Source organism: Castanea sativa, chromosome 1 (genome assembly GCF_040712315.1).
Source record: "Castanea sativa cultivar Marrone di Chiusa Pesio chromosome 1, ASM4071231v1".
Taxonomy (NCBI): Eukaryota; Viridiplantae; Streptophyta; class Magnoliopsida; order Fagales; family Fagaceae; genus Castanea; species Castanea sativa.
In genome coordinates, this window is record NC_134013.1 from 44,416,840 (window position 1) to 44,488,928 (window position 72,089).

At 34.5% G+C, this 72,089-nt stretch overlaps 2 protein-coding genes across 3 annotated transcripts; one reads left to right on the forward strand and one right to left on the reverse strand.

The window, feature by feature from the left end:
- Positions 1–1,071: 1,071 nt before the first annotated feature.
- On the reverse strand, positions 1,072–15,915 carry LOC142621759 (RNA-binding KH domain-containing protein PEPPER-like). Its single transcript, XM_075795114.1, has 6 exons — positions 15,458–15,915; positions 15,112–15,373; positions 4,231–4,379; positions 3,882–4,148; positions 3,099–3,293; positions 1,072–1,507 (listed from the first exon to the last, which is right to left on the reverse strand). The coding sequence occupies exons 1-6, from the start codon at positions 15,779–15,781 to the stop codon at positions 1,328–1,330; spliced, it is 1,377 nt and encodes a 458-aa protein (XP_075651229.1). The 5' UTR covers positions 15,782–15,915; the 3' UTR covers positions 1,072–1,327.
- Positions 15,916–35,577: 19,662 nt separating this feature from the next.
- On the forward strand, positions 35,578–41,645 carry LOC142615803 (protein CHLOROPLAST IMPORT APPARATUS 2-like). Of its 2 annotated transcripts, none has more exons than XR_012840859.1 (3): positions 35,578–37,648; positions 38,296–38,451; positions 41,220–41,645. XR_012840859.1 is itself a non-coding variant. In XM_075788643.1 (3 exons), exons 1-3 carry the CDS (start codon positions 36,538–36,540, stop codon positions 41,265–41,267), a joined length of 1,311 nt encoding a protein of 436 aa, XP_075644758.1. In that variant the 5' UTR covers positions 35,578–36,537; the 3' UTR covers positions 41,268–41,645. The 2 variants fall into 2 exon arrangements, 1 of the variants encoding a protein (XP_075644758.1); XM_075788643.1 differs by having other exon boundaries at positions 35,578–37,644.
- The last annotated feature ends 30,444 nt before the right edge of the window (positions 41,646–72,089 follow it).

The window sequence follows — 72,089 nt, forward strand, 5'->3', positions numbered from 1 at the left end:
CAATTGTGGAGTTTAAGCCAATGATGGAGGATACTGAAGCAAAGGTCAAACCAAGAAAAAAAATGAAAACTTAAGAAAGTCAAACCAAGAACAGGTGAGTGGAGCAGGACGATAAGTGGCTTTCTAGTATGGTTTGTGAGAGAAAGAAAGAGAACCTAAGAGTGAGAGAGGGGAGAGTTATGTGAATGAAATTGTAAAATGTTTTACACTTGTTTTAAATGAAAAACATTTTACATGTTTTTTACTTACATTATACTGTTGATTGTAAAATATTTTATAGTTAACTACATTTTACTCCAAAACAAACATTGTAAAATGCATAAAAGCAAGACTAACAAATGGAGCAAACTTTCAAATAAATAATAGGGTTAATTTTGAAAGTATAAAAAATTGGATAGCAAAAGGTTTTAATTCTTTTAATGATAGTTTATTAGACCGTATCAAAAATTTTGTTATGATCTTAATGTTCCACATGAATTAAGTGTAAATTCAATCATGTATTTATAAGTTCTTAGATACCCTCGCCTTATAAGCCGATTTTCAAGGGTAAGTTCTAACTATGAGTTCCTTACAAATATATAGTTTACTACACTAGCATCAATTAATTATTTTTTCAATTAATTATTGTTTCGTTTTTCTTTTCTTTCTTTTTTTTACAAAATAAGTAACCAGAAATGTTACCACCCGCCCGACCAAGGACCCACAAACTGTTTCGACCTATGATTAGTTTAATTCCTTACCTTTTAATTATACTCTCATTATGATTTTATTCCACTTTATTTTGGCCTGGAGGAATATGTAACATATATGCAAAGAAGCAAGAATGAAATGGAGTTAACCGGCTGAACAAAGACCCACCCGTTGGTCGAGTTAATCCAGTGTTTTTCTCCAACTTTGACCTCATCCAGTTTGGTGAAGGAAGAACACTGTTACTCTAGGTTTCAGGCCCAACCAGCAAGACCTTTTTGGGTTTTAACTATGTTTTAGCAAGTTATGCCTAGTAGAACCCAGGTTAGAGTTTTATTCTGAGCCACGGGCTACTCTCTCTGTGAATATGCCCGTGGGTGTGGATTTTTGATAAAGAAAATGCAAACTTCTAGGACGATAAGGAAAATCACTACTATCTCATTACATTTTCTGTCCCTCTTTTCAAGCTTAACCACACGAAAATTACTCACAGATCATAACTGTATTACATAAAATCAAGGCAGAAACCACTTCTGGTGACTTTACACAAACTACATTCGGAATTTAGTCTTCTCTAATCAGAATTAATTGGAAGGAAATTAGCCCACACGTACGAATTTGCCATTAGTCTTTCATCACCTCAAAGCCTGAAAGCACTGTAGCCTCCTAAACTCGAAGATCCATACCCACCATATGATTGTGAGGAGAATGAAGATGAAGGGTAAGATGTACTGCCCAACTGAGAGTAGGAATACCTCAAACCAGAATCTAGCCCTCCATAGCTGCTTGTAACGGGTTCATTGTGACTATTTATAGCTTCCTGCAAATAGAGAAATTACATCTATAGTCATGATCAAGCGGCGCCTTCTTCCCATTAGAATGGGTCAAGATCATGGAATCTAACCCTACTAACTGGGATTCTAACTCTTACCAATATCAACTATCAAGTTAAACAAAAATTTCTGAGGAAGACCAGAAAATTGAAAACTCAATACTAAAACAACACCAGGGTTCAGTATGTTAAAAATTTAAAATTGGAAAATGACGAGGACAACACACCTCATTAGATTGGATTTCTTATGTAGTTGGATTAGTTTCGGTTTCCATTGTTTATTTTTTAGATTAGATTAGTATTTGAGTTCAATTAGGATTAGTTTTGGTATGATGTTATCTTTATCTCTTTATTTTCCAGTTCTAGCTCTATATAAGAGATCACTAGTTTATTTGTATTGGGAGATTAGATGTGATTAATGAAATTTAGATTGGACATTTTCCAATAGTTGGGTGCTGACTCCTAACTCCTTAGGTGCTGGTGCCTAAGAGTTTAGCTTGGTGCTTGTTTGAGTTATTTCAAGTGACCCTAAGTGCTAATTCTTAGGTTTACCCTTTAATTTTCTTGTTCTTTTAATTTTTCTTTTGATTTTTATTTCAACATTTTCACCCCATGATAGAATACTTGAGTCAATAGGAACATATAAGCATCATGAGGTAAGTAAACAATTTCCAGCAAATGATAATCCCTATAAAATCCTTGCTAATTCAGATTACATGAAATTTCAAACAGGAGTTTATGTCATGGTTCAAAGTAAGCAATTGCAAACTTGTAGTGCTGAATCACTCAAAATGTTGAAACATGTTGGACCAAATGCATTTTCAAACTGATTACAAAACTGACTCCATCTTTAATAATGAGAATTTGGCTATTTTATAAAGGTCCAGCAGTTTAAAACCAACCCTATGATTCTGTTAAAATCCCTATGGTTTATGCAACACCAACAACCATTTTGCCAGCACGTAAAGAAACTATTGATGCTATTTTGGATGAGCAGGTTCTTACCACTAGGGATGGAGAAATTTAGTGCTTCCTAGTTTGCTGGAAGGGACAACCAATATCAGACTACACTTGGATCACAAGAGAGGAATTACAACATCTTGATTAGTATAGTATAGAGTACTACTCAGAGTTATGCTTGACGGGGTAGAGTCTTCCCCACCCCGGGAGAGTTGATGAGGATAGCACACCTTATTAGATTGGATTTCTTACGTAGTTGGATTAGTTTAGGATTCCTTTGTTTATTTTTTAGATTAGATAAGTATTAGTATTTGAGTTCAATTAGAATTAGTTTTGGTATGCTCTTTTCTTTATCTTTTTATTTTCCAGTTCTAGCTCTATGAGACTGGTTTATTTGTATTGGGAGATTAGATGTGATCAATGAAATTTAGATTGGATATTTTCCAATAGTTGGGTGCTGACTCCAAACGCTTTAGGTGCTGATGCCTAAGAGTTTAGTTTGGTGCTTATTCCAGGCGACCCTAAGTGCTGATTCTTAGGTATACCCTTTAATTTTCTTGCTCTTTTGTTTTTTCTATTGATTGCCCTGCATCAGAAAATCAGTGAAAAAAGTTCCTACCTGAATCATATGTTGAGCTGTCTGAACCTGCGATGAGGTTCCTTTAATTTCCACAGTAATTTCATCAGGTAGTCCCCTGCTCTCTTGCACGGTTAAGAATGCTCCGCTACTACGACGAATGAGTGCAATATTGGTCCCTTTAGTCCCAAGGATAGCCTCAGCATAAGATAATGGGATTTGCATTGTTTGTGTAATCTGATTATACAAAACAATGAATGAAATAATGTTAACAAAACTAGTAACCACAATGAATGAAAAGAATGCAAGATCTAATCAACCTAAAACCATAAAATACATAAATTATCCACCTTCTATGCTCAACATTCAGGGAAGTATTATAAGCAAGGTGCAATGACCTGGAATTCTGGTGTCCGATTATAAAGAAAATGAATAATAAGGCCTATTGTAATCTTATATGGGAGGAGATTTTTGTCATTTAATTTCAAGGCACAATAAATTTTGTTCCCACATCAATATCTAAATTATTCAATGTTATGAACCAGTCTGTAAGGTTTACGCCTTAAGGTGCATGTAGAATCAAACTTTTTGTGAAAATTTAACCAAAAAAATTATAGAAAATACCCCGGGCAGCACATCTGCAAGTTTTCAGGGAAGCATAGAGTATAGGAAAAGTGAAAAACAGTTGGTTTCATTCGACCCAAAGGCAAAGCACACACCAGGCACTTGCCTTGTATCGACATAGAGTGCCAGTCAGTCCAGTATTATATCTTGAAGAATTAAACTTCAAACTCAAATAATATAAGGAATAGTTAAAATGTTAACCTGAGTAACAATAGGAGCACCAGTACGACCAAGTCCTGAAGAACGAATCCCAGAAATTGTAGGATCTTGTCCATAGAGTGAAATTCCAGTGGCCGAGAGTTGAGACTCCAAACGAGTTTCACGATCAAGGAATAGAGAATCCTTCTTTGTAGACATTGAGAGATGATAATCAGTGGGAATTGCAGTTTGAGAAGCAGTATGCAGCGAGGACTTGTCTGGCCAGGTATCAACTATGCGATCTTGTGAGACAGGCGCAGGTGCAGCATACTGAAAATGAACATTGCAACGCAATTACTATGCCATAGTGTAAAAAACCATAAATAAGACAATTTACCGGAAATGAGCTTACACTCTTTTCAAACAGTGGAAGAACACTATGATCAACCAAAAACTTCCTAAGGTGACCCACTACTGCTTCTAGAGCTTTGAGAACCTTCAAAGTTTCTCCCTGCACTTCCACAATCCTCTCATCTGTGGCAACATAGAATGGCACCTCATCTGCCAGCACAAAAATTTAGTATAATGTACCTTCCTAATTATAAAATAATAATTGTTGGCAAGTGATAAAGAAATTAGAAACCACAAATTCAGAGAAGATGATTTATAGGCAATAATTCCATCTATTCATAGAGTCATAGACAAATACTTGAGAGGTCCATGGAGGATAGCAATGAAGCAATGGAAGATTAATATGCTATTACTTAGCAAATTTACCTATTCAAGAATTATTTTATTGGGTCCTTGTGTGAAGCCCAATTGAAGTGAAAGTTGTGTCATTTTAACCAAGTACGAGTCTTTTAGGGTGATAACAATTTTTAATTTGGGATTTTATTTTATTAGTTATGATCAATTTTTTATTTAGGGGCAATTACAATCTCTTAGTGGGCCCTAATGACTATTGTTTTCCTTGGAAAAGCATTTGGAAGCAGAAGATTCCTTCTTGAGTAGTTTTCTTTGTTTGGACTACTGCTTTAGGGAAATGCTTAACGATTGACAATTTACGAAGAAGGAAGGTTTGGGTATTGGACTGGTGCTATATGTGCAAGTGTAATGGTGAATCGGTTGATATCTTTTTCTTTATTGTCCGGTTGCAATGGATATGTGGGCTATGGTGTTCGGGTTGTTTGGAGTGAGCTGGGTTATGCCACAATCTGTAGTGGGGCTTCTAGCTTGTTGGCAAGGAAATTTTTGCCGCCATCGAAATGGGTATATATGGCTTATGATTCCCCATTGCATATTGTGGTGCCTATGGGAGGGGGAGAAATAGTCGGTGCTTTGAAGATAAGGAGAGATCCATATCAGACTTGAAGCTATTTTTCTTTAAAACTTTAATGGATTGGTTGGCTGCCTTGCGGAACCAATCCTTTTCATCCTTTCTTGATTTCTTAGATTCTTGTAATTTTTGTTCTTGATTATTTGACCCCTTGTACACACCCTGTGTACTAGGGTGTTTCATCTTTTTTGAGATCAATAAACTCTTACTTATCAAAAAAAAAATCTATAATTTCTGCAATTCTTGCAAATTAAGCGTATTTTGGTAATTTATTTGAGTCTAGAATCTTCTAGGGTATTCTAAGTATCTTAGGTTTATTTTCTTTGGGTCCAAGTATTTATTAGGTTTGGTTTACTAGTCAAACTAGTAGTCCTAATACTAGTAGGAATCCTATTACTACTAGTACAATTAAGAGTCTTAATCATAGTTATCAGTAGCATACGATACGCAATGCATATCGTGTACAAAACGTTTCGTATCATAAGGGCCTATTGTAAATGCCCATGAATCATACCGCATCATAGAATCGTACGTATCGTATTATATGATACATAGACAATAGACAAGTGGGTTAAAAATGAGTTTTTTTTGTTAAAATTTGTGCTTTAATTTAAGTCCAACAACATATTAGACATTTTTTAACATAAAATTTTTGGGCTACTTAATTGAGCCCAATAAAATAATGTCCATGATTTTTTTCACCCTCTCCTCTCTTTCTCCTATAAAATTTGGACTACACACTAAACACTTAACTTTGACATTTGCAAATTTCTTTTCTATACTACATATAAGGTATTAATTAAGAATATAATTATTTTTATTTTTGTTATAAGTCTAATAAAGTAGAATGCCGAGAAAAAATTATTAAAACAAATGAATAAGAGGATATGATAAATGTTGATGATGATGAAGAAAATGTCAATAAAAAAATAATTTCAGAAGATGATGAACATTATGATAATATTGAATTAGATGAAGTTGATTAAGCAAGATGATGAACATGATGAAAAAGAATTATTATTTTGGTTCATTGTCATGTTTTATCACTTTTGAGTTTAATCAATTTGCATGTGTATGTTATAAACACATGTTAATTTGATCTATTTAGTTAGCTAGCTTTGTTAAATACTATCACACAAGTAATAATTAAATTTTTTTTGAGAATCCAAGTAATGATTAAATTAGTCTTTAGTTGAATATATTTCGAACTTAGAATAAATATATTTTTTATATGTATATCTACCATTTTTTTTATAATTTTTTTGTTTAGTGTTTGTATATCTTACAATACATGATACAAAAAAATAAAAAACCGATTCAAGATACGATTTACATTTTGACAACTATGGTCTTTATATATATTGTGCTCAATGTATTCAAAGGAAATAGAATGAGCCGATTAATAAAATTGAGTGTTTTGAGCAATAGGCATATTGGCCTTTGTTGGTTCTTTCTCCTTCTCTCTTCTTTTCTTCATCTTCTTTTTCTAAAGTTACTGTTGACATAACCCCTGGACAGCCCTAATTTCTCTTTAATTCTTCTCCTTCCTCAAACCTAAACCCACCACGAACACACGTAGACAAATTCCCTAGTTTTTCCTACATCAATTTGGATCAAAGTGAAAATCATACTAAAATCCTAGCACAAGTTCTCAGTGAAGAGTAGGGTTCCTGGAGTCATTTGTAAGCTCGATATGGAGAAAGCCTACGATCATGTGAATTGGGAGGCTTTGTTGTATCTTCTGAATAGGATGGGTTTTGGAGTGAAGTGGTGTAAGTGGATCCGTTCTTGTATATCCACAATTCAGTTCTCTGTTTTGATTAATGGGTCTCCAGCTGATTTCTTTGGTAGCTCAAGGGGTTTAAGACAAGGAGATCCGCTATCTCCTATGCTGTTTTTGATCTTGATGGAGGTGCTTAGTAGGTTGTTGAGAAGAATGGAGGGAGCTGGCTTGATTCGTGGTTTTAATTTTGAGGGTAGGAGGGATGGTGGGGAACGTGTTTCACATCTATTATTTGCAGATGATACTATCCTCTTTTGTGATGCAGATGTGGAGCAAATTCTTCATATTCGGTTGTTGCTCCTTAGTTTTCAGGCGGTAACAGGTTTGAAGGTCAATGTGCATAAGAGCGAAATGGTTCCTATAGGGGAGGTTGGTGATGTGCATGCTCTGGCGGATATATTGGGCTGCAGAGTTGGATCTTTACCTATGTTGTATCTTGGCATGCCGCTGGGGGCTCCTCACAACTCCCCTTCAATCTGGAATACAATTTTGGAAAATATTAACCGGAAATTATCTGGATGGAAGAAGTTGTACTTGTCTAAGGGGGGTCGTTTGATGTTACTCAAGAGTACGCTTTCTAGTCTTCCGACTTACTTTCTATCGTTGTTCTCAATTCCTACTCATGTGGCTAATAAAATTGAAAAGATGCAAAAGGGATTCCCTGTGGGGAGATAGCAAGATTCATTTGGTAGGATGGGACAAAGTTTGTGCGCGCCTATAGCCAATGGTGGCTTAGGGATAAGGAAACTCACTACCTTTAATAAGGCTTTATTGGGGAAATGGTTGTGGCAGTTTGGTAAGGAAGAGGGCCGTTTATGGAGGCGGGTAGTAGCTTCAAAATATGGGGAAGATTAGGGGGGATGGACCTCAAAGCTAGGTAGGGGAGCTCATGGGTGTGGTTTGTGGAGAAGCATCCGCATGGGTTGGGAGGATTTCAGCAAAAATTGTCAGTTTGTGGTTGGGTTGGGGAATAGGGTGAGGTTTTGGCAGGATGGGTGGTATGGGGATCAACCTTTTCAATTGGCTTTTCCTAGGCTGTATGGCATTGCCATTGATAAGGAGGCTTCTGTTGAAGCTTCTTTGCATAGGCAGGGGGCGGAGGATAGAAGATTTTGGAATGTTCGGTTTAGTAGATTTTTTAATGATTGGGAAATGGATGAAGGGCTGCGGTTTCTTCGTATGTTGGGTGCTATAATCCCTCCTATGGATGTTGGAGACCGGATGAGTTGGAAATTGAAGCCTAATGGGGCTTTTGACATCCGGTCGTACTATAACAAATTAAGAAATTCTCCTTCAACTATCTTTCCTTGGAAAGCTATTTGGAGAGTAATGGCCCCTAGGCGAGTTTCTTTTTTTGTTTGGTGTGTAGCTTGGAATAAGATCCTAACGGGAGACAATCTGAGATTGAGGAGATTGGTTTTTGTGGATTGGTGCATTATGTGCCGTCATTGTGGAGAGACGGTAGATCACCTTCTTCTTCATTGTGAGGTGGCCTATCGGTTATGGAGCTTTGTTTTTATAACTTTTGGCTTGGCTTGGGTTATGCCTAGTTCGATTCCAGACTTGCTTTTTGGATGGTGGAATTGGCTGGGGAAGCATTCGTCTCAGATCTGGAATTTAGTCCCGTTGTGCATCCTTTGGTGTATTTGGAAGGAGCGGAACCGGAGGACTTTTGAGGACTTGGATAGCTCTAGTGATCAGTTGCTTGCTTCTTTTTGTGGAACTCTATTTGATTGGTCTTGGGCGTGGGGACTCACGTCTAGTGATTCCCTCCCCTCTTTTCTTTGTTCCCTTCTCCTATTGTAATTTCTTTGTTGTTTGGTTTTCTCTCTTGTTTCTCTTTGTTTTCTTTTTCTTGTATTTCTGGGTTGCTATGTGTTTTTCAGGCATAGAGTAACCTTCGTATATATATCATTTTATTTATCAAAAAAAAAAGTTCTCAGTGAAGATTTTCTTCCTACAAATGACGGTGACTAACGTGGAATTAGAGTCTAAATTCAAGGCTTTTTCTCAAGACTACAAGGCTTTGTCTCAAGATTATGAAGGCAAAAAGAAGACTTTGCATTAGTTATGTGAGAAGTTTTAATTCAATGGATGAGAAGTTGAACTCTATAGATGCAAAGCTCAACAAATTATGCTCTATGCGAGAAGATATCATGAAGCTGGAAGTTGCTATTTTGGCTAAATATCCTGATAGAATAGCACTTTATCAACAACTTAGAGATCCTAAGTTAAAGCCTACTTTATCCCCCACCCTTGTTGGCAAACGTTGCACCCACCATGAACACATCAAACAAATTCCCTAATTCATCCTACATCAATTTGGCATTAGAGCGAAAATCATACTAAAATCCTAGCGGAAGTTCTCAGTGAAAATTTTCTTCCTACAAATGACAGTGACTAATGTGGAATTAGAGTCTAAATTCAAGGTTTTTTCTCAAGACTACAAGGCTTCATCTCAAGATTATGAAGGCAAAAAGAAGACTTTGCATTAGGTATGTGAGAAGTTTAATTCAATGGATGAGAAGCTGAACTCTATAGATGCAAAGCTTGACAAATTATGCTCTATGCGAGAAGATATGATGAAGCTGGAAGTTGCTATTTTGGCTAAATATCCTGATAGAATAGCAATTTATCAACAACTCAGAGATCCTAAGTTACAGCCTAGTTTATTTCCTACCCTTGTTGGCAAACGTTGCACCCATTACACCTTCAAAATTTGATGGATGCAGCACTGAAAACTTGCTGTTACAGCAGCCTCAATTGCATATTGGTTTAGTACCTCAAGGTGTGGCCTTAAAGGAAGAAAATCAGCATTATGATTCCCCACAAGTCACCTTAACAAACAACCAACGGAATGTGTTACAAAGTCAACAGTGATCACAAAGGGGAAAGATGAGCACGAGGTTGATCATGGAAATTTCAAGACCAAGGAAGATATTGAAGTTATTGCTATGGGTCATTCTAAATGGAATTGTTAGTTGCAAAGCCTTGCAATCATTGATTTCAGTATTCCATATGAATTTAGCAACATGGTGGAAAAGGAAGATTCTTTATCTGTCCTGCTGGTGGCTTTTTTCATGTGGACAGCAGCTCATGGTCAGATTCTAACTTTGGACAACCTTATGCTTCGTGGTCGTCCTTTGGCGAATCGCTGTTGTATGTGTTGTTGTAATGCGGAATCTGTGGATCACTTGTTACTTTGTTGTCCGATAGCTCATTCTTTGTGGATGTATATGCTTCGGTTGTCTGGGATCGATTGGGTCATGCCAGGTTCAGTTGTGGACTTATTATTTCGTTGGTATAATTAGCTTGGGAAGCATAGTTCTGACATTTGGAATTTGGTCCCAGGCTGTTTAATGTGGATTATTTGGACTGAACGAAATCAGCAATCTTTTAAGGATAAGGGGAAAACTGTGGTTCAGTTATTAGAGTCTTGCCAGCGGACCCTCTTTGATTGGTCTCAATGTTGGGGTTTCTCGGATTGTTCTACCCTTATGGATTTTCTTTCGTCTATTAGGATAGACTAGGGGCTGCTTCTGTCTTTTTGTTTCCTTTCTCATGTGTTCACTACCGTGAACTCTCTGTATTTTTCTCGCTCTTCTCTTTAATAATATTCTCTTCTTACTTATCAAAAAAAAAATTGGTGAAAACTTCAAGTTCAAAGGTTCTTATACTTCAACACTTTAAAACTCGATGTCAAGTTTCTTCCAACCAAAGGAGAATGATGAAGTCATGAAAGATTAATATGCTATTACTATGCAAATTCGTCTGTTCAAGAATTATTTTATTGGGTCCTTGTATGAAGTCCAATTGAAGTGAAAGTCATGTCATTTTGGTCTAAGTATGAGTCTTTTTAGGTTAAAAAAGTTTTTAATTTGGGTTTTTATTTTATTAGTTATGGTAAATTTGTAATTTATGCAATTCCTGCTAATTAAGGGTATTTTGGTAATTTAGTTGAGCCTAGGATCTTCAAGGGTATTCTGAGTATCTTAGGTTTATTTTCTTTAGGTTCAAGTATTTATTAGGTTTCGTTTACGAGTCAAACTAGTAGTCCTAATTAGGGGTGTCCATTCGATTTGCGTGTTGTGTCATGTCGAGGTAGGGGTATTCGACTAAATGGCTCAACCTGAACCTGACCCATTTAGTAATCTTGTTATGACCCTTCAACCCTAACTCGTCCTGTTAATGAGGCAGGTTGATACAACTCGACCAACTTGACACGCTTAATAAACGAGTCATGTTGGATTGACGCAAATGTGACACAATCCATTTCAAATCGCATAATATTAAATATAAAATCCATATAGAAATAAGTTTTTTACATCCCAAAAGTAGTGCATATACTTCAAGTCTTCAACTCACATTCAAAATAACATAGTTTAACAAAAATAAAATAAAATCATATATTTATAAGAAGCTTTAGAGATTTAGGGTTTATAGGGTTTACACATTTAGGGTTTGTAAAGTTTCAATTTACAATTATATCACTTATAAGTTTTTTGTAATTACTCACTTTTCTTTTTAAGTTTAAAATATAAGTTGAATATAAAAGGTATTTGACAAATCTAAAATAAAACAAATATTTACTTCTTATATGAGTTCAATGGTACTCCCCTAAAGCTACCATCCACTCGAGCAAGGTCTTCAAAATTTTGCTTTTAATTCTAAAGTTGCCCCCTCACATCCTTCAAAAATTCGCTTTTAATTCTAAAATTATTGAAGAGATTAGGCAGGGTAATGCCTAGTTTCCAGGAGTGAGTTACACAAATGTGGACACACGCATGCGTGCACACACTCACACATCTAGCGGATCCTTTGTTAATAACCCCATTTCCCCAAAATTTGCCAACCCCCAAAGTAACTCACAACCAAGGGTGAGCCAAAACTGCCAAATCCAAAAACCTACAAACCCATCAATAAACCCTTTCTACCAAAATTTACCTTACCCATACACATACATGGCCCAACTCCATGGAAAAGTGGGTATGGTCAAAGAGGCAAAGAAGTCAAGCTCAATGTGATGCCCCAATTTAATTGATTGTGTGATGTGTGTTCGTGTGTAATGAGTCCCACATCGAGTATTTACTGGGTAGATCTGGGCTTTATTAACAACTACAAAGAGTCTCAATTGTGACTAGTCTCTTTGAGATATAGCGCAGATGTGGCTAGCGCTTTTCCTTGGGTCGTTACACTCAAGATAGCAAAAAACGTAGAAGAAAAGAGGAAAAGAAAGGAAATGAAGACCTGTAAGGTGAAATAGGCCATGGAAAGATAGGTATGGACGACCAACCATAAACACATCAACAACAATACTAATGCACTCAAAACATTTGCTCCCTTTAAAACCAAAACTCCCCATCCCATACAATCATGACCAATGTAGTCAAAGGAAAGCCAAGCGCTCACCTAGGCGTCTAGGTGAGCCTTAAAGGCTCTAAGGCGAGGCGCCTTTAGTGAGGCACTCGCCTTTAGAGCCTAGGCAAGCAAGGCAACCACCTTAAGCCATGAAAAAGGCGCTAAGGCAAGAGCCTCAAGTAAGGTTTTTTTTTTCAATTTTATTTTTTTTTATAGAAATTTTTTGTGAAACCTATTTTTAGATTATTAATTTCAAAAGGCATGTTATAAAGCTTATTGTTAGTTAAATTAATTTACAAATTTATTTTGAAAGACTTATTGTTATGTAGAAGCTTGTTGTGAAACCTATTGTTAGAACTAACTAATAGAGCCTAAACCATGTTAATCCTATTTTGGAATAATTTGATAGACCTAATTCCTTCATGCTACACATTGAAAAACACTTCAGTATAATATTATAATACACTAGGTACATATAATTTAAGTTCTATATGTATAATAAATATATTAAGAATTTGGTGCCTCGCTTTACTCAAGCTAGCGCCTTTTTGTCGCCTCACACCTCAGGCAATACAAGGCCTTGGCGTCTTAAGGTCCTCTTTCGCCTTTGACTTCCTTGATCATGACCTTTGGATATGATTTCTTCTTAATCACCAAGGCCCTTGATGAGATTTGCTGGGAGAACTGAAGGAAAAGAAGCTCACTGCCTATGATGATATGTTTTTTTCTCTTTGATTGGTGATTTTTACTTCTAGGGATCTGGAGATGTTGGATGACTCATGAACAGTGATAAATTGGTTTGGATTCCCTCTCCTAAGAAAGGATTTCAAATAAAATGTTTCTATGCGGTACTTCAAGTTAGAAGTACTAATATATCCCATTTCCCTTGGAAGTGCATATGGAAAAGTCTTTCACCACCTAGAGTTTTTTTTTTTTGTGTGTGTGTGTGCGCGCGTGTGGGGGGTGGCTCTAGGTAAAGTTCTGACTGTTAATAATCTGTGTAAGAGGCGCATAGTTATAGCAGAATGGTGTTGTTTGTGTAAATCGGCTGGTGAAATTGTAAGTCATCTGTTTATTGCATTGCCTTATAGGTTTTGATCTGTGGGCATTTTTCCTCTGTCTTGCAGGGGTTAATTGGGTGATGCCAGTTTCTGTTAAATCTATAATGGAGTCCAGTAGTGGTGTACTGGGTTCCCATAGATATGCAACAGTGTGGGGGGGGGGGGGGTGGCAACCCTGCCAAGTTTGATGTGGTGCATATGGGGTGAAAGGATTCATTGTACTTTTGAGGATAAAGAGTCAACTTTGCCGAATCTAAAGTTTTTATTCTTGAAGACTCTACAAATGGGGATCGAATTTCTTGCAGACTCTCTCTACATAATCACTGATGGAATTTCTAGACTCTGTTTTTGTGCTGTAAAAAAAACGGCCTGTCACTTATACCCAAAAAAAAAGAACCCCAAAACAAAGCAAAAAACACTGTAGTTTATTCTAAGTTATTTAACGGGATATGGGAGTTTTTTTTTATTTTAATTATGTATGGTCATCCTATCAGTTGTCAAAATATTTCTTGGAAAAAATAGGTGCCTACATCAACCATTCAGCTAAAAACACATTGATTGTTACAATGCCTAAGCTAGCCAGGCAGCAAGAGGTATGCATGTCACCCTTTCACATATATGTGAATCTAAGAAACATAGATACTGGAAAATAGTCAGTATATCTGATACAGACATACCTAAGTCCTAAGATACAGAAAAACATGCATCTGTACAGCTCAGATATGGTGGGATATGGCTGGGATACAGCACAGATACAACACAAATAATTTTGGGGGTAAAAGTTGATTTTTTTTTTTTTCCAAAAGAAAAGGAAAAAGGAAGTTTAAATTATTATGAACATCAAATATGAATCATGTGTTCTTTACTTCATTTGTCATTTATAGCTACAAATTATATCAACATTTATACATATTTTGTAACTTTTTGGTGTTTTTTATTTATCTTTTAACATAAACATATACATTTAAAGATTATTGTATAAATTAATTAATGCTTCATTGAGTTCATCATATTGTATCTGTATCTATACTTTAATTGACAATAGTATAAGCCCCAACCTTTTGAAAACCCATTGAAAGAGTTGGAATTCAAGAACTTCTCCTTGCTAGCACACAGTTCACTCACGGATTTCCTCAAAGATCCTACATATTGTAATTGCATTTTATATCAACCCATTCAGTTTACTAGTGTCTTTGGAATAAAAGAGATCTGGTAGTTCTACATCTAAGCCATTTTGGCAATAAGTCCAGACAATTAAGTCTTCAGTAGTAAAGCCAATATTTCATTATCATGATCTAGTCTATTTTACTGCTTGCTGCTAGTTGGAACCACAGTTCTACCTGCTACTTCTTTTTCTGACTTTATTTCAAACCCAATGCTTCCTTAATTCTTAAATTAACCGCAGCATAGATAAAATCCAAACAATTAGGCATTAGCCTAAATTTTTATTTAAGGGAAAAGCAATAAGATTTTATTGAAGTAAAGGACATGCCTCATGTACATAGGAATATACACATAGGAGTCCTAAAGAGATGCAATGAATTAAAGTTACATTATATAAGAAAGTGAATGGATGAAGTATACAATATAGAAAAAACACGGGACCATTCAAACAACATTGTAAGAAAGGTGATTTCAGCTGAGTAAACAAAGTTCTAAACAACTAGCCTAACTATATTGTACAACATTGCACTAGTTCTAGTTCAAGTTCAACAAAGAAGTAGAGTAGTAATGGCGGAAAAAACAAACACATACCTCCGGACAATACTCTGACAGAAGCACCGGTACTCTCCTGTATAGACTTAATTAACGAGCCTTGCTTTCCAATCAAATTAATGGCTTGTGTGGACGCCACCAATAAACGAATAGAACAAAACGCCAAACCAGCAGCTCCTGATGTTTTACCATCACCACCCTCATTCTCAGGTAATCCAGAGACCCTTTTGAAAATCCGTAATACCGCATCCATTGCAGGCGATAGAGCAGCCTCTGGCTCTTCCTTTCCCGATATCAGCACCTAAAAGAAAAATCAAGAATGGTTAAAAAGAAACCCTAATTTGCTGCTTTGCGTGTCTGGTAAGCAAAGAAAGAAGAGTGATACAATGCGATCAGGAGTGCCAAGGGCCCCGTCGAGGACGCGAATGCGAGCGCGGGTTTCTTCGCACATCTTCTTGATGAGATCGCCTCTGCGGCCTATGATGCTACCGACTTTGAGGACTGGAACTATCAGCCGGAACACGCAGTCACCTGGCCAACCCGGCCATTTCTTGTCGGCGGATGGAGACTCCGACTCCAAATCCGGATTTATTGGCTCGGACTCGGGTTCGGTTGCTGTTGTAGCGGTGGGGGGTTCGGATGGGACTGTTTGAGGGTCGGACTGTGTGGCGGTTGTGGAGCCGTTCTGGGTAGCTTCAGTGGTTGCCATGACCTAGAGAAAGAGAGAGAGAGAGAGAGAGATACTAGGTTTTAGCAGGGAGAGAGAGCGAGAGAGACAAGTTAAAGAAGGAGCGACACAAAGAAGAGGGTTTACTTTCTTTTTCTTTTCTTTTCTTTTTCCCATTCCCAGTCCAAAATCTTATTTATATACTCATCGACGTCATTAGGGAATTTAACTCCAAAGCAAATGTGCACCTTTTTCTTTTTTCTTTTTCTTCCGAAATTAGCAATTTTGAATTTTCCGTCCATTTTAAACTTTGTAAACAAAATGGCTGTCTCACACATTTGCTAGTTTCTGTTTAAAGTATTCACTTTTTCAAATATTTCGCATCAAATTATCTATTTTATATTATATTTTATTAAAATATCAATTTTCTTTTTTTTTAATTGTTTTCACACACAACAACCAACACTCAATCTCTTACTTCATTCTTATAATATGTTAAAAAAAATAATAAATAAATGCAAAATAAATAATCTAAATATAAATTTACGTTGTTACTATAGCAATCGTATATTTTCACACAATTTTGCATAGCATGATGTTAGTCAATTTTAGATTTGGTTGGCTAAAATATGGTACTTTTTCTATTATACAAGCATTAAGGTGTAGAGTACTTCACAAAGTTTCCCAAGTCTTATTTATTAGAGGAGAAACAAAATTATAATAGGTACATTATTTTCAAAAAACATTAAAGCTATTTTTTTTTTTTTTTGTTATTTGGTAAAAGGTGGTAGTGCAAACAAAAGATACAAGCTTCCAATTATACGCGTGTATGGGAGAAAGAGCAAAAAGAAGACGGCCCAACTTGTGGCCTTACACTTACACTAGTGCCGACTCCAGTTTGCTTGGTGCTGACTCCAAGCAACCCTTAAGTGCTAACTCTTAGGGTTTATTCTTGATTCTATTATTGTTTAATTGTTTTATAAATAGTGTGGTTGTCCTAAGTCAGTTTTGGTATCAGAGCAAACTTCTAGTTCGTACAACACAACCGTAGACAACCACTTGAAAGCAAAACCATCAAAGAGCAAGTCCACCAAATATGACATTACCTTTCAAGTTCTTACCCCTTTAGATCTTGAACAAGCCCAAACCTGCCCCTGCAATCCGTATATACCCCATTTGGCCACATCAGTTTTTCATCCCCAAACCAACAGAGAAGCCAGCGACCCTTCCCAGGCTCGTGACCATCATCCATGCCCGCCTTTGATCACAGGACCCACAAACCCAAAACAAAAAAGCAAAAAAATCAAAAGGAAGGAAAAGAAGGAAAGTCTTGTTGTTATGACAGCCCATTGCACATATTGGGCCCTTAAATTGTTCATCCACATGTCCACTTTGTTCAAATAGATCCACCCACTTGAGGAGCCAAGCCCGTGACTATCTAGTGCAGTAAGTTGGCCACTGAACAGGGTACAATTCTTATTCTCTTTTTGGTGGATTCAATTTTGTCTCATTAAAAAAATATTATCTTTTTTTTTTTTTATGTGGCTATCCTGCCATACTCCACTAGCCTACCCATTTTGTGCTCAAGTTAGCTGTTTTATTATTTGTGCTTTCTTTCAGTACCCATACTAAAATTCCAAAAAAAAAAAAAAAAAAACATAAACCAATTTCTTTAAAGTACTGATTCTCATTATTAATTGTGGAGCTTATTGGAATTTGAATTTTATTTGGGCTATCTCCCAATATTGTGAACACTGACAATACTTTACTGCAATTTATTCCTTTGATTCATTGATCTTGTCTCTACATGCACTCTTGCTTGACCTTGATTTTACATTGAAAATTGGTTACTTGAATTTTTGGGAATCTCAACTGCATTTCAGAAAATGTGGTGCATGCATCTTCGTAGTGGTCGCATCATGTCAAACCTTGAATATCAATCCACTTTTGAGCCTAAGTCCTCCTTAGAGCAAACCATGGAAAGCTTAACAAAAACTGTCCATGCTTTACTAGAAAGGGTAGAGCGAGTTGAAGCATCTTAAAAGGAGACTATTAACCAAGAAGGAGATAACATGCTTAGGCAAAATCACCACGGTTACTTTAATAGGGCTCCAAACTTTGAACATGATCACTATAATCACAATGACCCCAGGGATTATGATGATAGGATGTCCAAGGAAAAGATAGAGGCACCCACCTTTGATGGTTGCCTAGACCCATGGGTTTTCACTGATTGGTTACGTCAGATGGAGAAATTTTTTTACTATTACCATTGGGCTGAGAATAAGAAAGTGAGGTATGCCATGATGAAGTTAATTGGAAGAGCTAACCTTTTCTGAGAGGACCTTAAGGATACCCTTATGCAACGACATGAACCCCCATTACTGATTGGCTTGAGATAAAGGATGCACTCTCGAGGAATTATCTTCCTCCAACTTATATGAGCTCCCTCTTTAAGGAATGGGATCGCCCAAAGCAAGGCACTACTCTTGTGGTTGAATATATAGAGAAATTCAAGGAATTCAAAAGGTGAATTCGAATAGTCGATGAAGAGGTTGTCACACTTAATAGGTTCAAGAAAAGTTTAAATGCTAACCTACTAGGCAAGATTATCACCCAAGGAGCCACTACCTTAGACTAAGCATATGACATTGCTAGGAATTGTGAATTAGCATCCAAATCTATCTTTTGGCGACGTTCTGAGCTCTAGAGTGTCCCTACCAACCCTCAACCTTTTGGTAGCAAATCTAAACTTGCCTTACCCTAAGGTCAACCCTAATAGCACTCCAATAGAAAAAGAAGACAAGGGAAAATGTGTGGTCAATGAGCCTTCAAGATTCGACTTTCGCCTCCAATGTTTCAAATGCAACGAGGTTGGACATATTGCAGCTAGATGTCCCTCTAGAACCCTTGTCATTTAAGAGGATGATGAAAGGGTAGAAGATGTTGAGGAGCTTGTGTATGACCCAAATGTTAAAGGAATCCAAGATGTTGAAGCAGAATGGGAAGATGATTTTAGCTACCTTGCGTACATTAGAGCCATCTCTCCTCAGGTTGATTTCAAGGACATCTTTGGTGTCCATAGAGTGAATGTGGTAAGGCGTGCTTTGGCAGAACAGAGAGACACTGATGATTGGCGAAGGAGTGCCATCTTCCAAACATTCACCAAGTGTGGGGACAAAACTTGCAAGGTTATTATAGATAGTGGGAGTTGTATTATTACAGTATCCTCTAACGTTATTTCCCGTCTAGGCTTGAAGTTGATCCCACACCCTAACCTATATAAAGTTTCTTGGGTAGATACTTCCTCCATAGCCATAAAAGAAAGATGTGTTGTTCCACTTCAATTCCTCACCTACAAGGCTGAAATATGGTGTGACGTAATTCCCCTGGATGTAGGGCATATTATCTTAGATAGACCTTGGCTCTATGATTTGGATGTCACCCTTCATGGACGATCAATTCTTGCTCATTTGTGTTTGAAGGTAAGAAAATTGTGCTCAATCCTTTAAAACCCAAGCTAATCGACATGAGCAAGAAGAAAGAAGCACCAAAGGCGAATGGTTTGAACATCATAAGCTCAAAGGCATTTGAAATGGTAGCAGTTCAAGAATCCGTTGTGTTTGCCTTAGTTGCCAAGAAACTTCATAGAGAGACCCATGAGGAGTAACCTGAAGAAGTGAAGTCAGTGCTCCAGGAATTTAAGGATGTTTTCCTTGAGGAACTCCCCGATCATTTACCGCCCATGCGTGACATACAACACGCCATAGGTTTTGTGCCTAAAGCAACCCTACCAAACTTGCCTCACTATAAGACGAACCCTACAGAGCATATCGAGTTACAAAGGCAAGTAAAAGAACTATTTAGAAAGGGTTTTTTTTTGTGAAAGTATAAGTCCTTGTGCAGTCCCTGCACTCTTGACTCCAAAGAAAGATGGAACTTAGAGGATGTGTGTTGATAGTCATGCCATCAACAAGATCACTGTGAAATATCTTTTCCCTATCCCTCGGTTGGATGACATGTTGGATATGATGGCTAGAGCAACAATCTTCTCAAAGATAGACTTGAAAAGTGGATATCATCAAGTTAGAGTCCGTCCTAGTGATGAGTGGAAAACTGTCTTAAAGACAAACGATGGTTTATATGAGTGGATGGTCATGCCTTTTGGATTGTCCAATGCTCCTAGTACCTTTATAAGTGTGATGACTCAAGTGCTCAAGCCATTTATGGGAAAATTCTTGGTCGTGTACTTTGATGACATCCTCATCTATAGCAAATCTAGGGAGCAACACTTAGACCACCTAACTCAAGTTTGCATTACCCTTAGGAAGGAGAGTTTATATGGCAACCTTAAGAAGTGCTCTTTCTTTACCGATAAAGTCATTTTCCTAGGTTTCATAGTATCCTTAGAGGGAGTTTCTGCCGACCGCCAAAAGGTTCAAGCAATTGTGGATTGGCCTGAGCCCAAAAATATCCATGAAATTCGAAACTTTCATGGGCTCGCTTCCTTTTATCGCCAATTCATCCAAGGGTTTAGTACCCTTATGTCCCCCATCATTGACTACATGAAACAAGGGGAGTTTAATTAGACAAAAGTTGCTGCTAAGGCTCTCAATGAAGTAAAACAAAAGATGACTGAGGAACCTGTCATGCGTCTCCTTGATTTTACCAAGCCTTTTGAAGTAGAGTGTGATGCCTCAGGTCTTGGCATAAGGGGAGTACTTAGTCAAGAGCGCCACCTAATTGCTTATTTTAGTGAGAAATTGAATGATGCTAAGCAAAAGTACTCCACATATGACAAAGAATTTTATGCCATTATTCGAGCTCTTTGGCATTAGTGCCTTACCTGTTGTCTTTAGAATTTGTTATCTACTCTAAGTCTCTGATCATGAAGCTTTGCGCTATCTCCATTCCCAAAAGAAGTTGAATTTTAGGCATGGTAGTTGGGTTGAATTTCTGCAATGATACTCCTTTGTGGTGAAACATAGGGCAGGAGTTGAGATTAAGGTTGCTGATGCGCTAAGTCGAAGGGTATCTTTGCTGTCAGTCAAGAGTGTTAAGGTTACTGGGTTTGAGCGACTCAAGGATGACTATGAGTCATGCCCAGATTTTGGGGAGCTCTACATTAGCCTAAGTAATGCCTCATGGCCAATCCTGGATGCTTATACCCTTCAAAATGGTTACTTGTTTAAAGCCAACAAGTTATGTATCCCTCAATCTTCAATGAGAGATTTCCTAGTTTGGGAGATACGTGCGAGAGGCCTTACAGGTCATTTTGGTCGAGACAAAACAATTGAAGAAGTGGAACGTCAATTCTATTGGCTTGGTCTTAAAAGGGGCGTTGCCAAGATAGTTGGTCAGTGTCGTACATGTCAACTAGTCAAACATCGCAAGCAAAACACTGGCTTGTATACACCTCTACTTGTGCTAGATCACCTGTGGCAGGATGTGAGTATGGACTTTGTGTTAGGTTTGCCCCGCACCTTTAGGAAGCATGATTCTATTCTAGTAGTTTTTTATCGCTTCTCTAAGATGGCTCATTTCCTACCATGTTCAAAGACCTCTGATGCTTCTAAGATTGCAAAGCTCTACTTTGATGAGATTTTCAAACTTTATGGTCTTCCCAAAACCATAGTGTTTGATAGAGATATTTGCTTCATAAGTTATTTTTGGAAGACTTTGTGGCATTTAGTGGGCACTAAATTGAAATTTTCCACGGCATTCCATCCTCAAACTGATGGTTAAACTGAGGTGGTTAACCATAGTCTAGGCAACCTCCTTCGGTGTCTAGTGGGTGAAGCCAATCAGAATTGGGATTCAATTCTTCCGACAACCCAACTTGCATATAATAGCTCTATTAATAGGTCTATAGACGCTAGTGCTTTTGAGGTTATGCATGGGTATACACCCAGAAAGCCCTTAGATCTTTTGCCCATGTCCCCACATGTTAGAATTTCTTAATTTGCTGAGGTATTTGCATGACATATTCACGATTTGAATAATGAGATTCACAAAAAAATTCAGGTAAGTAATTCTCAATATAAAATTCATGCTGACACTCATCGGCGACATGCAAAGTTTCAGTAGGGGATTATGTCATGCTTTGGATTTGATCTGAACGGTTTCCCTCTAGGACTGTTAAGAAATTCAGGCTCGTAGTGCCAGACCATTCAAGGTATTAAAACGAATGGGCCCAAATGCATATGTCATTGACCTTCCTCATGATTATGGTATTAGAGGATCTAGTTGCTTATAAAAGCCCCACAATTATTCCTAATACCCTTTTGATGAGCTTTTGCTTGATCCTATTGATGCCCCTATCCCTACCCCTTTACCCTTAAATCTACCCTATGCACATAAAGAATCTACTGATGTTATTTTAGATGAACAAATTGTTTCTACCAGGGATGGAAGAGTTCACCATTTCCTAGTTCGGTGGTGAGGGCAACCAAATTCTAATTGCACATGGATTACTCGAGATGAGCTACATCGACCGGATCCTGACTTGCTTGAGTACTATCAGAGCTCTTCAGATTTCCACTCGACGGGGTCAAGTTCTTCTCACCCGGGGGGAGTTGGTGTGGACACAAGATACAATCCTCCAATTATACACGTGTATGGGAGGAAGAGCAAAAAGAAGACGGCCCAACCTATGGCCTTATGGATGGAGCTTGTTAGTAATTGGGCTTGAGATTAAGCAAGCCCAATCATTTAATAATTAGGGTTTTTTATGCATCTTATTGTTAGCTATTTAAGCACTTTTTCTAATTATTGTAAGACAAGTTTTTGAGAATCATAAAAATATTGTGTTTCTTTTACACTGGTGCCGACTCCAGTTTGCTTCGTGCTAACTCCAAGCAACCCTTAGGTGCTGATGCCTAGGGTTTATTCTTGATTCTATTGTTGTTTAGTTGTTCTATTGAAATAGTGTGGGTGTCCTACGTCAAGTAGGTGTTAGTAAGTAAATCAAAGTTTACCCGACTTATGACGCATGGTGCAGTCACAAGGATTTATCATATTGGGTCTGGAAATTAAGGTCTGAGGTTTGGAAACGCCTTATGATGTATGATGCATTCGCAAGGATTTATCATATAAGGCTTGGAAATTAAGGTTTGAGGTTTGGAAACGCTCACTTAAAAATATTTTATAGGAAATGCATGAGTTAACAATGAGAACGAGAAATCCTTAACTAAGTTCCTAAATTATTAAATTGAATTGCCGGACCTAAGTTATCAAACTTATATTATCAAGTTTAAGATGTTTCTGCGGTCATTGGCTTGAAGTAAATTGAATTGATTCGAAGTGAATGATTCCTAAACAGACTACATTCAAATGTTCTGATTGAGTTTAGGCCCGATCAAACTAAATTGATTTGAAGAAAGCAAGAAATTACGTTAAACATAAATAAACAACTACAATATTAAATCAATAGTGAAAAACACTTGATTAAATAAGATTATAACTACAAATGAAGCAACTTACAAGCATTAAATCTTTTACAAGGTCTAAGAACTACTAGATGTACTAAGAATGTAAGTGCAATTATCTCAAATGTGCTTTGGTGTGTTCTCGTTTGTACATAATGTCTTCTCTTCATACCAAGGCCTCTTTTTATAGGGAAAAGTGGTAGTTATTTCCTGCCCATAACTACCCAATAAGACCATTCACATCAAGCTTTATACAATTTTAGTTAAACTAACCCTAAAAACTCTATTTTTGCTATTTTAACAAACACATACCTACATCAGCCTCAATATTTATTATCTACTCTATTTAAATATTATTCTCTCTCTCTCTCTCTCTCCCATTTTTGGCCAAAAACACAACCTAAAAAGGTATCACCTCACCCCCAAAACGGCATTAAAACCACCATAAATCACCAAATTGACAAAACCCCATCCTTTTGTTGAGGAGTTTAAGCAAATCTAAGAGAAGACTGAATCGCTACTCGTAATTAGAGGGAGAGGGAGGTACCAATTCTGGCAACGTGTTAATGTGGGCAACTATATTGATTTGCATGAGGTAGAGACAAGAAGGCAACACGAGAGAGAGAGAGAATCATAAAGAGTACAAACTGCATGAGAGAGTATGTCAGCTTTGCAAATAAAAATGAGGGTATTTTTGTGTTGTATTGATGAACAATGTCTCAAAACTTGTATTGAAACATTGTTCATTGTTAAATACTTGTTGAGGGGTTTGTTAAGCCTAATACAAAGAGATTTTGGAGTAGTTTAGTTAAACTTTTGTTGAAAGGTGGATTATCAGATTTGTAGAGCCTGATGCTAATGCTTTAAGCAAGAGATTGGATGGTTACTTCCATCAATTAGCTATCCATAATGCCAATAAAATCCTGTAGCCACTTCAAGTTTACATGTTTTAGTGCCACTTGTCCTCATCTTAGGCAATCAAACAAGTCTCACTATGATCACCAGATTAGAGTTAAATAACAATATTTTGGTTTTAACTACTAAAGTATTTAAAGACTCTTACTATATTAACCAAAATATTGAATTCGCATAAGTTGTCTTCAATCCAAATCTTATATCCCACTCTTACTACTCTACTTTATACTCTTGTGAGCGATTGTAACCCCAGACCACCAATTTTTCTCGAAATGGGTCTCACATGCACAAACGAAAAGGATCGTGATGCTCAAAATGTCGAGTTCATTGTAAAATGTGTTCCCCCTAAATCGAGAGTTTTACATGGAGTCACTATAGACATTGTATTTTGTACCCCTTATGATTAGGGTCCCCGTTCCCCAATGATGTTAGAACTCTAAAGCCCAAGGTTGGTTTAGGGCCTAATCAGATGAAAATTGACTTGAGGAAAGTGTTTGTGGAAAATATAACTTATTTTTGGAATAAATAAACTAATTTTGGAAAAGAAAGGCCACGAAAACCCAAGGGCATGCGTACGCATGCTCAAGCTCTACGTACGCAGGCTTCATGCATGTGTACGCATACATAGGCATGCATATGCACGCTAGGGTTCCAGAAACTATGTAAGGAAAGTTTTCTACATTTTAAAATTGGTTTGAAACGAATCCCACATTATCTGGGAGTCGCCCCAAACCCTTATTTTTCAACTATATAAAGCTATAAAAGGTACTTTTTCAAGGAGGACGAATTCCAATGGTAAAACACATAAGATTCACTAGAAAATAGTGAATCAAAGAGGGAGTTTTTTACAAAACATCCTTAAGTCAAATTTTATTTGATTGAGACATTTTTTGGTCTTAATCTTTGAGTTATGAAGTTTACTAACTTGTTTTGAATTGGTTGTGACTCGATTGACTAAGGGGAATTGTTTCTTTAAGTTTTTATATCAGTTTATGTGTTCATAATATGTTTGTTTAGTCTAGGTTTACTTTAAATTTATGTTTAGAGCATGTTAGGTTGTTAGATTCTTTATTTTTGTTTTTTTGTCTTGTAGTTTCTGGGTTAGGGTTCTTAGGGTGTGTATACGTGCGCATGCTGTTTGTGTGTACGCATGCTACTTGCACGCGTACACATATAGATGGGTTGTGTATGCATGCCCTATGTATGCACACACATGCTCTTGCCCAAAAACCCTAATTCAGTTTCAGTTTGTTTTTCCTTTGTGTAATTTATATGCTTAACCTTTGTTTAACCTAGTTTTCTCCTCTGTACATAGTTGTTTACTTTGTTTTATCTTGTTTTGTTTTGTTCAATCCTTTTGATTGTTTATTAGGGTTTTAGATTGTGTGAATACCATGAACATGCATTGATGTATAGGTGTTGTGATGCAGTGAGGTAAATCATGCATAAGGCTATGAACATGCATTTAGTTTGGTTAATGAATATGATATAGTTGATATGCTTGTTTGAATCCCTTGATATTGAGGTTTGGATGCTATAACATGTTGATCTTGATTTGCCTTGTGATATTTCTACCATTTGAGAAATATGCCTATATGTCATGATAGATAATGCCAGGTTTGAGGATGATTATGCCATGTTGATTGCTTTAGATGCTTATTAGAGTGTGTGTGCATTAGAATAACATGTTAAATTTCCCTTTAATGAGATTAAAATTTGGAACACAATGAGTGGAAGTCGACTCACGGGTCGAGTGGGGTTGGGTGCCTAACACCTTTCCATTCCCATACCTAAACTTTAGACACGTGTTCTAGTAAAAATCAATCCTTCCACGAAAGAGCGCTATATTTATGATTCTTAGACCTAAACTAGGTGGCGACTCCATTTACACCCTCCGTCATGGTCCATCCTAGGCCAATGAGTACTTTTCACGAAAGTGAGAGGAAAGTGAGAGGGCGACCCACAACGCAAGTGCTTGCACCCATAGTGGCATCTTCATTTGGGATAGACAGTTTGATTCCAATGTGTTCAATTTCTTAATTTTGATAAAGGCTTGTTTAATATTGTTTGCATACACTTTCACTTGGTTTTTTTGTCCTTTTGCCATGGTTGGTAACGAGTGGGAAGGTGGAAGCTCCATTTAGGCCAAAATCTTCCAAAGTTCATCCTACCAACTCACAATCCATGCTATTGCCTATGTTGGACTTTGAGTACATTAACGATTTGCCACCAATCCATTATGGTCCATTTAGGCCTAAGGTTGCAATCATGGCCCACTTAGTTATGAGTGACCTATTAATCTGTCTCTTTAACTTTAAGAAGTTTACCCACACTTAGAGAGATCCTAGATCCTATCAAAAGAGGATACCCTTTATATCTCTTGTTTGTTTAACCATATATCTTGTGTTCACCTAATTCTAGAGGACAAATAAAAGATGTAAAACTTGAAAGGATGACCCAAAAGTTATGGCATACCCTAAGACAATAGGATGAAAAGAAAAGATGTTCTCACATATAAGAGGCTTTTCCCAAAATCTAAAAGTATATCTTAACTAAAGGTTCATAGAACCATAACCTAGTTGTTATCATGGGTCTAAGGTAACAAATATGCGATGGACCTACCATCCAAAATCCTACAAAGTCAATATGAATCTCCCTAATCTTGGGTCTCTTTGTTGCATGTAAAGGTTTAAAATAATGTGAGATTCATGAGCTATGAGAGGAAAGCCACAATATATTCTAGCTAGAAGGCTACTTCAAAAAACTTTACAAAAAATATAAGAAAAAAAGAGCCCAAAGGTGATGAATACATTTTTGACTCGTATTTGAGACAAAGGGTTGAAAATTTCTAAGCACATTTTAATGAAAGCCCATGAGTGTAATTTGAGAGCTTTATTGTAAATGGACCAAGCTCATATGAAACAAGGAGCAAAATTCATGAGAGGAAAGTGAGTAATTTTATAATTAGGCCTTCATTAAAATGGACTTAAAGACTTTCTAAGAACATCTAAATAAAATAAGCTTTTAATTGGGACATAGGCTTAATAAAAATGGAATTTCTTTTCAGGCACCATTGCACCACCAAGATCAAGTAAGCACATCCCCACTTTAACTTGGGTTCGAGAAAGCAACGAAAGACGTTTTATTAAGGTCGAAATCACACCTCAAGAAGAAATACCTTAAGAAGAAATGACTACTCCAATTAATGATACACTCTCACAAAAGATATACAAGACAACAGAATATCAAGGTGAGGCTCTCAAAAAGATGGAAAGTCGTCTATTTAAGCTAGAGGAGAGCAAGATCAAGAAGCCTGTGCACATAGAGATAAAAGAAAAAGAAGAAAAGGAAGAATGGGATGAAAGGGACAAGGCTGATTATGAGAGGAATAAGCAATTTGAGAAGCTCACCACAAATACCGTGGCCATGAAAGAAAAGATGGAAAATATGCAATTAGCCTTTTGTAGCACTCAAGGGATGGATGATTGTCTCTACAACATAGGTGGTTTAGGCTCCAAAGTCCCTCTTGCACTACCCCCCAAGTTTAAGATTTCTAACATGAAAAAATTCAATGGGATTGGAGACCCTAAGCAACATGTTAGGAGATACATAAGGATTACCAAAATGAAAGCGCTGGATGAAAAGCAAACTTTGCATGCATTTCCTCTCTCACTTATGGGAGGTGCATCAAGATAGTACTATAGCTTGGATCCAAGTAAGAACAAAGTGTGGAATGAGCTAGTGGAATTATTTGTGGATCAATTCATTTTCAATACTATGATTAACGTGACCTTAAGAGATTTGGAGACCACTAAGCACGGAGTTGGGAAGACCTTTTGCGAGTACATAACAAGGTGGAAAGGCAAAGCATCCAAGATGGTTAATAGGCCAAATGAGAAGGACCAAATCAACATGATTATTAAGAACTTACTTCCGGCATACAATAGCAAGCTTTTGTCATCGCCCTATTAGTTCTTTTGGAAAATTGTGTGATTGTGGAACTAGGATTGAGGTTGCCATCAACAATAAACAATTGTAGAAATGGGAGAATAAGCCTCCGATCAAGAGGAAATATGGGGGAGGAGCAACCACTTCTAAAGCACCCGACCCCATAAATGTGAGTGTCATCATACCCCAACAACCTCTATCTCAATGTTATTAAATCTATTCCGTTTCGGTTGGAATGGCTGGAAAATCTCGTACCGGCATACAAACTGGTAAAGTAACCACCCTTGTTCCACCTCGAATTAAATTTTGGTTTGATCTAGTGTGTTCTGGGAGTTTCGGGTTGTTTTGATCAATTTTGGCTGAAATACAAGATTCAACCCGTATGAGTTATGGGTCCGAGAGAGAGGTTTTAAGGTATGGGGGTGATGTGAGAGAGTGCTTGTGTGTGAGACAGAGAGAAAACAAAACGGAAAACGAGTTTAATACATACTGTGAGAGGTCACGAAAATTGTGGTGCTTTCAAAAACGAGATTTGAATGCTTTTAAAGGCACCTCTCTTTTAGGATAAGTGGTGTGGAGAAACCACTTATTTTTAATACAAAAAAATAAGAAAAAATAAATACAAACTACATGATCAAAAGACTTCATTGTTATTGATTGAATGAAAATAAATACAATCTTGGTAAATTGAACCTTACAAGACTTTAGGTCCTAGTTACAATTTATGCAAAAGAATACAAAACTTTTGTCCTAATTACAATCTACAAAAATTAAAAAAAAAAAAAAAAACAAGACACTAGTATACCTATCCAAAAAATCAAGTTCCGGGGTTGGATTACGGAATGAGAAGATGTTAGGTACCCATTCTGCCTAGACAGAATCTAGTCTTCTAGACTTTAATGACCTATGTACCGTTTTTTGCATGATGTTGAATGATATGTTGAATATACATGATAGACACTTGATCAAAACTAACTCAAATAAATTTATCTTATGAATGTATCCTCTTTTTTAGAAAAATTTAGATCTGTTTTGTGAATTAAGAAAATGAAGATTTGTAAAAAAAAATTAGATCTGCTTTTGTGTAAGTAAAAAATTAGATCTGTAAGGAAAATCAAATCTATTTTTATGTAAATAAAGGAACAAGATTTTTGTAAAAAAATGTCAGATCTATCTTAGTGTAAAGTTAAAAAAAAAATGATTTTGTCAAGAAAAATTAGATCTGTTTTGAATAGTTAAAAAAAATGATTTTTTGGTTTATAAACAAAAAAATCAGATATGTTATTGGATATAAAATAAAAAAGACTTTTTGGAAGAGGATTCATACTCATTAGGTAAATTTATTTTACATGAATCACATATACAAAACTTCAACCTAACTTTTAATTTCTTCTTTTAAATTTCAAAATCTGCAATTGTATGACAAAGAAAACTTTTTCTAAAAAAAATCAGATATGTATTTAATGAAAATATAGATCAGTTTTGAATCTTAAAAAAAAAAAAAAATCAGATTTGTATTTAATGAAAATACAGATATGTTTTGTATCTTAAAAAAATCAGATCTGTATTTAATGAAAATACATATTAGTTTTATGCGTAAAAAAAAATAAATCAGATCCGCATTTAATGAAAATACTGACCAGTTTTATGTGTAAAAAAAAAAACAGATCTACATTTAATGAAAATATAAATCAATTTTTATGTGTTAAAAAAAAAATTAGATCTGAAAAATTTAGATAAGTTTTTAGTTTAAAGAGATCTTTGATAATTAACAGATTTTGAGATTCAAGGGAGAAATTACAACAAAAATCAACTAAGAACATATTTAAAGAAAAATTTCAAATAAAACATGGCAGTTATATCAAGAATCAAACATCTAGAACCAATTCATTCATCATCAAACAAAATTAATAGAGAAGACTAGAAAAAGAAGAGAAATAGACTACCTCTTGCATGAGCGTGCTCTTCTTAGTGAAAGAATATTTTAGGATTCAAAGAAATTTATTCAACTCTTTGAAGCCTAAAATATTTCGCTTACAAGAAAGAAATTCCTAAGGTAAAAGCCTGAAGAACGTTTTTAACGTAAGGGAGAATTGAAGAGATGAGAATAGCCAAAAAGAGGGGGGTCAGAAAGTGTGAAAAAGTGTGCTGGATTTTGAGAGGCATTCTCAATTTTTAGAGGCTGGAATACTTCGAAAAATTAGTTAAATGATTAGAATACGAACTGTGACTCATCTTTATCTCTAAAAAAAAAAAAATGATGAGGTTTATCTCAATTCAGGAGCCCTCGGACCGGGTCTTGCATTTGTGCCAATCGGCACTTGTGGAGGCTTGGGTTTTTGTATGCTTGGGTTTTTGGAGAGCCATATATCCAAAACCTATAGTACGCTTGGGTTTTTGTATGGTACATGAGGATGTAAACCTTAAAAAGAATTTCATTCTGTTGCTGTATTTCATAATGTGATCGATGCTGAAGATAAATGTGATAAACTATATAAATACTTTTTATAAGAAATAGGGTAATTGGTGTAGAAGAGAATAATGAGTCACATGTATGAAGAAATTTCGAGTCCTAGATCTCTTCTCATCATGCTTGTGTTTATCCGATTTCAGAGGCTGTAAGATTTCCAACACACCCTTAGTAAAAAGATAAGGTATTTGACATAGTGATGACTAATGATGGTGTTGTGAACAGAATTAGAGGATATGCATTGCTTCCGTGGCCAAAAAATAAAAGGATATATGTACCCCTGCCAATGCCAAGTTTCTTCTTTAAATTCAAACATTTTAGCTTTTTATATATTATAAATTGGAAGGACCATCCTATTCCTACCCTCTCCCTCTAATGCTTTTTTTTTTTTTTTTGTGTGGAAAATCTCACATCATTAACTTGACCATCTACTCGTGTAGCTAGCTAATTATAAAGGCATTTCTTTAACTATTTTACATATTATTAGCGTATTCGTGATATATATCCTAGTAATTTTTTTAGCAATTCTCCAAAAACCAATTAATTTAGGATAGGATATTAATTAAATAATTTAGTATATTGAGCATATGTTCTTTTTGTCCTACTATTAAGCACATAATAAACACTAGCCTTATCACACGCGCTCTGTACATGTGATCAGGCTCTATATTTTTTTTTTAGTTTAATGTAATTTTTTAATTTGAATTTATCTATTATTAGTGAGGTTACACCCAAAGGATTTTTTAAGAAACTAAAATTTAGGATTTGAAATTAAGTAAACTGTTAAATTTAGTGTGTGCTAGTTTTTAGGAAAAAAATTTATCAAACATACGTGAGATATATTTAAATAGAGAATTTGCTAATTTTTAGGAAAAAAGTTTCGAGTAGTTTTTTTTGTTTTTGAATTTGGTGAATTACAATTTTAACCACATTTTTTATTTTTTAGGAATAAGGATTATTTAATTAGATTAGGAGTATTTTTGACATTTTCTTAAGCCATATCTAACTTTCTGAATTCTCTTAATATATTTAAAAAATACCAACTATTTATTTTCTCATATTAAATTCAAAATAATTTATTTTAATATCTTAAAATCTATATATATATATATATATATATATATACAATAAATGCTTTTTATAGCGAGGCACTATATAGTTAGTATTATTGTGATTAGTTTAATCAATATTTACTTGTTTGTTTCATATTTCATAGTGGATTCATTTGACACACACATAAACACGATTAAAAGATAAATAAAACTTGCTATTTAGGTACATAGTTGTGTTGTGTGCTTTCTCATTAAAAAAAAAAAAAAAGTTTTGTTGCGTGTGCCCTAATATGCCATCAAATTAAAATTTTTTATTTAAGTATAGCTGAAAAGGCTTCCAGGAAAAGTAGTGTAGCTGAAATTATTTAATACATGTACTGTCATATTGAGAGAGAGAGAGGTTGAGATTTGGGGGGTGAGGTTTTTTTTTTTTTTTTTCCTTTTAATAAGAATTAAAAGAAGATATATTCAGCCAAAATTTTAAATAAAAAAATAGAATAATAAAGGTAGATTTGAGATATTTAGGATAACTATAAAGAAGTAAATATCTATGTCTACATGCTTTTTTTTTTTTTCTTTGAGAAAAAATTTAGAAATGAAACTTTCCATTTGTGTCGTTGTAAAATATTTGTGATTTATAGTGTTTGGCTGGGTACATGGAAATGCTTTGTAAAATATTTTCCAGTGTTTGACACAACGTAAAACGGAAAAAAATATTTTCCAATGTTTGGTACATGAAAATATTTTCATTTTATTAAAAGACACATTGACTTTGTCATTTATGTACCCAAAAGGGAGTGAAAATTTTTTTTTTTTTTATAAATATATTTGTAGCGGTGACCTTATTTTTTTAATAGTTTATCTTTTCTATCATATTATTTATATTCCTCTTTATGTATGCCTTTTACACTCTGTTTCTTTCGATGTCCAACCTTGTGTGAAGATAATTTTTCATATTTTATAGTGTTTGGTGGCATCTAAAAAAAAAAAAAAGTCAAAGAAAAATTATTTTTAGTTAACATAAAAAGTATGAATGATTGTCTCCCATTATTATTATTTAAAAAAAAAACTATATCTCATAGTAAATTAAATAATGGAAGTTAAGAGTTCATTTTTAACTCATTTAAAATTGCTACTAAACATAGGAAAATGACATAGTTAAATAATTTTTTTTTAAATGACTCTTTTTTTTTTTACAAAATATTAACATTGAAACAAATAGAAAATGTGTTTTACAACCTTAAGAAACCAAAATATATATTTTTTCATTCTTTGGTTTGCTAATGTTGCTTTTATAAGACTAAAAATTCATGTTCACCTTTCAAATAGTTTTAATTTGAAATATTTTCAACAAAGATATTATGATTTAGAGAAATTTAGTGTTATTGTGCTAGTTTAATAAGTACAATATTTTCATGAATCAGTTAAAGTTATTTAAAATTTATTGTTTATATTTAATTTTTTTATTTTTAAAAAAGAGGAAGATATTTTTTCCTTGAAAAATAACTCATTTTTCTACAAAATATTAATGTCAAAACAAATAGAAAATGTGATTTACAACCTTAAGAAACCAAATTAATGGTTTTTTTCATTCTTTGGTTTGCTAATGTTGCTTTTATAAGACTGAAAATTCATGTTCACCCTTCAGGTAGTTTTAATTTGAAATATTTCCAATAGAGATATTATGATTTAGAGAAATTTAGTGTTATGCTAGTTTAATAAGTACAAAATTTTCATGAATCAGTTAAAGTAATTTAAAATTTATTGTTTATATTTAATTTTTTTATTTTAAAAAAAAGAGGAAGATATTTTGACATTGAAATAATTTGCTCTGAGCATTTGTTCTCTAAATATAAGATGTAACCCACTAATAAAAGCTTTTATCACAAAACCTCTATCTTCATCAAGGATAAGGGAGAGTGTTTATGTATATGGAAAAATGTAATTTCTTCTGTTTTATAAGACACAAAAGTTGTCAAACACATTTAAAATGAAATCCAAAGTAATATTACTTGGAAAAAAAAAATCCTGTTATACACGTGTTGTAACTTGATAACATAATTTGAAGTCATATTTTTAGTTATAAAACATACTGTGTATAAAAAACACAGCCCATATTACTTTTATATTTGTAAACAAACTACAAACTGTTACTCTCAGCCTCAGGAATTGAATACGATAGCACAAATTAATTAAGGTTGTAAAAGAATAAATCAGGAATTCTGTAATCTAGAAGAGTGTTATTCTAAAACACAGGGACAATAGTGCAAAAAATCTAATACAATATGAGTATCTAATCAGAAGTCATTGAACCTAATAAGCCCAACGTATGATTGCCAACCGCCACACACACACACACACACACACACAAAAAAAGGCGAAACAAAAGACACCAAAAGGTACAAATCATTGTTCTTATGAGAGAGAGTGAGAGAAAGAGACAGAGGCTCCAAAACCCACCACCTCTGCCCTTGATACACGTGAAAATCTTTAAAGGGTCATAGCTTAAGCCCTAAAAATCTCAAACCTCCAATCTGAGTGTGACATGTCAGCAGATAAGAAAACTTTTCCATATAAGATCTAGAGAGACATTGCAGAAGGAGGCATGGGTGGCATACTGGAGAATAATACAATTGGGACATATCCATGCTTGCCCATGGCCATGATTAGGATTAGAGGTGTTCAATTACCAAATACCCCTCATTTGTCACATTACACAAAAATATCATATACACCATTTTGTTCTCATTATTGTCATGCCTTCAAATTCCATTTTTTTTTGTCATAAAAATTATGTTTGTTAGGGTTACTTAATTATTATTAATCATTTAATATAGTATAATATTAGCTAGGGTTACATTTGAATAACTCTATATTTTATGCTTTTCTTCAAAGCCTTTGAAAGGTAGGGTTGAACATGAAGATAAACGTGATCAATATTATTCCTTGTTGCTTATCTATTAAATTATTCCCCTTCTTTTTTCTTTTTGAGATAACAAGTACAATATACTGACATTCTAATGATTATTTTGCTCTCCCAACACATTTTTAGAACTACAACAAATTGTCATCAACTTCTCCATTATCAAATCACTTTATTGGATTCTCACAGCAACAACAAAAAAAAAATGTTGCCTTCTGATTAATAGGCTTCAATTTATAAGGCATAAGAGAAATAAACATATTGATGTAGTTTAAAAACGACAGGCAGGACATATTTGAAGCATATTTTTAATTTTTTTTATACTAGTACAAAAGTTTTAAAAAATAAAAATACACTAATTGATAATTATCAAGACAAGGTTTATATTTAGTCTTCTTTAGGCCACAGACAATGCATTTATATACACAGTTGTCAATAATCATTTGAGCTACAAAATTAAAAATTTTTACTTTAAAAAAATGATTATTTTTGTTGCACATTTATATAGTCGGTACAAAACACACTTAATCAACTGAATTCTTTATGAGAAAGAGATACAGACGCCCAAGCAACCTTAAGCAATTTCTTAACAGCATTAATATACCTTATAAAGGGCTATATATGCATTTCAGAGATTGAAAAGAATACTAAACACAAACAAACTTATAAAGTAGGTTGCTGTCCCGCTCCCCACCCAAAACAAATAATCTGAAGGTTGGTTTTTAACTTTGTCTCTCTTTCTTTTCTTTTCTTTTTTCCCTTTGTTTATAGGTATGTATGTTCTTTTCATTGGAAAGAGGATTTGATTTGAAAACACGAATAATATTGGAAACATATAGAATTATGTTCAGTTTCATTACTTGTTTCAAAAAAAAATGTTCAGTTTCATTACACAACTTAGGGTATAAAAGGAAAACGGGGCCAATATAGTAAATGAGAAAGATAAATAATTGAGTAAAAGAGAGAGATAGAACAAAAACAAAAATGGTCCCACACCAAGAACTGCTGAAACTGAGCATTGTCTCTTCCTCTGTTCTCATCTGAATCACTAAAACAAAACCCTTAAAATTAATAAATCCCCCCCCCCCCCCCCCCCCAATCCACTGTCCATTGTATGAGAGAGAGTCTGTGACTCTGTGTGTGTGTCTCTGCCACATGCCTAAGTATAAGTAAAGAGCTGCCCCAAAGGGTTTTTTCCTTTTATCAGCCTCCTCCTCGTGACCTACTTTGTGCACTGCACAAAATCCATCCTCTCTTATCCCTCTTTCTTTCTTTTTCTCTGTTTTTTTTATTTTTGGTACTCGACTATTTCGTTTCCTCTTTGGGTTACTTTCCTATCTAAGATATTTCTCATTCCTTTAACCCAAAACCCAATCTCTTTCTAGTTTTCATTTCTGGGTACCCTGCTTTATTAGAGGATTTTGCATCCTCTGCTTCTTCAACATATACAGAGACAGAGATAGAGAGACACCTCTGGGTTTTCCTTCTTTTTTTTAAATTCAATTTTCATGAATTCAATTTTCGAAAAAGGATTTTTTTTTTTTTTGTGATTTTTTTATAATTGGGTTCTAGAGTGTTCCTCTATTTAACTTAAAACTATAATTCTTGGCTTTTTCCTCGCTCCTTATTATTATTATTATTTAAAGAAAACTTTAATTGCCTGTAGTTTAAGGGTTTAGGGTTTTGTACTTTTTATTATTATTTTTTCCTCCTTATTTTCCTTCCCGGTTATCTGTAAAACAAGTGTAGCAAGTTTGAGCTCTTTCAGGTATTGGGTCTCTAAATTACTGTCTGATTCCCAAATGAATTTGCTTCAGAGTTGAATTGGTTTTCACGGGTTTGGTCTCTTCTAGCTCTTGGAATTGTACCTGCTCAGTCTCTCTGTAATGAAAACCCTGAATTCAATCTGATTTTCGGGTTCTAGACCTCCAACTGCTTTTGATTTCATTCATTTCACTAGCGTCTGAATTGAATTCAATCTAAAATTTCAGACAAAGACCTCCAATTTTTAGTGATTTTCCTCAATTCCTGTGTTTCCAATCTGAAATTTGGCGTCCACAAATATGTCTTCGTGTTTAACCGGAGGGGGTGGAAGAACCTATGCACTGGACCTAGAAATCGTGAAATCCCCATCAACGACGTCAACATGGACATCTCAGACTCACACATCTTCTTCTTCTTCTTCTTCTTCTTCTTCTTCCTCTTCTTCGACTCTCTCCGAGTCCAGCAATTCCCCACTTGCAATCTCAACCCGAAAGCCCCGAACCCCGCGAAAGCGGCCTAACCAGACATACAACGAAGCCGCAGCACTCCTCTCCACGGCCTATCCCAACATCTTCTCAACTAAAAACCTCACAAAGCCTCGCAAGTTCACTAAGCAACACGACTACTACTCTGTCTTTGATGAGTCCTCTGAGTTGTTGCTGCCCTTTCGAGTCATCGACAGCTCCGGTTTCTTGCTCCACCAACCAATCCTAGAAGAAAAACCCATTTCGCAATTCCAATCCTCAAAGGTCTCAAAGCCAGGGGAAGTTGATTTCCATTTCCATGGCCATGGGAATTCCACGGAATTGTGTTGTGATGGGTTTGGGTATGAGTATGAGGAGGATTTCGATGCGGAATCGATTCTGGATGAGGAGATTGAGGAGGGAATTGATAGTATTATGGGGAATTTGAGTGTGAATTCCAGTGCCGAAGTAGCAGATGAGTGGAAGGGTCCCCGGCGGGCATTGGCAATCAATAATTGTTGGAATTCCAATGTTAATTTGGGTTTTGGCGGGAAATTCGAATCTGGGTTCGTAGGAAACAATATGAGAGCATTGAGGCATGTTGAAGAAGAAGAAGAAGTAAACTGGTGGAGTTGTCCTAATCCCATTGTGGATGTGCGTCAAATCTCACCCAAATTCCACAACGCTGTTTCTTCTTCTTCTTCTTCGCTTTTGACAGAAGAGAAGAAGAAGAAGAAGAAGAAAAAGAAGAAAAAAAAGGTGGAAAACCTCGAGGACCCTGTGGCTGTGGATACTGAAATTTCAGATTCAGTTCCAAAACCCAACTCCGGGTTGCTCTTGAAATTGAATTTCGACGAGGTTTTGAGCGCTTGGTCCGACCGAGGTTGTCCATTTTCGGACCAAATTCCTCCAGGCTCCGAATTCCCAGGAAATGATGTCTATGTATGTATGTTTCTCAACCAAATAATATATTTTTTTTTTAAAAACAAACTCAAATCCTGAATTTTGTTAGAAATAGAAACCCATTATTATCCTATCAAAAAGAAACCCATTATTATTGTTATTCCATTCTGTGCTATAACTTTTTTCAACGTTGTCTTTATTATTGTTATTAGTACTTGTCATGCTCCTTTTCCAGGGACCATCATCATCTACAATAATAAAGTTGGTCCGCTTTATTCATCATATGCCTACTAGAAAATGAACTAAAAACTTTTTTTTTTGTATTTTTTTAAAGCTCTCAAAACTTTGGTATTTAAAGTTTTTAAAATTATTTGGTATGAAGGAACAAAAAAGAAAAGGGTTAAAAAAAAAAATTTATTTGGCATTTTTATTTGTGGTCCAATTCCTCTCTCAAGTCTCAGCTTTTGTTTTTATACTGGAACCCATGAACTAGAATATTATTTTTAATTAGTAGATCATTTACCTCACCTTAAGTAAAAAATTATGGGAGTACTGCCTTTTTGCAGTCTGAATAATAAATAATGATCTTTGTACAAATTGACAAAATATTACTTTTTCGAAAAGTAGTAGTACTAGCTAGGTAATTTGGAGTTAAATGTTGATAAATATTAAATATATTGGGGTTGGCAGGCGAGAGTAGCGCAAATAGACTTATTTTCGGAGGGTGGAGGTTTGAGAGAAGCCAGTGTGCTTCGCTACAAGGAAAAGCGGCGTACACGCCTCTTCTCTAAGAAGATTAGATACCAAGTCAGAAAAGTCAACGCTGATAGACGGCCCAGAATGAAGGTATGCCGGCCACCCTCTTGTCTTCTTCTTCTTTTTTGAATTGATTTCTTAATTAATATAATAAGTTATATAATCGGATTACAATAGGAGAGTGTTTAGAATATGTTTTTTTTTGTGTGTGGATTTTTCTCTTTTTTTTTTTTTCAAATAAAAAATTTAGAGTTCAATTTCAAACTTGACTACTTAAAAACTAGCTGTTAACCTGTACGATACACGAGAACTTACCTATATATGAGATAAAATAAGATAATTTTATAAAATCTTAAATTAATTAAAAAACTACACCATTGCATGATTTGTTCTTATATGACTTCAATTTGTGTTATAATTTGATGAAAAAACCATTACTTGAACGTGCAATAATTTACAAATTTCAATTTGTGTTTAACTTCTTATTAAGTTTGGATTAAATAAAAATAATTTTGTTTAAAAAAATGATAATGGTGAGTTTGAGTTTAAGTTAGACTTATTAAAGAGATAGAGTTTCACTCTTTGTTAAGTTTGGACTAAAAAAAAATGATTTAAAAAAATGATAATGATGTGGCAAACTCTAGAGATGTCAATAAGAAGTCAAAGGCTTTCGTTTTATATATATATATATATATTAATGGGTTTTTTAATTTAATGATAAAAAACAATAATCATAGAGTGAATATTGTATGTTAAAATTCTATCATATTTATTAAAAAAAACTTAAAATCTAACTTTTAACTTCTTTTTTCACATATTTAATATAATAATTACCATACAAATAAGCTACTAAAAATGAGAAGATAGTAGGTTTTGATTGATGGTTTGGGATTGTGACCCATTGAAATTGTGGATTCTACTCATGAGGGAATAGATATAAAGTATAAACCTCTTGTTCCTTAGACTTTTAAAGATGAAATGATTATATTAGATTTAAAAACATTGTAAGAAAAAAAAAAGGTCTTAAATTTTGACATCTTGATCTTGGATACGCCCGTTTGGTAGAAGAGTTTGAATAATGTTATTTGTAATTTTTTGAAATACGTGTGAATGAAAAAGTGTATGAAAAAGTGTGTAAGGTTGTTTAAAAACTGAAAATGTGTGTCTTAACTACTTTCCTGAACTGGGCCTAAAGAACTAAGAAATGATTTAATATTGGCAACCCCTAGCCCCTAGGCCAACTAGAATTGACAATGGCAACAATGATTGACGTATGAAAGGTAGAATCCACTTGATTGTTGATTGACTTGATTCTACTCCCCCCCCAAAAAAATGTTTTAGAATGTTTTGGCCTTATTTTTGAGATGTTTAATACTTGATTCTTGGTCAGAATCATCCCACTTAAAAATGATCAATCTTTCTATAAATTATTTTCGCTAATATAGATAATTTTTTGTTTTTTTTGTTTTTCCTACTAAAATCCCAAACTCTTTGAGTTCTTAACTATTTTCTCACATGTGCGGAATCCCCCATTCCACAAATATCTGAAAATTATAGTAAAAAATCTCCTAAAATGCTTATTAGAGATTTTAAATTCAAGATCTTATTAGGTTGTCGGAAGTAGGAACCACTAAATCAATCTTTTGATATATATTTGATATAATTATAATTAGCAAATTGGGTAATAGAACTGTTTAACTAATGATGAAGACTTCTTTGGTCCCAAATACAGGTCTCAATAATAACAAGCACGTCCAATTTAGTGACATTTTTAGGCATGGGCCTAACACTAAAAACGAGAAAGAGAATCTTGACTTCAAATCTTGCCATTAACATTTAAATTATTTTTTTGCCTTAAAAAATTCAATAATTTGGCCATGAAAATCCAATATAGATGGGTTTACAATGTATTCAAATTTACTAGAGCATTAGATCAAAGTGTAAGCAAAAGTCTGTTTTGCCATTTTACGAACACAACATAAACCTTTGAGTACTTTTTTGCTTTGGGATTGAAATTAGGTGCAATACTGAGAGTATTGCACTTGATACAATAGCAATGAATGGTTATAATTGAAAATTGTAAAAAATAATTTTCAATCTCTACTATTAAATAAAAAAATATTAAAAATAAGTAAAAAGTTAAAAATAAAAAAAAATTATGAAGAAAATAGGGTAATTTGTGAGTTTGATATTTTCATGAGATTATAATATTATTACCAATCTTTTGGTTTTTTTTTTTTTTTGAGAAACCAATCTTTTGGTTAAATGGTAGACAACAGAAAATATGTAATTTTATGAAAACCATATTACAAATTTTTACATATCCACTAAAGCTTCCATCACGCCAAAAAAATGTATTCAAAGTTTCAAACGCTTGTGAATGTATATAACCTTCTGAACCCAGACTGTTGTACTAATTACTTATAATAAAAACCTTTTATTATGGTCTTGTATGGCGTATTTTTCTCTATATCTTTTAGTTTAGTGGCTGAACTTTCTTCCATCAGGAACATTTACATTGGCTAGCATTACTTCCTTTTTGTTTCTCAAAAAATAAAAACTTTTGGCTAGCAGTACCCTTCTCTAATAGAGTCTTAAAATTAAACTTGGGCACCTATATGATTAATTAAAAAAAGATTTTGTCATTTAAACGGGAAAAAAAGCTTCCTTTTAGACAACAGTATTTTATTTTATTTTCCTTTTAAGCATTCTTGGATGGTCAACGTCTTCTGATTTTGCACATGAACTAATTTTTAGACCGATGATTATATAATAAATGGAATAAGCTGTCCCCTAATGCTGCTGTTTCTCTGGAGTCTGGACCCTCTCTCTGATCTATGTTGTTTGGTGATTTGCAGGGGCGCTTTGTTAGGAGGCCAAATTCTAGCGCAAATGGTCAAAGATGAAAAGTAAAAGGCATGACTTTTGGGTTGTGACTTGTGATCCTCACCCCTTTTTGTTGTTTGATTACTGTTTCTCACATTAAGAAGTTCGGGAGATGAAGGCTATTTTAGAAGAGGAGCATACAGAAGTAGTCCAAGTACATTTAGCCTAGGTTTTCTTTTTTGCATTTCTCTTTGTTTTCTAGTCTTTGGAAGATGCTTTAGTTTCAACTTTGTTCCAAAGTCATAAATACCTTTTAGTAGGTATAGAGATTTTGTTGGATTCAATAGTAGCACAAAAGTGAAGGAAAATCTTTAATTGGATTCAAATTTCAAAGCCACAATTCTTTTTTTTTTTTTTGTATTTTTTTTAATTGAAATTATTCTTGACTAGCACAGCAATTTTTTTCCTCCTTTTCCACTTTATTTTTTTTAAATTTTTTTTCTTTCTATAAGTTGATTGATACAACATTATAAAAAATATTGCCTTATAGTGGATAAATTTGGGGACATGGCTTGCCCAATATGATTGTGTAATCATGGTCAATAATTGATCGTGAAATGAATATAATTCACCATTTATATTCTTCTTATAAAATATTGTCTACAAATAAGTTTACTGATACAAATAGATTCACAATCTTTTTTTTTACAATGAGTTGAAGTATTTTGTCTTTTATATAAAAAGTAGATTCATGTGAAAGAGATGTTAGTGGCAAAATTTCTAAACAAATTGTGAAAATGGTTATGAATTTATATATGTAGAAAAACTCCAATCCATTTGGTCTATAATCAGTTCTACTAGAGGTGAGTTTGGTTCGATCGGTGAATGGAGAGAATTTTCCACCAAACCAAGCTCCTTGGTTTTATGCACCCTTATACTAAAATTGACCAAATATGTAAGGCCATAGAACGCACTAATGGGAGTGAAGGCAACCAGTTCGTTTTAGGGTTGTCAAATTTGGGTATGAGCCTAAAATTTTAGCAAACATAAAAAATACTTGTTAGATTTAAGCTTTAAATTGGCAAATCGTGAACAAAAGTGTCTTGTAGTGGTGCTTTTAGAGTCCATTTGTGTTGACAAGACTGCTACCCAAATACTAGAATTTATTGTGCAAGGATCAAGTTTTCAACAACTTGATAGCTATTCGATCCATTGAAAGGCCCAGCTTTCAATAGGTTGAGCTTAAATTCAATAGTTCAAACTTCGATTTTTTGAAACTAGATTTCAACTCATTCGACCCATCAAGTGATTAGGATTTCATGATTACAAGCAAAAGGTATTAAGCAAACCTTAATACATATACAAAACATTTTTGGAGTTTCTCTTGATTTACATTTGAAGGTATTGTGTCTCTTGCTCTCAAAAACCTCAACCAGTGAACAAGTGAACCATATTTCGAATCAGTGGTTTTGAAATTGTTGCTTTCCTTGTTCTTTCAAGTGTTGGATTTTGTGGCAACTAGGCCTAAAAATGTCTGAAGGATTTTAAGGACTGGCTCCCAATTTACTTGTTTGAGGTGGGAAAAGAGTTTCTTACAATGGGGAAAACCTTTTTAGGCCAGCTTGACAGCCCTAGTGATAGAATCTTGCACTCAATATGTACTCTCTTCTCTTGTAAATACTTCACGAGGAGGCTCAAGCTAAGAGCTGAGCTCCTCCTTAGTTGTTTCTCTCTCTCTCTCTCTCTCTCTCTCTTTCTCTCTCGTGTATCCTCTCTCCCTTCCCCAAATTTTCCAACCTCTTCTCTCACTCTTCGACCCCTATTTATAGACTTCCCTCAGCGGGGTTGTCATGATGATGGGAGGGGCTTTTATGCTGGTGGGGCCCTTCTGGGATATATTCCTGACCAAATGGTACCCACTTCTTGCACATATGTGATTATCTCGAAATTTGAACCCGTGGCCAAACAGTGTTTGATAGGCAATTTTCCCCAAGGCATTACCATTATCATTCTGTGTGGGCCTTGACCTGGTATTAATGCCCAAATTGATATGGACCTCGATCCGCTGTTGATCCCTGAGTTGATATGGGCCTCGATTTGTCACTGGGCCCATAATTCTTAAGCATACGGAGGTTAAAGGGTTAGGCCCATACCCGATGCCTGGACAATAGCCCCCTATGATTCCATTCCCATGCCATCCAGATGGGATTGGGATTAGTCCCTACACATCGGTAAAGGACTGGTTGGATTTAAATGTCATATGTCGGTGAATTGCCTCCTCAGTGTACTACTTTCCCTTGGGAAAAATAGCTGTTAGTTATTAAATGTGATGGACAAGACAATCTGTTCTTCTTGCAAGTGGGATGACAACTGTCATATCAAACGGCCAGGATCCACTGATGTTTCATATATAGAGGCACGCTTGTAATAGATAACTAGGGGAAGTTATTAAATTTCCCTCCAAAAGCATTTAAAGCTTCTTCCGCTATAAATAAGGCCTAACCTCCTTTGATCAGTTTCCTTATTTCATTTTTCTCTCTTAGCCTTACTTGTCTCGTCCTCCTAAGCCACACTTCTTCCACTCGAGATCACTCCTTTAAATGAAAAGGCAACACTGTAAGTCTTCTAACCCCTACCTCATTCTTCCTAGTTTATCTTTAAACACCCTAAAAATGGGTTTTGCATACCTACTTGGTACTGATGTTGCTATAGCTGCCTTTAGGGCTAAGTTCAATATTCCCCAAGATGTTAATATTGAGTTCTGTCTTGAGGGGAACATAGAAAATGATAGGCTTCCTAGGATAGTTTTCTTTCCCTTAATGGCGATCCTCAAGGGCGGGATTAGATTCCCCATAGACCCTCTATTGCTTAGAACCCTTAGTTTTAATGGGCTCAGCCTCGACTAGTATCTCCCCAACTTTTATAGGGTAATGAGTAGTGTGAGCCGCCTAAACAATCTGTATGGCTTAGGGCTTAACCACCACGACATCAATTTTCTATACAATATTTTTGGTGGCCTGAAAACTGGCTATTACCTAAAAATTCGAGACCCCATAGTGAGGCTGATATCGCACCTCCCTTACTCCAATAGGAACTCCTCAGGGGAGTTTATAAAAGTGAGTGGGAACTGGCTTGTTGGCAAACTCACGTGCCCAACTTCACCTTGGCAAGTCGGTTGGTACTTCTATTTTCCTGAGCATAAGTAGTGTAGGGCTAATTGCCTCTGTCCTACCTTTACCTATCTCATTTTTGCATATATCTCACTGTCACTTTTCGTCATTTTACCATTTTATTTTATTTATTATTTTGTATGTACATATAAAATTTTTACTAACCCTTCGTTTTTAACCGACCTTACCTTTGGTCCACCGTGTAGTTTCCAAGTGCTTCAAGTTGGATCTTGGCGCCATGCACGTTAGGGACCTAAACTTTGTCCTGCGCTCAAAAATATTTATGCACTACGACGGGCAGCTCAGAGCTTCACACTTGATCCTCGACTACATTCTATGCTACACCAGCTACTAGGATCCTGGGCCTGCTTTGATGGTTGGTAGCCCCTATTGTCATACATTGACATTTGCCTCCCTGGATTCCTACCGAGGGGCCTCACTATAGGTGAAGCTCAGGAAAGAAGACCTTGTTTTATAAGAGAGGGCTCTTTGTTATTAGTCAGGGATGGTTCAGCAGACTCAGTCTTCCAAGGCAAAGCAAAACACATTCCCGTTAAAGATCTGACTACTGCCAAATCAGACGACGTCATGGTTAAACAACATAATATGAACATCGGCCACTTCTTCCCGGATGCCCAACTTGCCAGGGGCCAAGCAGTCCTACAACAAGCTTCCTAGTAGACACCCCCTACACCCTGTGGTCACAACAAGAGGTTGAGGACTTCCAACAAACCTTCTACGGAGTCCAGTTCTCCTCCTGCCAGGCACACCCCCACCCTAGTCACCACTATCATGGTAACTCCGCCTGTTCAGGACACCACTCCGAGGCCAAGGTATACCAAGCAGCCAGTGATCATTGGGTCCAATGTGGCCTCCACTTCTTCATCCCCTTCCTTGGGTTGGCAGAGCTCATTCATGTTGGGTGACTACCCTCTCCCCACCGACTCTACCGTTTAGACTTAAAGGAACGGGTTAGGTGGCCAAGTTGTAGATAGTCTCAGTCAGCGGTACTTCTGCTCGAGGATATGCAACATTACTTTGATTGTTGGGATGAGGACATTGCCTTAAATTAAACTGGCATACCATAGCTGTAAGTATCCCACCATCCTCTGTGTCTGTTTTTTTATTTTTTTTATTTTATTTTTATTTTTTAAATTTGTTTAAGTATCAATCTTTGGTCCATGTCTAACCCTCCCTCCCTCCCTTTTTTTTTTTTATCATTGCTCCAAGCTGCTCAAATGATCTACATTCTCGAAGGTCAGCTCAAGGTTACCGTAGAGGAAGCAGACAAGGAGAAAGCCCTAAAGTAGGTGTCTAAATCCACTCTACAAGAGAAGGTCCTTGAGTTGGCCTTAATAGAGCAAAGGGCTACGATTGCCGAGAGGGCTAGGGATTCTGCCGAATGGAAGGTGGGAATGCTGGAGGGCAATCTGGGGGACTTCAACTCTAAGTTAGCCCAGGCCGAAAGTATGGTTTCAGCCTATGATAAGGAGCTTGCCGACCTAAAGGAGACAATGAAGCAATCTGAGCAAACGTTCTATAACATGGGCTTCACTGATGCTAAGAATTCATGCAGCCTTGTCATCTTCGAAGCTTGGAGGCTAGGATTTGCCAAAGGTTGGATGGCAGTTGTGGATGCCCTAAACCTCCCCATGATTTCTCCATTCAGGGATTCTACCTAAATACCACCACCCAACGATCTGCTCGTTCGAGCCCCGATCGAGGAGTAATCTGTCGAAGGAAGAGACGAGGAGGGGGAAGATAGCCCCAGCATGAGGTAGCTAGCCGAGCAGATTGACTCCCATATGGAGGTACTTGACCTGGATAATTTGACCTCCTTTGTTGCTTTCGAAGGCCTAGACAAGTCGGAGATTAGTTTGGCACCAACCCCTCTAGCTTATGGAAAAGCTTCCCTTGTCTTGTTAGGATTAGTGCCTTAAAATCCTATTGTATGTCATGTATGACATTATATTTTATGTAATAAACTTGTTTTTATTATTATCTAAAATAATGGTAGCATGAATGTTTGGACATTATCATATAGTCCTTGAGATGCATAGTATGTGATATATGTGATTTAGTCATAGAAGATATAAATCACAAGCTCTTTGTAAATTCAAAATCCTAGTTCATAGTTGGTGATAAAATTAGGTATTTCATTTACGAAGACTATAACACGTCAATTAAGATGATTTTTCTTGATTATGGAAGTTGAGACTTCTAGTTGATATGTTAATATGTTTTAAGTATATAAAACATATTGAACTGGATCGCTGTGAGATTTATTATTTTATTAACGATTGTCAAATGAATAATAAATCCCACAACTTCTCATTCACATAAACTCTCAATCTTGAGGGAATAGTAAACTCGATCATGAAATGTAGGTTACTTTAATATATCATGAGTGAAATCTAGACAAACAGTCAAAACCTCGGTATGTTGGGCAACCACACGTAATGTTGAAGGAATACACATTCTCAAGATGGAATTCATAGTCTCTTTATAGAGATATAAAATATTCCCTTGAGATAAGTTTAATAGGTTTGGTTATTCAGAGTGTTAGGCCTAACCACTTTAGTAAAGAGTTACTAAAGTTTATATTTTATGAAATTAGATTTCATAAAATATATATGAATAACTTGAAGGATTAAACTAAGCACTCAAGGATCAAGATGTAATAATCTTCAAAGTGATAGTTACACATTATCACTTTGTATTACTGCGAATATTTTCATGAAATGGTTAAATGTTTAATAAAGTCTTGGGATATAATTTATTAATAAGGCCTAGAGTGCAATTATATTTATATAGTGGTATTAAATATAATTAATGGTAACTTTGGGCTTGTCAAGAGTTGATAGATAAGTCCAAAGCCCATTGGAGTTAGAGCTTTATTTGTCTCTTTTGGTCCTACTCCAAGCCACACACTAAAACTGGCCTAAAAGGCTAACCCAATTAGATAATTAATTATTTATTTAATAAGAGTTATTAAATAAAGTAACTGCCTAAGTGCAGATATATATATATATATATATATATATATATATATATATGTGTGTGTGTGTGTGTGTGTGTGTGTGTGTGTGTGTGTACAATTAAAAGGAGAAAATGATTGAGTTTTTCTTAAGAAAGAAACACTTGGTTATTCCCTTGAACAAATGCATATAGAACTGATTGAGAGACCACACATTTTGGGCACATTGTGGAATTGGAGTGAAGATTGAAAGGCTTCCCAAGTCCAATCTTCATTTGTTTTGAATTTCGCTGCATTAAGGTACGCTTTCTTGTTTCTAAAATTCAAATATTGCAAGTTATCTCACACGAATGAAGTGGATCTGTCATATTCTGTTGCGTGTTTTGTATGAGATACAAAACAGTGTTTTCCATGTGTTTTTCCAACAAATGGTATCAGAGCGGTTTTCATTCTCATGTTTGTATAACGTGTTGAGTGAGTGTTAGAATCAAAGAAAACTGTTTTCATGGTTTTGAAAATTTTGCAATAATTTTTCTGCATATTTTAGTTTTAAAACTATTGTTTGATAAAAATGATATTGATGTTATGATGTTGTTTAAGTTTGATTTTAACCATGTCAAATTGAATTTTAACACTATAGCATCAATGAAATTCAGTTTTAATCTCAATCTCATTCTTTTTTATCATTAAGATCGTGTTTTGTTCATGAGAAACGTTAAAAAATGGTTAAAAGAAATTGCTGAAAAAGTTGGTTTCATGATTTTCGACTAATTGAATAGCAATTGAGTACTAATCAAATTGGGCAGAACCTATTTCTTCTTTTTTTCGTCTGATTGAAATATCAATCCAATACCAATCGAATTTTTACGATTGGTTGAATATCAATAGAGTACCAATTGAATTAGACAGAAACTATTCTTCATATTTTCGATCAATCGAGAATTGTTTAAGATCAATTGAATGCTCTTTTTCGACTGATCGAATAACAATCGAGAATCAATCGAATTGGGCAGAAACTTCGTGAATGCACTATTTTTTGAATTTTCACTAAGTGTTAACACACTGATAAAGTGCTTTCACTAAGTGTTAACACACTGATAAAGTGCAAAGCCATGTGTGATGAGATTACACATATTTTCCATATAAAAACCTTTCTTTCAAAATTTCTAGTGGGAGAAATATTCAAGGGTTGACTCTCATGGCCTCCATTACCAGTTCATAGTAGTGTGAAGTAGGCACCTTGTCTTGGCCTCGAGCCTTGCATTCCATGTGGAGGGTGTTTGTTTTATAGTACTACAAGATTGAACTTCCAGGTTTATAGTGGTGTGAGCAAACACCTCGTCTTGGCCTCGAGCCTTGCATTTCATGCGGAGGGTGTTCTGCATCATGGTACCACTAGATTAAACTTTTGTTGGTAGATGAAATGTGGCTACACATGATCTAGGTAATGGTGTACACTAGACTAAATATTATAGTATCCTCTATGCTGAATTCTTACTATTATTATTTAGAGGCTAAATGAATAATGACATATTATTAGTGTTTGGTAAGAGTTATCGAGATAGCACTAATAATGAAAGATATTTTCAATCAACCATAATATTTAATGTTCACTTTATGCTGAGGGATATTGAATATGAGATTGGGTTGTTGTTGCATATTTTATATTATGGTTTTATTAAGGTTCCATACTATATGTTTATATGCTAAATTGATAATGTTTAGTTTACTTATTATATTCATGTTTATTGTTTTTAGATTTAATCATGACATCCTTTAGCCCACTTGTTACTATTCTTAATAAAAACAAACTGACTGGATCCAACTATGTTGACTGGAAAAGAAACCTAAACATTGTTCTCACCGCTGAAGAGCACAAATTTGTGCTTAATCAACCATGTCCAAACTTTCTTTCATTAGATGCTCCTTCCAAGGAAAAATAGTGATATGATCATTGTCAAAAATCTAAAGAATTGGCCAAATGCTATATCCTAGCATCTATTTCAAATGTTCTATAGCATCAAATGCAAGATGTGGAACTCGCTTCAGACGTAATGTTAAGTTTGAAGGAGATGTTTGGTGAGCAAGGCCGTTCAGCTAAGCAAGACACCATGAGGTTTATCCTAAATACCAAAATGGCATAAAGGACACCAATAAGAGAGCATTGTCTTAAAATGATTTCTAATCTGAAAACACTAGAGATTTTAGGTGCTGACATTGATGGAGAATCCCAAGTGGATATGAAACTCCAATCCTTGCTAGAATCATTCAAAGAATTCAAACTTAATTATAATATGAACAAAAAGATTTATACCTTGTCTGAATTAATGAATGAATTAGTGGCAGCGGAAGGCATCCTTGGGACACCTAATGTTGATACTAATATGGCTGAAGCTTCCTCTTCTAAGCCTAAGTCGAAAGGCAAGGGTGGAAAGAAAAAGAAGGACTTCACCGAACAAGATGGTAAACAACTTGCCTTAGGAGTTGCCAATAAAGGAAAGAAAAAGGTAAAGGACTACACCAAAGGAAAATGTTTCCATTGTGGTGAGAAAGGTCATTGGAGGAGGAACTGTCCAAAATTCATAGCTATCAAGAATACAGGGGTGATGAGACCATTCCTTCTTAAAATTTGTTTTAGTACATAATCCCACGGATTCTTGATGTGTGGATTCAGGTTGTACTAATAATATCTGCAATACTTTGCAAGGGTTCTAGGAGACCAGAATGCTGAATGAAGGGGAACTGTTTCTTACTTTGGCTGATGGGAGAAAAATTCTAGTTATAGCTGTTGGAGTGTTTAATTAATGCTTTGATTCTAGAGTTTTAATATTGGAAGACTGCTTATATGAACCTAATGTTTGTAAGAATTTAATTTCTGCAACTTATTTAGGTAAACATGGATATTGTGTTATCTTAAAAGACAATGTTGTAATAAACAAGGAAAAAGTGTTCATCTGTTTTGGCAATATTGTTGATGGTCTTTATATTATAACTCTTGATAAGCATGAATTGTACAATTTTAAATTAGATAATAATTCACATGTGAAATCATTAAAGAGAAAATTTTCTTATACTAGTGATGCATATCTTTGGCATTTACATTTGAGTCATATTAATTCAAACAGGATCCAAAGATTGGTTAAAGATGGGCTTTTAGAAGCATTAGATTTTAATGAACTTCCAATCTGCGAATCCTGCTTAGAAGGTAAAATGACTAAAAGGCCTTTTAATGCAAAAGGAAATAGAGCCAAAGATTTGCTAGAACTAGAACATTCAGATGTATGTGGTCCAATGTTTATCCAAGCGAGAGGAAGCTATGAGTATTTCATTACTTTCACTTATGTATACCTAATGAAGCGGAAGTCTGAAACCTTTGAAAAGTTCAAAGAGTTTAGGGTTGAAGTTGCGAATCAATTAGGTAAACGCATGAAGGCCATTCGATCTGATTGTGGTGGCGAATATCTTCTTAGGGATTTCAAGGATTACTTAATTAAAAATGAGATTATATCCTAGATGACTACACCTGGTGTTGGGATTAGTGCCCCTAAATCCTATTGTATGATGCTATGTATGTTGTTATGTATGACTTAATGTTGTGTTGAATAAAATTTTTTTGTTATTATTTAAAAATAATGGTAACATGAATATTGAGACATTATCATATAGTTCATGAGATGCATAGTGTGTGATTTATGTGAAAAGTCACAGAAGATATAAATTATAAGTTCTTTGTAAATTTAGAATTGTAGTTTGTAGTAGGTGATGAAATTGTGCATTTCATTTGTGAAGACTATAACATATCAACTAAGATGATTTGTCTTGATTATGGAAATGGAGATTTCTAGTTGATATGTTTTAAGAGTTAAAACATATTAAACTGGATCGGTGTGAGGTTTATTATTCAATTGACAGTCTTTAGGAGAATAATAGACTTGATCATGAGGTGTAGGTTGCTTTGATATATCAGGAGTGAGATCTAGAGTTACGATCAAAACCTTAGTATGTTGGGCAACCACATTTAATATTGATGGAACATATATTCTCAAGATGGAATTCATAGTCTCTTTATGGAGATACAAAATATTCCATTGAGATAAGTTTAATGAGTTTGTTATTCAGAATATTATGCCTAACTACTTTAGTAAATTGTTATTAGAGTATATATTTATGAAATTGGATTTGATAAATATATGATGAATAACTTAAAAAATTAAATCGAGTACTCAAGAATAAAATGTAATAATTTACAAAGTGACAGTCTACATTCATGACTTTGTGTTACTACAAATATTTTATGAAGGGGTTGCATGTACAATAAAGTCTTGGGATATAATTTGTAAATAAGGCCTAGAGTGCAACTATATTTATATAGTGGTATTAAATATAATTAATGGTAACTTTGGACTTGTCAAGAGTTGACAGAAAAACCCAAGGCCCGTTGGAGCTAGTGTCTTATTGGTCCCTTTTGGTCCCACTCCAAGCCACACACTTAAGCCAATTGGAAGGCTCAAAAGGCCAGCCTAATTAGATAATCGGTTAGACACAAAGGGAAAAACATATTGATTTTTTTGTAGAGATTTTTAAGAACATTATTGCGAAGTGGTGTAAGAAGTGTTACATGAAGGAAAAAAACTGGTTTTGTATCTCATACAAAACACATAGCGGAAGCAACAAATAAGGATCTATTTCATTCATGATTGATAACATGCGCTATGTAAATTTCAGAATTTAAGAACAAGATAGCGTACCTTGGTGTGGTGAAATTCAAAACCAAAGATTGAAGTACTCGGGGATACTTTTAATCTTCACTCCAATTCCACTTTACGCCCAAGATGTGTGATCTCTCAATCAGTTTTCAAAGGGAGAATGAAAGTGTCTCACACACTCTCCTACACACCGTTTCTTATTTTCACTTATCTAATAAAAAATTCTGTATGTTTCTCCCTTTATAACTAACTGATTATCTAATTGGGCTGGCCTATTGGGCCTTTCTAATTGGGTTTTAGTGTGTGGTTTGGAGTGGGACCAAAAGGGACCAATGAGATACTAGCTCCAATGGGCCTTGGGCTATTCTGTCAACTCTTGACAAGTCCAAAATTGCCATTAACTATATTTAATACCACTATATAAATATAGTTGCATTCTAGACCTTATTAATAAATTATATCCCAAGACTTTATTATACATGCAACCATTTCATAAAATATTCGTACTAACACAAAGTCATGAATGTAGACTGCCATTTTGTAAATTACTACATCTTATCTTTGAGTACCCGGTTTAATCTTTCAAAATTATTCATTATATATTTATGAAATCCAATTTCATAAATATATATTTTATTAACTCTTTACTAAAGTGGTTGAGCCTAACACTCTGAATAACTAAACTCATTAAACTTATCTTAATGGAATATTTTATATCTCCAATAAGAGATTATGAATTCCATCTTGAGAATACATGTTCCATCAATACTAAATGTGGTTGCCCAACATACTGAGGTTTTGACCGTGACTAATAGATCTCACTCCTGATATATCAAAGCAACCTAAATCTCATGATCAGATCCATTATTCTCTCAGGATTTAGAGTTGATGTTAATAGAAGTCGTGAGATTTATTATTCAATTGACAGTCGTTAGGAGAATAATAAATCTCACAGCGGTCCAGTTCAATATGTCTTAATTCTTAAAATATATCAACATACTAACTAAAAGTCTCCGCTTCCATGATCAAGACAAATCATCTTAGTTGATATGTTACAGTCTCCACAGATGAAATGCCCAATTTCATCACCGACTACGAACTACATTTTGAGTTCACAAGGAACTTGTGATTTACATCTTCTGTGACTAAATCACATAAATCACATACAATGCATCTCGTGGACTATGATAATGTCCTATTTGTTCATTTATAGATAGTCTCATATAATTAAACAATTAAATTATTTATGACATGCCAATAAATTGGATTTTAGGGCATAAACCCTAACAATCTCCCACTTGTCCTCAAAAACAATTTATCATATATCTGACACTTATCTTACTTTAGAGTAATTCATAATCACTCTAAGGCAAGGCTTGGAAACAAGTTACAGCCAGATTTATTGCATAAATTATCTTTTCTAGTACTATTTCTCTTGTACTCATATCTCTCTAATGAGAAAATATCATTTACACTTAATGTGTATCTTCACCACCTAGAGTGAATACATATCTTGAAGTTCAACTTCATAATGTGTATCTTCACCACCAAGGATGAACACATATCTTGAAGTCCAACTTCATGAATCACAATCAAACTACAAATCAGTATTTGCACATCCAGTAATAATCAAAACTTCACATTTGGGGACAATCATATAACACCTGATTCTCATAAGATATTTGAGTATATGTTTTACTCTCACTAAAATAAGTGATCTTTGATTCAATTGATATTTGCTTACTATGCCTATCGTAAAATAGATATTTAGCCTAGCATGTAGCATAGCATAAAGACTTCCTATCTATTTGATATAAAGAACCGTCTTAATACGCTCTTCCTTTTATATGTCTTAGGACCACAATCCTAAATAAAGGAACTTCAAATTTGAAAGGAAAGAATCATTTCTTGAAGTATTACATGCTATACTTGGCTAGAATCTAATCTATTTAAGCAGTTTGAGATAGACTAAACATCCTAAATTCTGAATTTTAACAAAGTTTAATTCTTAGGATGTGACCAGTCTTTCCCAAGTACTTTATATCAAACTGGAATAGACAACCAAAAACTTCATTGATGACGATAACTTTACATCATTCTAAATGATTAGAATGTCATCAACATACATTAAGAAATTTATTATTCTATATAGCTTTTACACACCTAAGGCCTTTTAATACTTGATCAAAATCAAACAATTTGATTTCTTGATCGAAGATGATATTTTATGATTCATATGCTTGCTTTAGTTTATAAATAGAATTTAAGCAATTTGCATACTAAATACTACTGGTTCTTTGTTATGTACAAGTCTAGTTACATCATATAGATGTCTTTCTCAAGATTGCTACTAAAAGAAGCTTTCTTGACACCCATTGCCATATTTCATCCAAATGAAATATAATGGATAAGAGAATCTAGATAGTGTCAAACTTGACTATTGATGAAAAAATCTTTTCATAGTCGAACCATTTCTTTCTGAATAAATATTTTCGCCATTAGTCTTGACTTTGAAGGTTTGCACCTTCAAATCTATCAATCTCAATTTTTCTTGTAGACCTATTTGAGAACAATAGGCTTAATGTCATTAGGCTCCTCTACAAGTTCTAGACTTTAAATAGAATCTAATTTTATTTACATAACCTCGATTCAGTAATCCATATTTATATCATCTATTGCCTCTACGTAGGACCGAGGATCAAATTCATATCCTTGTGGAATGACTTCAAAAGTTTATTCCAAAAGTATGAATTTATTTGATAATTGATAATCCTCCCGCTACGATATTGTATCGGTGTATTAGCTATATATCTAGAATAATTCCTTGTGATGTATCTAATACAACTATCTCATTTCTAAATGTATTTCATAGTTGTCTTACAACAAATTCTGAAATATTTCTTCTAGAAAAATTCTATGTATAGCTTTAAGATTATTCACATAGTCATCATCAAGAACTTTGTATTTGTACATTACAAACATCTTATCTTCTTTATGACTACCAAAAAAATCTTTTGAAATTCCTTTTGGATACCCAACATAAACACACATTTTTCTACCTTTTGATTTCAATTTGTTAGACTTCCTTTCTAGCATAAGTGCTGGACATCCCCAAAAGTGGAAATATCATATGCTAAGTTCTCACCCAATCCACATTTTGACAAATGTCCTAGGAACAAACTTTTGAAATCAATTTTATAAAATATATAGTAATTATTAGAGTATATCTCCAAAAGAAGTAAGCAAACGGAAATATTAATCATGTACTTTACTATTTCTAAAAGAGTCTTATTCCTCCTTTATGTATGCACTGACTTAAAGAAGTCATTGAAACTATATTCCTTTACAATAAAGGAACCCTAGATCATATTATCATCTAAATAGAATTCATAGATTGGGAATTTAATAAGATAATGGTTCTAAAAGCCCATCTTTCACCAATCTTGAATACCATTTAGATTAATAAGATCTAGACATAAGTGCCAAACATACAATACCAAAGGACGGAAATTTTCTCTTTAAAAAGTAAAACATGAAAATTTACATCTAGAAAACAATCATGGACAAAGCTTAGCATTACCAAACCAGAAACACTTTCCTTTGGTTATACTTTTGAGTCTAATTCCCTTTTGGCAACTACGAGGGCAAATAGCTTGCCCAACTGTTTGGTATTTTAATTCCTCTTCTTACCACTTTTTCCTTTCGGTCTAGGCTAAGAATTTAAATTAAATCATATTGATCCTAGCCTTAGCTTTAAGGATGTCTTCCTTTGCGTAGAATTCAGTCATCAATTCAGGTAAAATAAAAAATAAAATTTATTTTCAAAACAATTTGAATTGATCAAATCATTCTAACAAGGACTTGTGGATCATATCCATATGAGATTAACATTTAATCTCTACATCCAAGAATTCCAATTCATTTTTTTAAAATTTTTTTTTCATAAAATGATATAGAATTGGAACTACTTAAGCTTTTCTTGGCACTCAATATGACTTATATTAAATATCATCTAGTAGCACGATATTTCATACCAAACATCTCATTTAGACTTAATACAAAGTCTAAGTCTAGTGCTAACTCTTGCATCTCATGCTGTAACATATTAGCATTTCAATGGAGATTATGATCATATCATAAGCCATCTTCCATCAATGCATCGTGCATAGGAAATTATGATAATACTGAATCGAAACATATATATGTGCTTCAGCTCCTTTAAGCACCATGTCCAAAATTATATCTTAGTTAATGTGATTCAATAAAAATAGTAGCTAGAGAACAAAATTATGACAATTTTATTTTGAGACTATGAGCATAATTACAAGGACATTATATTTTGCATCCATAACCATATAGTATAAAACCCGAAAAACATACGATACTAGGTGCAACGACAGCCTAATCCCGCAATTAATATTCCTCAGTATAGAGTGAATACCAACCACTACAATCAGGTGAGAATTACTCTCATTATTAATGCTATCATGGTAACTCTTACCAAACAAAAATAATTTGCCGCTCTTCCTTTGGCCTCTATGTAATAATAGTAAGAACTCAGCATAGAGGATACTATCAAACTTAGTCTAGTGTACACCATTGCCTAGAATCATGTGTAGCCACATTTCATCCCCTTAACAGGCTTATTATGTAGTGCCATGATACAAAACACCCTCCGCATGGAATGCAAAGCTCGAGGCTAAGACAAGGTGTTTGATCAAACTACTATAAACCAAGAAATTCAATCATGTAGTACCATGAAATAAATACTCTCTGCATGGAATGCTAAGCTCGAAGCAAAGACAAAGTATATATTTCACACTACTATGAACCAACAATGGAGGCCGTGAGATCCAACCCTTGTATTTCTCTCCCACTAGAAATTTTAAAACAAGTGGATTGTTCTAAAAATATTGTGATCTAATCACAATTTTAACCCTACACATCAAATGTGTTTAATTGTTTAAATTCAATGTGATGTTACTAAGTCACGTCACTATAGTGTAACGAACATTCGCGCAATCACAAAGAAGTTTAACTTTGTAATTCGTGAAGTAAATACCCTCCGCATGGAATGCAAGACTCGAAGTCAAGACAAGGTATCTATTCACATTACAATAAACTTAACAAAATGGTCATTTCAACACTCCCACTTGTTATTTGGGTTTTTCTTAAATAATTGTGATCTCTCACAACTAATAACCTTGCACTTGTTGAAGATTCTAATCTCATTAGAATCACTAACTAAAATGGAAGTCCTAAACTATTTAGGATTCCTTAAACCCTAATGGATCAAAAATTAGTTATAAAGAACTCTATCCTTAATTTACTAGATAAAATATTCTAATCTCATTAGAAACTATATAACTTTAATTAGAATTTTAATCTCATTAAAACTTCTAATTAAAATAAATTAAGGACTTCTAATCATAAAACAATTTAAGATTAAGAGTTCCATTTAGCTAACATCTTTGATCTCATTAGATCTTTTAGTTAGATAATGATTAATAAATATCCTTAAATTTTAAGGACTATAAAATTAATCACATAGCTTTGCTTTTTATTAAAGTTTTAACATTTAGTCAAAAACAAGTGAAAATTCAAAATTCAGTGCCTTCGATCGGTCGAAAGGAATTCTCGATCGATCGAGACTTGCAAAACTGAATTTTTTTCAGAATTTTCAGGTAACCGTTTTTGGCATCTTCATTGTTCTTCCATCAAAAACACTTTTGATTTTATCAACGAAGATTTAAAGATCAAACTTTAAGGTTTTCAAGATCATTATCAAGAACCCTAATAATGCTAGACACTTTGAAAACATAATCCTAATCTCATTAGGAATAAATTTCATTAAACTAGCATTAATATATATAAATATATATATATATATATATAACGTAATATAAACTCTTATTAGGAATAAATTTCATTAAACTAGCATTAATATATATATATATATAACGTAATATAAACTCTTATTACATATAAAAATCCATATTATATTATATACAAATTAATATATGTAATATATAATTATTAAATTATATATATATATATATATATATATATATATAACTTACAGATTGTAGAATTCTTGCTTTAATTCATGCAAGATGGCCAAAAACAAACGTATATATCCGTACAAAACCAAGCCATGCAAATTAAATCTAAGCCATGCAATCACACTCCAAGCCGTGCATTTAAGATTTACATAATGCATGATGGCCAATCGGTATAATAAGGTTCAAGCCATGCAAACCATGCATGAAAGTCCAAGTGGTTAAACATCAATGCACCAAGTCATATATGTCACATAGAAGATTGCAATTGTAGAATCCGTATAACCATATATATATAGAAACCAAGGCACATGAAACAATACCTTTCAATCTAAAACAGTGCCTTTGACATTTGAAAGTTACATGATTTCCTTTCAGCAACTATCTCAAGACACGACACTATTAACAAGATCTGACACTATTCAATCCCACTTACAATATATATACACGGATTCTATGAAAAATTAAAAACTATGATACAACACCATAACTTGATGCAGAAAATTGAAACACAAAGATAACGATTTTCTTATATTCTAAAATTCAATCACACGTTATACAATCATGATATGAAAACCTGGCTGTGATAGCAATTAAAGGAAAAAAAACTGGTTTTGTATCTCATACAAAACACATAGCGGAAGCAACAAACAAGGATCTATTTCATTCATTATTGATAACATGCACTATTTAAGAATAAGATAGCGTACCTTGGTGTGGTGAAATTCAAAACCAAAGATTGAAGTACTTGGGAATACTTTTAATCTTCACTCCAATTCCACTTTACGCCCAAGATGTGTGGTCTCTCAATCAGTTTTCAAAGGGAGAATGAAAGTGTGTCTCACTCTTATATACACACCATTTCTTATATCACTAAAAAAAATTCTGTATGTTTCTCCCTTTATAACTAACTGATTGTCTAATTGGGCTTGCCTATTGGGCCTTTCCAATTGGGTTTTAGTGTGTGGTTTGGAGTGGGACCAAAAGGGACTAATAAGACACTAGCTCCAATGGGCCTTGAGCTTTTCTGTTAACTCTTAATAAGTCCAAAGTTACCATTGACTATATTTAATACCAATATATAAATATAGTTGCACTCTAGGCCTTATTAATAAATTATATCCCAAGACTTTATTACACATGCAACCCCTTCATAAAATATTCGTAGTAACACAAAGTCATGAATGTAGACTGCCACTTTGTAAATTACTACATCTTATCTTTGAGTACCCGGTTTAATCTTTCAAAGTTATTCATTATATATTTATGAAATCCAATTTCATAAATATATACTTTAGTAACTCCTTACTAAAGTGGTTGAGCCCAACACTCTGAATAACTAAACCCATTAAACTTATCTCAATGGAATATTTTATATCTCCATTAAGAGATTATGAATTCCATCTTGAGAATACATGTTCCATCAACACTAAATGTGGTTGCCCAACATACTGAGGTTTTGACCGTGACTAATAGATCTCACTCTTGATATATCAAAGCAACCTACATCTTATGATCAGGTCTATTATTCTCTCAGGATTTAGAGTTGATGTTAATAGAAGTCGTGAGATTTATTATTCAATTGACAGTCGTTAGGAGAATAATAAATCTCACAGCGGTCCAGTTCAATATGTCTTAACTCTTAAAACATATCAACATACTAACTAGAAGTCTCTACTTCCATGATCAAGACAAATCATCTTAGTTGATATGTTATAGTCTTCGCAGATGAAATGCCCAATTTCATCACCGAATACGAACTACATTTTGAGTTTACAAGGAACTTGTGATTTACATCTTCTGTGACTAAATCACATAAATCACATACAATGCATCTCATGGACTATGATAATATCCCATTTGTTCATTTATAGATAGTCTCATATAATTAAGCAATTAAATTATTTATGACATGCCAATAAATTGGATTTTAGGGCATAAACCCTAACATTAGACACCTTTTGACATTCTCCCTTTGGAATTGATTGAGAGACCACACATCTTGGGCATTAGTGGAATTGGAGTGAAGATTGAAAGTGTTCCCAAGTGCTTCTGATCTTCGATTTTAAAATTCACCGCTCCTTGGTACACTCTCTTGTTCTCAAATTCTGAAACTCATATAGCACATGTTAACATTTATGAATGAAGTAGATCCATTATTCTTCCGCTGCGCACATGCATATTTCCATCAAATGGTATCAGAGCAGTCTTTGTTTCGTATCTGTTTAACATGTTTTGAGTTTTGGAATTATTGACAATAGTTTCATGTTGTTAGAAATTAGTTTTCTACATGGATGTTGAAATTATTGTTTTTGATAAAAACTGATATTGATGTTATGATGTTGTTTAAATTTTAGTTTAAGTATGTTAAACTAAACTTTAAGGCTATAGCATCAATGTAATTCAGTTTTGATATCAATTTATGTTTATTATGATCGTATGTTGGTTGTTTTGTACATGAAAACGTTTAAAAACTGTCTTAGAAAAATTCTGAAAATTTCAAAATTTGCGATGCTCAATCGATCGAGAATTTGTCGAGCATCGATCAAGATGACAGAAGATTTCTCGATTAATCGAGGATTTGTTGAGAATCGATCGAGCTTCGTAGAACTTTTTCTCAATCGATTGAGAATCTGTCGAGGATCGATCGAGCAACCAGAACTTTTAACGATCGATCGAGGTACATCCTCGATCGATCGAGGACTGTAGATTCAGAATTTTTCTATGTGTTTTTTCATATATATATATATATATATATATAGAGCAAGGCAATGTATAATTAGTTTATGCATCTTTTAATTTTAATACCTTTATCTTAAAACATCTAGTGGGAGAGAGATACAAGGGTTGGATCTCACGACCTCTATTGTTGGTTCATAGTAGTGTGAAATATATACTTTGTCTTTGCCTCAAGCTTAGCATTCCATGCGGAGAGTATTTATTTCATGGTCCTACAAGATTGGATTTCTTGGTTTATAGTGGTTTGATCAAACGCCTTGTCTTAGCTTCGAGCTTTGCATTCCATGCAGAGGGTGTTTGTATCATGGTGCTACAAAATAAGCATGTTAAAGGGATGAAATGTGGCTACACGTGATTCTAGACAATGGTATACACTAGACTAAGTATTATAGTATCCTCTATGCTGAGTTCTTACTATTATTACTTAGAGGCTAAAGGTAATACGGCATATTATTAGTGTTTGATAAGAGTTATCATGATAGCACTAATAATGAGAATAGTTCTCAATCAATTATAGTATTTAATGTTCACTCTATGCTGAGGGATATTGAATATGGGATTGGGTTGTCGTTGCATATATTATGTTATGGTTTTATTAAGGTTCCATGCTAAATTGATAATGTCCAGTTTACTTATTATATTCATGTTTATTATTTTCAGATTTGAACATGACATCATTTAGCCCACTTGTTTCTATTCTTAATCAAAATAATCTGACTGGATCCAATTATGTTGACTGGAAAAGAAATTTGGACATAGTTTTAACAGCTGAAGAGCACAAATATGTGCTTACTCAATCATGTCTTGGCTTTCCTTCATTAGATGCTCCTTCTGAGGAAAAATAACAATATGATCGTTGACAGAAATCTAATGAAATGGTCAAATGCTACATCCTAGCATCCATTTCAAATGTTCTACAGCATCAAATGCAGGATGTAAAACTAGCTTCGAACATTATGCATAGTCTGAAGAAGATGTTTGGTGAGCAAGGCCATTCTGCAAGGCAAGAAATCATGAGGCAAATTTATAATACCAAAATGGCTGAAGGTAGTTAAGTGAGAGAGCATTGTCTTACAATGATCTCTAATCTGAATACTTTAGAGATTTTAGGTGCCGACATTGTTGGAGAACCCTAAGTGGATATGATACTCCAGTCACTACCAGAATCATTCAAGGAATTCAGACTAAATTATAATATGAACAAAAAGATTTATTCTTTGTCTGAATTAATGAATGAGTTAGTGGCAGCGGAAGGCATCCTTGGTACTTCTAGTGTTGAAGCCAATGTGGGTGAAGCTTCTATTTCTCAACCTACGTCGAAAGACAAGGGTAAGGAAAAGAAGAAGAAGAACTTCACTAAGCAGGATGGTAAACAAATTGCCTTGGGAGTTGCCGACAAAGGAAAGAAGTTCAAAGGAAAGTGTTTCCATTGTGGTGAGAAAGGACATTGGAAGAGAAATTGTCCAAAGTTTAAGGCTGCCAAAAACAAGGGTATGAAAACTTCATTTTTTCTTGAAATATGTTTGGTACAAAATCCTATGGATTCCTGGTGTGTGGATTCAGGTTGTACTAATCATATCTGCAATTCTTTGTAGGAGTTTCAGGAGACCAGAAAGCTGAGTGAAGGAAAACTGTTTCTTACTTTGGCTGATGGGAGTAGAGTTCCAGTTGTATCTGTTGGAGTGCTTAATTTGTGTTTCAGTTCTAAGGTTATAATATTGGAAGACTGTCTGTTTGTACCTAATGTTCGTAGGAATTTAATTTCTGCAACTTATTTAGTTAAACATGGGTATTGTGTTATCTTTAAAAACAATGTTGTAATAAAGAAGGGTAACTAATTTGTCAATATTGTGGATGGTCTTTATATTTTAACTCCTGATAAGCATGAATGATACAATTCTGAATTTGAAAATAATTCACATGTGAAATCATTAAAGAGAAAGTTTCCTTCTACTAGTGAAGCATATCTTTGGCACTTGCTCTTGAGTCATATTAATTTAAACAGAATTCAAAGACTTGTCAAAGATGAACTCTTAGGGGCCATGGACTTTGATGAATTTCCAGTTTGTGAAACTTGTTTGGAAGGTAAAATGACCAAACGACCTTTTAATGCAAAAGGTAGAAGAGCTCAAGATTTGCTAGAACTAGTACATTCAGATGTATGTGGTCCTATGTCAATCCAAGCAAGAGGTGGTTATGAGTATTTCATCACCTTCATTGATGATTACTCTAGATTTGGTTATGTGTACCTAATGAAACGGAAGTTCGAAGCTTTTGACAAGTTCAAAGAGTTTAGGGCTGAAGTTGAGAATCAATTGGGTAAACGCATAAAGGCCATTCGATCTGATCGAGGTGGTGAATACCTTCTTGGGGATTTTAAGGATTACTTGACTGTTAATGAGATTATATCCCAGTTGACTGCCCCTTGAACTCCACAACAAAATAGTGTAGCAGAAAGAAGGAATAAGACTCTTTTAGATATGGTTAGATCCATGATGAGTCATTTGACTTTACCAATTTCTTTTTGGGGATATGCCTTAAGTACTGCAATGTATCTTCTGAATTTAGTACCTTCGAAGTCTGTTCCTAAAACACCTGTAGAGTTGTGGAATGGGCGTAAGCCTAGTATGTGACATCTCCATATTTAGGGTTGTCCAGCACATGTGTTAAAAGGAAAGTCTGACAAGTTACAGTCTAAAACAAAAGTGGTTTTCTTTGTAGGGTATCCAAAAGGAATAGTTGGAGGTTTATTCTATAGTCATAAGGATAATAAAGTGTTTGTTAGCACAAATGCCAAATTCTTGAAAAATTACTATCTGAATAATTTTACTCCTAGAAGTAGAGTTGTCTTAGTTGAGATAAATGAATCTGTAATTAAACAACCAATGAATGAAACTAGGGATGATGTGGATGTATTGGATACACCACAAGATACTACTAATGATATGTTCGGTATACAGGTGCCTCGTCGTAGTGGGAGAATTGTTTGGCCTCCTGTTAGATTTATAGGTTTGGGAGAAACTTATGAAGCTATCTCAAAAGAGACTGAATCGAATCCTTACACTAATGATGAAGCAATAAATGATACAGATGCACATCATTGGGTCCAAGCTATGAAATCTGAATTAGATTGCATGTATTCCAATCAAGTTTGGGATCTTGTAGAGGCGCCTAATGACATTAAATCTATTGGTTGCAAATGGGTTTACAAGAGGAAGAGAGGGATAGATGGAAAAGTTGAAACCTTTAAAGCAAGACTAGTGGCGAAAGGGTATACACAAAAAGAAGGCATTGACTATGATGAAGCTTTTTCGTTAGTAACTATGCTTAAATCTATCAAAATTCTCTTATCCATTGCTGCTCATTATGATTATGAGATTTGGCAAATAGATGTCAAGACTGCATTTCTAAATGGTAATCTTGAAGAGGAAATCTATATGTTGCAACATGAAGGTTTCATAGCAAAGAACCAAGAGCATATGGTATACAAGTTGAAAAAGTCCATTTATGGACTTAAGCAAGCATCTAGGTCATGGAACATCAGATTTGATTAAGCAATCAAGTCATTAGGTTTTGAACAAAATCTTGATGAACCATGTGTGTACAAAAGACATCAAGGTAAAGTAGTAATGTTCCTAGTGTTTTATGTTGATGACATTCTACTAATTGGAAATGATGTAGGAGTAATGTTATCAGTTAAAGTTTGGTTGTCAAGCCAATTTGATATGAAGGACTTGGGCGAAGCTAACTATATTCTAGGGATCAAGCTTTGGCAAGATCGAAAGAATAAGATGTTAGGTTTGTCACAAGTTGGATATATAGATAAGGTTCTAGAACGGTTTAGCATGCAAAACTCCAAGAAATAATTATTTCCTTTTAGACATGGAGTTTCTCTGTTTGATGACCAAAGGCCTAAGATTTAAAAGGAAGAAAACATGATGACACAGGTTCCTTATGCTTCTGCGGTAGGAAGTCTCATGTATGCCATGCTTTGTACTAGACCGAATATTTGTTATTCAGTTGGCATGGTCAGCCGATATCAATCAAATCCAGGACCTAAACATTGGGAAGCTGTAAAACATATTCTCAAGTATCTACGGAGAACGAGAGATTATTTGCTTGTTATTGTTGTGAGGATTTGATTTCCATTGGCTATACAGATTCAGATTTTCAGTCGGATCTAGATTTCAAAAAATTCACGTCGGGTTGTGTTTTCACCTTGGGAGGTGGAGCCATAAGTTGGAGTAGTGTTAAGCAATCTTGTATTGCTGACTCTACCATGGAAGCCGAGTATGTTACTGCTTGGGAAGCTGCAAAGGAGGCTGTTTGGCTTAAGAAATTCCTTTTTGATCTTGGTGTTGTGAGAATTGAGCAAGTTCCTATTACATTATTTTGTGACAATAGTGGAGCGGTTGTACAATCCAAAGATCTAAGGAATCACAAGAAAGGAAAGCACATTGAGAGAAAGTATCACATCATTCGAGACATTGTTACTCGTGGAGATGTGGTTGTAGCAAAGATTGATGGTGCAAAGTATCTAGCGGATCCTTTTACCAAAGCCTTGCCCCAAAAGACTTTCGAGTCACATTTAGAGGAGATGAGAGTTAGATTAGTGCACAATAGTGTTTAGGACAAGTAGGAGATTGTTGGGATTAGTGCCTTTAAATCCTATTGTATGATGCTATGTATGTTATTATGTATGACATTATGTATGACTTAATGTTGTGTTTAATAAAGTTGTTTTATTATTATCTAAAAATAATGGTAATATGAATATTAGGACATTATCATATAGTCCATGAGATGCATAGTATGTGATTTATGTGAAAAGTCACAGAAGATATAAATCACAAGTTCTTTGTAAACTCAGAATTGTAGTTCGTAATCGGTGTGTTGAAATTGGGCATTTCATTTGCGAATACTATGACATATCAACTAAGATGATTTGTCTTGATCATGGAAATGGAGATTTCTAGTTGATATATTATAAGAGTGAAAACATATTAAACTGGACCGGTGTGAGATTTATTATTCTCCTAAAGACTGTCAATTGAATAATAAACTCATGACTTATATTTGCATGAACTCTTAATCCTGAGAGAATAATGGACTTAATCATGAAGTGTAGGTTACTTTGATATATCAAGAGTGAGATCTAGAGTTACGGTCAAAACCTCACTATATTGGGCAACCACATTTAATGTCGATGGAACATATATTCTCAAGATGGAATTCATAGTCTTTTTACGGAGATACAAAATATTCCCTTGAGATAAGTTTAATGGGTTTGTTATTCAGAATATTAGGCCTAACTACTTTAGTAAATTGTTGCTAGAGTATATATTTATGAAATTAGATTTTATAAATATATGATGAATAACTTAAAGGATTAAACCGGGTACTCAAGGATAAGATATAGTAATTTACAAAGTGGCAGTTTACATTCATGACTTTGTGTTACTACGAATATTTTATGAAGGGGTTGCATGTACAATAAAGTCTTGGGATATAATTTGTAAATAAGGCCTAGAGTACAACTATATTTATATAGTGGTATTAAAAATAGTTAATGGTAACTTTGAACTTGTCAAGAGTTAACATAAAAGCCCAAGGCCCATTGGAGCTAGTGTCTTATTGGTCCTTTTTGGTCCCACTCCAAGCCACACACTTAAGCCCAATTGGAAAGGCCTAAAAGGCCAGCCCAATTAGATAATCGGTTAGACACAAAGGGAAAAACATACAAAATTTTCTGTAGAGATTTTTAAGAACACTATTGTGAAGTGGTGTAAGAAGTGTTAGACACCTTTTAACATTCTCCCTTTGGAACTGATTGTGAGATCACACTTCTTGGGCGTTAGTGAAATTGGAGTGAAGATTAAAAGTGTTCCTAAGTGCTTTTGATCTTCAGTTTTGAAATTCAGCGCTCCAAGGTACATTCTCTTGTTTTCAAGTTCTGAAACTTATATAGCACATGTTAACATTTATGAATGAAGTAGATCCGTTATTCTTTCGCTGAGCACATGCATATTTCCATCACCTGGAACACCACAACAAAATGATGTAGCAGAAAGAAGGAATAGGACTCTTTTAGATATGGTTAGATCCATGTTGAGTTATTCAACTCTTCCATTTTCTTTTTGCAGATATGCCTTAAATACTACAATGTATCTTCTAAATTTAATACATTCGAAATTTATTCCTAAAACACCTGTAGAATTGTGGATTAGACGTAAGCCTAGTATGAGACATCTCTATATTTGGGGTTGTCTAGAACATGCGTTGAAAGGAAAGTCTGACAAATTACAATCTAAGACAGAAGTGGTTTTCTTTGTAGGGTATCCAAAAGGAACTGTTGGGGGTTTATTCTATAGTTAGAAAGTTGATAAAGTATTTGTTAATACAAATGCTAAATTTTTAGAAAATGACTATATGAATAATTATACTCCTAAAAGTAGAGTTGTCTTAGCTGAAATGAATGAGCTTGTAATTGAACAATCAATGGATGAAACTTGGGATGATGTTGTTGTATTAAATACACCACGAGATACTAATCGTGAGATGACTGGTACACAGGAGCCTTGTCGTAGTGGGAGGATTATTAGGCCACTTGTAAGATTTATAGATTTGGGAGAAATTTATAAAGCTTTCTTAGAAGAGGCTGTATCTGACCCTTACACTTATGTAGAGGCAATGAAAGACGTAGATGCACATGATTGGGTCAAAGTTATGAAATCTGAATTGAATTTTATGTATTCCAATCAAGTTTGGGATCTTGTAAAGACGCCTAATGGCATTAAACTTGTTGGTTGCAAATGGGTATACAAGAGGAAAAGAGGGATAGATGGAATGTTGAAACCTTTAAGGCAAGACTAGTGGCGAAAGGGTATACACAAAAAGAATGTATTGATTATGAAGAAACTTTTTCGTCAGTAGCCTTGTTTAAATCTGTCATAATTCTCTTATCCATTGCTACTTATTATGATTATAAGATTTGACAAATGGATATCCATATTGCATTTTTAAATGGCAATCTTGATGAAGAAATTTATATAATGCAACTAGAAGGTTTTATAGCAAAGAACCAAGAGCATATGGTATGTAAAATGAAAAGATCCATTTATAAACTGAAGCAAGCATCTAGATCATAGAACACTAGATTTGATCAAGCAATCAAGTCATTTGGTTTTAAACAAAATCTTGATGAACCATGTGTGTACAAAAGACATCAAGATAAAGTAGTAATGTTCTTAGTCTCTATGTTGATGATATTCTACTCGTTGGAAATGATGTGGGGGTAATGTCATTCATCAAGATTTGGTTGTCAAGCCAATTTGATATGAAGGACTTAGGCGAAACTAACTATATTCTAAGGATCAAGCTTTGGCGAGATCGAAAGAATATAATGTTAAGTTTGTCATAAGTTGGGTATATAGATAAGATTCTAGCAAGGTTTAACATGCGAAACTCCAAGAAAGGATTGCTTCCTTTTAGACATGGGATTCCTCTGTCTGATGACAAAAGGCCTAAAACTGTTGAAGAGGAAAAGACAATGAGAGAAGTTTCTTATGCTTCAGCAGTAGGAAGTCTCATGTATGCCATGCTATGTACTAGGCCAGATATCTGTTATTCAGTTGGCATAGTCAACCGATATCAATCAAATCCAGGACCAAAACATTGGGAGGCTATAAAGCATATTCTCAAATATCTAAGGAGAACGAGAGATTATATGCTTGTTTATCAGTGTGAGGATTTGATACCTATTGGTTACACCAATTTTGGTTTTAGTTAGATCTTGATTTCTAGAAAATTCACTTCAGGTTATGTTTTCACCTTAGGAGGTGGAGCCATAAGTTGGAGGAGTGTAAAGCAATCTTGTATTGCTGACTCAACCATGGAAGCTGGATATGTTGTTGCTTATGAAGTAGCAAAAGAGGCTGTTTGGCTTAAGAAATTCCTTTTTGATCTTGGTGTCATGAGAATAGAGCAAGTTCCAATCATTTTGTTGTGTGACAATAGTGGAGTGGTTGCACAATTCAAAGATCCAAAGAATCACAAGAAAGGAAAGCACATAAAAAGAAAGTATCATATTATTCGAGACATTGTAGCTTGAGGAGATGTGTTAGTAGCAAGGATTGATAGTGCTAATAATATGGCAGATCCCTTTTCCAAAGCTTTGCCCCAGAAGACTTTTGAGTCACACCTGGCGGGATTGAGAGTTAGATTAGTGCGCAATAGTCTTTAAGGGCAAGTGGGAGATTTTTAGGATCAATGCCCTAAAATCCTATTGTATGCCATGTATGACATTATGTATAACATTATGTTTTATGTAATAAACTTGTTTTATTATTATCTAAAATAATGGTAGCATGAACGTTTGGACATTATCATATAGTCCTTAAGATGCGTAGTATGTGATTTATGTGATTTAGTCACAGAAGATATAAATCACAATTTTTTTGTAAACTCAAAATCTTAGTTCGTAGTCGGTGATGAAATTGGGCATTTCATCTGTAAAGACTATAATATGTCAATTAAGATGATTTGTCTTGATCATGGAAGTGGAGACTTCTAGTTAATATGTTAATATGTTTTAAGTGTATAAAACATATTGAACTAGACCGATGTGAGATTATTATTCTATTAACCACTGTCAAATGAATAATAAATCTCACAACTTTTCATTTACATAAACTCTCAATTCTAAGAGGATAGTGAACCCAATCATGAAATGTAGGTTGCTTTAATATATCATAAGTGAGATCTAGACAAACGCTCAAAACCTCAGTATGTGGGGCAACCACACGTAATGTCGAAGGAACACATATTCTCAAGATAGAATTCATAGTCTCTTTATAGAGATATAAAATATTCCATTAAGATAAGGTTAATGAGTTTGGTTATTTAGAGTGTTAGGCCTAACCACTTTAGTAAAGAGCCATTAAAGTTTATATTTTATGAAATTAGATTTCATAAAATATATGTGAATAACTAAAATGATTAAACCAGGCACTCAAGTGTTGGAAAAACACATGGAATAACAGATTTGTATCTTATACAAATACACGCAGCGGAATATGAACGAATCTACTTCATTCATAATTGATAACATGTACTATGTAAATTTCAGAATTCAAGAACAAGAGAGCGTACCTTGGTGTGGTGAAATTCAAAACAAAGAATCAGAAGTACTTAGGAACACTTTTAATTTTCACTCCAATTCCACTTTACACCCAAGAAGTGTGATCTCTCAATCAGTTTCCAAGAGAGAATAAGAGAGTGACTTTCACTCACATAGACACCATTTCACAATAATGTCTATCTCTAAAATTTGTTTGTTTCTCCCCTTTGTATCTAACTGATTATCTAATTAGGCTGGCTTTTTAGGCCTTCCCAATTAGGTTTTAGTGTGTGGCTTTGAGTGGGACCAAAAGGGAACAAATAAGACTCTAGCTCCAATGGGTCTTGAGCTTTTCTGCTAACTCTTGACAAGTCCAAAGTTATCTATTTATATTTAATACCACTATATAAATATAGTTGCACTCTAGGCCTTATTTATAAATTATATCCCAAGACTTTATTGTACATGTAACCCTTTCATAAAATATTCGTAGTAATACAAAGTCATGAATGCAAGCTGCCACATTGTAGGTTATTACATCTTAATCCTTGAGTACCCGGTTTAATCCTTTATGTTATTTATTATATATTTATGAAATCCAATTTCATAAATATATACTTTAGTAACTATTTACTAAAGTGGTTGAGCCTAACACTCTGAATAACCAAACACATTAAACTTATCTCAAGAGAATATTTTGTATCTCTGTTAAGAGATTCTAAATTCCATCTTGAGAATATATGTTCCATCAACACTAAATGTGGCTGTCCAACATACTGAGATTTTAATCATGATTTTAGATCTCACTCCTGATATATCAAAGTAACCTACACCTTATGATCAGGTCCATTATTCTCTCAGGATTAAGAGTTCATGTAAATAGAAGTTGTGAGATTTATTATTCATTTGACATTTATTAAGATAATAATAACTCTCACAGTGGTCCAGTTCAATATGTCTTAACTCATAAAACATATCAACACATCAACTAGAAGTCTCCACATGAAGTCTCACAGCGGTCCAGTTCAATATGTTTTAACGCTCAATATGTGTGAGTTTACAAAGAACTTGTGATTTATATCTTCTGTGACTAAATCACATAAATCACATACTATGCATCTCATGGACTATGTGATAATGTCCAATATTCATGTTACCATTATTTTAGATAATAATAAAACAATTTTATTAATCACAACATTAAGTCATACATAATGTCGTACATAGCATCATACAATAGGATTTAAGGATACTAATCCTAACATTAAGGATCAAGATGTAGTAATCTTCAAAGTGATAGTTACACATTGTGACTTTGTATTACTGTGAATATTTTCATGAAAGGGTTAAATGTTTAATAAAGTCTTGGGATATAATTTATTAATAAGACCTAGAGTGCAATTATATTTATATAGTGGTATTAAATATAATTAATGACAACTTTAGGCTTGTCAAGAGTTGATAGATAAGTCCAAAGCCCATTGGAGCTAGAGTTTTGTTTGTCCCTTTTGGTCCCATTCCGAGCCTTACACTAAAGTCTATTTGGGCTGACCCAAAAGGCTAACTCAATTAGATAATTAGTTATTAATTTAATAAGAGTTATTAAATAAAGTAACTGCCTAAGTGCAAATATATTTATGTACGATTAAAAGGAGAAAATGATTCTGAGTTTTTCTTAAGAGAGAAACACTTGGTTATTCTCTTGAACAAATACATATAGAACTGCTTGAGAGACCACACATCTTAGGCCCATTGTGGAATTGGAGTGAAGATTGAAAGGCTTCCCAAATCCAATCTTCATTTGTTTTGAATTTCGCTGCATCAAGGTACGCTTTCTTGTTCTTTGTTTCTAAAATTCAAATATTGCAAGTTATCTCACACGAATGAAGTAAATCCGTCATATTCCACTGCGTGTTTTGTATGAGATACAAAAATGCGTTTTCCATGTGTTTTCTTTAAATAAATCCATTAAGGTTTCCACCTAGTTAGTGATCGGGGTTAGGTCGAGGTTAGGTTTTTGTCCTTAGATAATTTTGTCAAGGTTTCCACCTAGTTAGTGATTGGAGTTAGACCGAGGCTAGGTTTCTGTCCCTAAATAAATCGTTAAGGTTTTCACCTAGTCAGTAACCGGGG

What these genes read in the sequence shown, in the direction of transcription:
- LOC142615803 (XM_075788643.1), top strand. Translation starts at nt 36,538, where the DNA reads ATGTCTTCGTGTTTAACCGGAGGGGGTGGAAGAACCTATGCACTGGAC. An exon ending in TCCCAGGAAATGATGTCTAT is followed by an intron (nt 37,645 to 38,295) that starts GTATGTATGTTT and finishes TGGGGTTGGCAG; the next exon opens with GCGAGAGTAGCGCAAATAGA. An exon ending in ATAGACGGCCCAGAATGAAG is followed by an intron (nt 38,452 to 41,219) that starts GTATGCCGGCCA and finishes GGTGATTTGCAG; the next exon opens with GGGCGCTTTGTTAGGAGGCC.
- LOC142621759 (XM_075795114.1), bottom strand. Translation starts at nt 15,781, where the DNA reads ATGGCAACCACTGAAGCTACCCAGAACGGCTCCACAACCGCCACACAG. An exon ending in TGTCAGAGTATTGTCCGGAG is followed by an intron (nt 4,380 to 15,111) that starts GTATGTGTTTGT and finishes TTGTGCTGGCAG; the next exon opens with ATGAGGTGCCATTCTATGTT. An exon ending in GTGCTCCTATTGTTACTCAG is followed by an intron (nt 3,294 to 3,881) that starts GTTAACATTTTA and finishes TTGTATAATCAG; the next exon opens with ATTACACAAACAATGCAAAT.